This window comes from Mesocricetus auratus, unplaced genomic scaffold (assembly GCF_017639785.1).
Source record: "Mesocricetus auratus isolate SY011 unplaced genomic scaffold, BCM_Maur_2.0 Super-Scaffold_100019, whole genome shotgun sequence".
Taxonomy (NCBI): Eukaryota; Metazoa; Chordata; class Mammalia; order Rodentia; family Cricetidae; genus Mesocricetus; species Mesocricetus auratus.
Window position 1 is genome coordinate 28656282 of NW_024429200.1, and position 72089 is coordinate 28728370.

Consider the following 72089-nt stretch of genomic DNA (forward strand, 5'->3'; position numbering starts at 1 on the left):
TAAAAAAATTGGATAAAGCATGAGCAAACTACAACTCATAATCACTGAGTGATCTAGGTTATCTTCTTCTCACTGTTGAATTGATTACCTTTATTGTATTCTGAGATGATTGCATTTGTTGTTGTTTTGTTTTTCAAGACTGGGTATCTCTGTAGCTTTGGAGCGTATCCTGGGACTCACTTTGTAGAACAGACTGGCCTTGAACTCACAGCGGTCCACCTGCTTCTGCCTCCTGAGTCCTGGGATTAAAGGTGTATGCCACTACTGCCCTGCTCTGTTTGCTATTTAAAGATTGCCTTTTTCCTGACTAAATCCATTTAATCAGCAGTCAACTTTTATGTATTTTTATAGAACATATTTTACTATAAGAAACAACATTAAATTTGGGATCCCATTCCTCATAGAGTGATATTCTGTCAGCCTAGACACAGTGAGGAGGGCCTAGGCCCTGCCCCAAATGATGTGACAGACTTTGATGACCCTTCTCTATGGAAGAACTCACCTTCTCTGGGTGCAGGAGGGGGATGGGATGGGGAGTTGGTGTGGGGCATAAGAGGATGGGAGGGAGAGATAACTGGTATTGATATGTAAAATAAGATTGTTTCTAATTAAAAAAAAAGAAACAACATCTTTCCACTTCCATGAACCAGATTCTGTTATGGAGACAAGCACAAGTCAACCATCCTGACCTTGATGTGCTATGTATGTGCAAAGTATGGACAGCTCAAAGGAGGGATAACAAAGGCCGACATCTGTACAGAATTGTATTCAAAGTTTGTCATATTAGATGTGAGCTATAAACCAGATGAAGGACAGGTCATTTTATATAAGGCACACAGCATGTGCTAAGGTGTCATATGTAGAACAGTGCAGGGTTGAGAGATGACTAAGTATCATAGTGAGGTTAAAACCTCAATAGAGGTGAGAGTGGGGAAGGATGGAGGTAGGTTGAAGCTCTGACCTGTTCCTGTTCACATGACCATTTAACTTTGTTCTGGTCTGACAGGTTAATTTCTGATGGGTTTTAGCTTTTAGGGCAGTCTCGATCTCTATTAATATCTTAGCATCACCAAATGTTATGATTTAGAAGGCTGTTATATAACTGCAGTTTCCTAGTATAAAATTTAAAAGGTGGTGATATGTTTGTAGTACTACAATATATAATTGTTTCCCACTTTTTCCCCTTTCATGGAATACCTATAACAGATGAAATACCATCACTGTTTGAATCAGACCTTCATGTATATATCATTGTAGTCTCACTTCTATTGTGTAATGTGTAGCTACTTTGACTTTAACAATTTGATTTGTTGATATAGTAGAGGTGATTATTTGACACACTGGTTATAAACAAATATGATATGATAAAATGTTTTCTAGAGGATTGAGGGTCCTTATTCTACATGTCCCCAGTTTCACTTTCAAAATCTTATTAAAGTTTGATGCCAGACCATGCATGAAGGATAATGTGCCTTGCTGTTAGTAAAATGAGGGCTGTTTCTGTGGTAATCACCTTAGATTGGCTCAGAACAGCGTACCCACTTTTGTGGCTGTGTGGATGGAACAGTGTTGCTGACTATAACAATGTCAGTGGAATTTGCCATTCTATTAATCTCCAGCCATGGCATAGATAGAGTTTCCATCATAATGTGGTGATCAGCTATTTCTGTTATGATTTTATGGAAAAAACGGACTGGCTAATGCTTTAATTATTGAGATATTTTCGCAGGGTTAAAGCACACAACTCACTAAGGATGGTGTCTTGAATATTTCAAGGACAGATGTGCTGGAGGGCATCTTAATATTTGCTTGAGATTTGGGAAGGTGAATATTTAAAAAATTAAAACTCATATATTTATTAAAGAAATGCAGAAAAACCATGTTTGAAAGTTGACCATAATTCCAGCAAGCATTTCAAACTATTATTACAATATCTAGTACCTAGTTTGATCTATATTTATACAGTCTGATATTGAGATATATATATATATGTGTATATACATATATATATCTTCAACTTCTATGTCTTGTAAAATAAAAATAATAGTGTATAATATTTATCAAGACTACAGAATGTCTAAATTATTATTCTAAAATTTTATCTTTACACAGTCTCATAAATTTCTCACAGTTACATTTGCTAGAGATTATCATTGTTCTCTACATTTGATCCATATGTCCTTCTGTTTTATTTGTACTCTTTAAGCCTAATGTCTGAAATATACCTCATAATACAGAGTTTTGTAGAGTTTTCTTCTTTCAGAGCTTTGTTATTTTATCCTGTTTGGATGGGTACTGACTATATTGTCCATCTGGACTCAAACTGGAAATGATTCTCCTGCATCAGCCTCCAAGTGTTGGGATTACAGGATTACAGGAGTTTCCATACTAACCTACGTTATCTTATTTTAAGCCTTGGATTCCAACATTTTAGAAATTCCAAATATTTTCTTTTTGGAGATTAATTTTTATTACTGTGAATTTTCTGCATTATCATATAAATTTTAAAATATACTTGACAATTTCCATAAAATGATTGGAAACATTGAATTTATACATCAGTTTGGGAAATTCTACTTTAATGTTATAACGTCTCACCCACAAAATGTCATAATTTCTCAATGAATGAATTTCCTCCTTATTTAATCTCGGTCATGCATTGCTATTTTCATGGTAGCAATTTTGTACATTTTTAAAAATGTTCTTAATGTTTTAATAACTTTAACTTCTATTTTCATTTTGTTATTTTTATTTTATTATTTTCTTTTTGGGGTTTTTGAGTCAGGGTTTCTCTGTGACTTTAGAGGTTGTCCTAGAACTCTCTCTGTAGATCAGGCAGCCCTCGAACTCACAGAGATCTATTTGCCTGCCTCTGTCTCTCAAGTGTTGGCGTTAAAGGCATGTGCCATCACTGCCAGGCTATTTTTTAGTTTTTAATTTAATTTTAATTTTTTACCAATGGATCTTGTTTTATCTTATCCAGTTTTGTGAATTTTAGTTTCTATTAATTTTCTTAATAAATAAGATTTCTTAGCATTTCATGTATATAATCAGTTTGTTTACAAATAAAGATAAATGTATACTTTCTTTTGGCATTGAGTAATTTTAGTTTGCTTTTTTTTTCTTTTTACATGGGCTTAAACTCTTATGACACAGAGAAAATGGATTATTTTCCAGTTTAGGGAAGGAAGTGTTTCTTATCAGTGATTCCAGGACAATTTGTAGCTTTCAAATGTAGTGGCTGTTTACCATGTGAGGAGGTGCATTCTTGTTTTATTTTACGTATTTTATTGATTTTACAAATCAACAATTGTTCCCCCACCATCCCATCTCCCTCACCCTCCTGCCTTCTCCATATACCCCATCCACTCCTCAGAGAAGGTACTGTCAACTAACCCTGGTATATCAAATTGAACCAAGTCCCTCCCTGTTGCATCTATGCTGAACAATGTATCTCACCATAAGAAGTGGGCTCCAAAAAGCAGTTCATGCACTAGGGATAAATTCTGGTTCCATTGTCAGCAGCCCCACACACAGACCAAGAAACACAAGAGTTATCCACATTCAGAGAGACTAGTTTGGTCCCATGCAGGCTCCCCAGCTGTCAGTCCAGAGTTCATGAGCTTCCACTAGCTTGGTTGAGCTGTCTCTGTGGGTTTCTCCATTATGATCTTTATGCCTCTTGCTCATACAGTCCCTCCTCCCACTGGACTCCAGGAGCTTGGGCCAGTGCATGTCTGTCACTCTCTGCATCTGCTTCCATCAGTTACTAGACGAAGGTTGTACAATTACAATTAGGGTAGTCACTAATATTATTACAGGAGAAGACTGGTTCAGGCATACTTTCCACTATTGCTAGGATTCTTAGCTGGGGTAATCCTTGTGGATTCCTAAGAATTTACCTACCACCAGGTATCTTCCTAACCCCATAATAGTTCCTCTATGATATCAACTTAAATCCAATTATAATAAATCTGATATAAGTGAAAGTGGGAAGTAGCCTTAAAAGTACTGGCACAGGGAACCACTTCCTAAATATAACACCAGTATCACAGACACTGAGAGCAACAAATTAACAATGGGACCTTCTGTAAGGCAAAAAAACATAATCAACAGGACAAAAGAGCTGCCTAAAACATGAGTAAAGATCTTCACCACCCCCCCCCAATCTGGCAGAGGGCTGATCTCCAAAATAAACAAAGAACTTAAGAAACTAGACATCAAAATATCAAATAATGCAATTAAAAATGGGATAGAGACCTAAAGAGAATTCTTAACAGAGGAACTTCAAATGGTCAAAAGGCAGTTAAGGAAATGCTCAACATCCATAGTCATCAAGAAAATGAAAGTCAAAATGACTATAAGAAACCATATTATACCTGTCAGAGTGGCTAAGATAAAAAACACTGAGGGAAGCTTATGCTGGAGAGGATGTAGAGTCAGGGGAACATTGCTCCACTGCTGGTAGGAATGCAGTCTTGTACAGTTACTCTGGAGGTAAGTACAGTGGTTTATTAGAAAATTTGGAGTAAGTCTATCTGACGACCCAGCAATATCACTTTTGGGCATATACCCAAAGGAGGCACATTCACACCACAAGGACTCTTGCTCAGTTATGTTCATAGTAGCATTATTCATAAAGGCTGAATCTGGTAACTCCCTAGATGTCCCTCAAATGAAGAACTGATAAAGAAAATGTGATACATTTACACAATTGAGTATTATTCAGTGGGAAAAAGAATGATATCATGAAAAATATCTTCCTGAGTGTGTTAAAACAGACCCAGAAAGAAAAATGAGGTATGTACTCATTCATAAGTAAGCACTAGACATAAAGCACAGAATAATCCACAGCCCCAGAGAATCTAAGTAACAAGGAGAATCCTAAGGGAGATGTCTGGATCACCCTAGGAAGGGGAAACAGATAAGATCTCCTGGGTAAACAGGGGGCAATGGAGGAGAGGGGAAGGGATGGAGGAGGAGAACATGAGGGAACAGGACAGTCAAGTTGGATGATCAACAGAAAATTAGAGCAGTGAAAGAGATATCTTGATAGAGCAGATACTCTTTTATTCCATTCTTTGAGAAACTGATAAATGGTAGTCTAATTATTGTAAATGATTTATGATTGCCTGCTAACTGTATGAATTCTTTAATATGGTGCATTTTAACTTTCAAATATCCACCCAATTATTTCCTTTGAGACACAAATTTTCATGCAATTTTGTAATCTGAAGATGTTTACCATCTTTCAGAACAAGACTCAGTACTGTAATATGACAATATTACAAATATTCAAAAGTTCTTTCAGAGGAGTTTTAGTATTGTCAGCACTTTCCTTTTTTTGTTACAATAGGCAATGGAAGTCATGACTTTTCCTGCAAGCATATACTACAGACTTTGGAAGTTAGTGTTATCATTATAGAGCACATATATGCATATATGTAGAGTTTGCTTATGATCGATCACTTCTTTGATTCATGGATTTAACATGGATGTGGTTTTTCAAACATTTATATTATATGGGAAATTTCCACCATATTTCACTCTTCCTGATTTATAAGTTATTCTAGAAGAAAGATATATGTATTAAAACTTTAATGTTTTGAAATTTATTGAAAGGGTTTTAGAGCTTTGCTTCTAGCAATCTAGTTACAGTTCTTAAATACTGTGACATTTTTAATATAGAGATTTTGTGTTTAGTTTGCAAATACACAACTGCTGTCCTCTAAGATCTTACCCTTTTTGTACAAAGCCCAATATTTAACAGAAGAATTAGAGAGTGCCCAGTGTAACTTTGAAGATTGCTTTGCTGAATAATTTTCTCTTCTTTGACCCCAGGCACACAACACATTCAGACACCAAAGCAATTCCTCTATGTGATCTCTGCCTCCAATTTTTAACTAGAGTTTCAATGTTCTGCTTGGGCTTCACTTTTCTGAGTCATTATTTGATATATATCTCAGTACCGTGATGTAAAGTCATTAGGCTCACTCACTATATTTTTACAGGGATCACTATCCTGTGATGTCTGTTGCTAGAAGAACTAAAATAGTCACCTCTTGCATTTAGTGCAGATTAATATTTAGGATATCTATAATGCCAGCTTCTCTAACTACAGCATCAAACCAAATCAAAATATTTCTTTAAGTAAGTATCAGACTGTAAGCTTAGTGTCCCAATATTAGTCAGTTGATTTCTTGATTATTCAGTGAAACTTTTTAGATCATTCACTTGTCATTCAAAGCTTTTGTGTGGCTCTAACAATACATGTATCAATATATTTTGTTGAACATAGGGAATACATTTTAGAAATGGGCCAACTATTCACAAATAATACAACACAATACCAAAGGAAATGCTATTTCCAGCACTTCTCACATTGATTCCTTGGTGCTTGTCAAATCTTCCCCAGTTGTGATGCAATATTTTCTAAGATTTCATCCCCAAGCATAACTGATTTTTTTTGCTGTTCAGCCTTTCATTCTGTCTTAGTATACAATGCTTTTCACTATATCCTTTAAAATGCTAAAGATTTGTGGCATTTCCTTATTATCTAATATTCTACTGTTTTTCTTTGCATATTTCCCTTGGTTTATCACAAAACTTTGTAAAGTGTTCTGTTATATTTAACCTCCTTGAAACTAAGACAATATATTTCAGACATAGAGTGACAGGATTTGATGTTTTCCCTCATGTGTTTCAGTCTTGTTTAGTTCAGTCTTTCCTCACTATATTCTCGTCCTTCTATTTTGAAATGGGAATGTATAGTCAATCCATTGTGTGCTTGAAGAATATACTTTATTTTTTATCTTACAAAGGCTCACAGTTCAGAAATGATATTGAGTCTCAGAACTTCGAACTTTTGAACTGTTGATTATGTTAAAGACTGCAAGTAGGTATTTTTGAAATTGGACTTACTTTTTATCATGAAGTGGTCATGCCTATGGGGGCCAGGGCCAGAATGTGTAGATTGAATGGGGAATGTTCACCATAAGATCATGCATTTGACACTTGGTTCCCGGTTGGTGTTGCTGCCTGGTGAAATTATGAAACTTTTAGGAGGTAGACCTTGTTGGAGGAAACATGTTACCTGGGATGGGCTTTGAAGTTATTCATTCTATCCCCACTTGCTGTCTCTCTCTGCATCTTGTGCAGATGAAGGTAATCAGCCAGCTACATGCTACTGCCATCACATCCTCCCTACTTGATGATGTGTCTTGTCTGCGATGATAGACTGTATTCCTCTGGCTCCATAATCCCAAATAAACCTTTGCTTTGATTTTCGTTCTGGTGTTTGAATACATCAACAGAAAGATTGATACATCTAGCAATATTTTATTCTCAATGATGTCTTCAGTGCAATGAGCTGTTCTTCTCCCAACACTTCTATTCACAGGTTAGTATTTTTCTTTTCAACTAAACATAAAACATGTAGCAGAAAGAGTACAAATATAGGTTTCAGAGTCCTGAAATCATGAAAGTAATAAATATGAGAACTTTCACTAGTTGATTTGGAGCATTAATGACACTCAGAATATGGAGGAAATAAGGGTTCCATAAGTGAACATATCTGTGCATTTGTAAATGCATATATATATCCATACATATATACATATATATAAATATACATTTACATGTACATATAATCTTAAATGTGTGTATGTATATAATGTATTGTTAAGGAACATTTAGAAGTAAGTAGCATTAGAATAAATCAGGTTGTTTTCCATTTTAATAAGGCCAGTAAATTTTGAGTTGATTTTGTGTCTTTTTTTTGTTCTATGGATTTCATGCTCTAAATAAAGATCACTGCCATGGGTTTTCCAATTCCAAAGCTTACAATGTTTGAGGAAATTGTATAATTCAAAGAAAAATCAACAAGCCTTATCTATGAAGTCTAAATATCTTTTAGCTATGACCTTGACATTGACTTTAAATATTTATGTAATTAAATTGTGGATTTTACTACTAATATATTGATAAATATCACAAGCTGATTCCTCACTGATGGAAAATCAGAGTTAGAAATGCCAGTAGGAGTGCTTTGGCCTTCAGACTATCTGGCTATTTGGCTTGGTTGGTTACAGCATGGTGTTAATGAGGGCAAGTTCAGGGATTGGAGTCCCTGTGTGGCTTAATTAACTTCATACTGAGGAAAATCTCTGTTCTGGATCTTGAGATACTATCTAACTCTTGCCAGCTGTATTTTCAGTGCATGCAAGTTATAAAGAGCAATAGAGCATTTCATTATCTTCAAATATCTGTCAGTGATGGATAACCACCAGCAGTGACTACATAATATTGTTTAACTTGAAAATACGTATTTCCCTGAAGTTACATCCTTAACAATATTTAACTACACATCATAAATAAATAAATCTAAAAAACAATATTTAACTACACAAAGGTGTGTAGCACCTTAGGGATGCTTTACTTGAATGCTTTGTTAACTTTAAATACTTTTAGAAGATTCTAATGTTTAAAAAAATGTCTCAAGTTTTCATTCTCCCTCCTTATCTTGATATTGTTGACATTTCTTTGCTATTTTTCTAATCTCCATGTATTGTGGAGTACTTTGTCATCTTTACCAACTGCTCACTAATTTATGTAATATTGAACAGTTAAATTAGCTATATATTGAGAATACTTTTGTGAACTTGTAGAAATATGACAGCTGCATTCAAAGATTTTATAGTCAAGATATGGAGAAAAGCTAAACCATATGGATAAATAATCAAGCAAAGAACTGTTGTATGTGTAAATTAATCACCTAAATTGTCTACTGAGTTGAAGAATGTGGTGACTTGAATTCAGGGCATATATCAAGATTAAAGGGAAGTATTATTGCTTGATTATGATCCCCCTTGGCAGAGAGGAGTTGTTACACTCCACTGGTATCTGCTCTCAGCTCTCTGCTATCCTCTCTGGTCTCCACTCCCCACCATCTGGGAGCAGAGCTGAACTGTAGCAACTTTGCCTGAGAAACCTCCTGCCAAGCAAAACTGCTACACTGGGTGATCATCCCCAGCTGGAAGACCCTGTCCTGCAGGAGTGGAGCTGATAGGCGGGTGTGGAGCCGATACACTGGGGAAGCCTTTACCTGAGGCAAGGCTGTAAGCTGCTAAAACTTACTATGTGGTAGTCCTTGGCTCTGTAGCTCCAGGATACCTTTCCATTTGAGCTGTGTAACTCCTGAGTGCCAGAATACCTGTACCATCCCAAGACGCTTACATCCACTCCTTATAATTCTGTAGATGCAGGGTGGAGAGGCCAGGCTTTTGGCCAAAATTTTAGAGATGACTCACAAAACTGACCTCAAATTTGTATCAGTAACCAACCCTGTATAAATGCAAACAAACGTAAACAATATTTGGGAATGTTGGCATCGTTCTTTCCAAACTACTTCCTGCTGTTAAGGGATGCTTAGATACCATGGGGATTATGACAAAAAACAAAAAAACAGAAACCTGTTAAAGTCCTTGGTTTTGTGGTCTTCAAGGCTGCATCATCTCAGCTGTTTTAGATGCTGGATCACCTGCACCACTGCTTCAGATGGTCTTGCTTCATCAAACCATACTAGTCTGGAAGAAACCCATAGCTTTTTATTTTCTGTGGAAACAAGTAACCTGTCCTTATATTTAAATTTAGAAGTCACAACATTTTTAAAATATATAAGTTGGATTAATTCAGCAGCATTGATAATCAAATGACTTTTAATTCTTTTCTTATCAATTAAAACAATTTAAAGACAACACAACAGCACACAGTGTCCAGACTCTCTGTGTATTTTCCATTCCATATACTCTTATCTTTTCCTTTTCTTTCACTTAATACTAGTACCTTGTTTACTAACTGTTACCAATTTTCAATTCACCCATTTTCAATGCACCCTCCAACAGAGGGCGATCTCTCAGGTTCTGCTTTCTTTCCAGACCTTGGTGTCAGGCAAAGGCCTGGATATTTAATATGGTACCCCTAAATTAGTGCCCTTTTTCTAATACACCCTCATAACCTTACTTGCTGGCCAGCGTTTGAGCGCAATCTCTCAGCTCCCCTTTCCTTTCCTGACCTCAGTGGATTGGATGAAAGGCTGGAGATTAATTAAATACACCTTCTCCTTGGAAGGTGATCTCTCAGGCAAAAGCCTGGAGATTTAGCCATTCAATTTTACTGTTAGAAGTTGTGGTACCTGTTTTCAAATCTGTTCTTTCTTGAGTCTCTCCTCTTCTGAGTCTTCTTTCTGGCTGATCTTAACCAGTCTTTACAAGTCTCTCTGGATCTCAGTGGGACCTCCAATTCTGGCACCTGTGCCACAAGCAAGTCCAAGGAAACTGGAAAAGAAAGACAAGACGTCCAGCTGTTTGTATTAAGAGAATGCATGTGCTGCCTTTATTGCCCAGAGAATGTGTGTGTGTGTATGTCTTTACTGCAAGTGCTAAGAGGTCTCTCTTTTGTAGGAGGGAGCAGTCTTATATACAGGCTTACAGCACAGTGGAAAAACCGCAGGTGGAAGAGAGTGTGTTTTCTTCATGATAGATGTTGATGTCAGAGGGTCAAGGCTGGGGCAGTAAACCAGGACTAGAAAACAGGAAGCACTTGGACTGGAAAACAGGCTGCACTTGTAGGCTGACCAGCAACTCACAGAGACCCCGTGGGGCTGGGGTCCAACACTGTGTCAGTGCAATGCTTCCTGGGAGGGGAATGCATGGCAAAAGATGCTCATTCACTCACAGTGACTGGGAAACCAGAGACAAAGAATAAGAGCTATGCCCTCTAATCTCCTGCCACCAGCAACCATTTCTTAAAGCTTCTGATACTTTCAAAATGACACCAAATTAGAGACCAAGCTTCAGGGGGAACATTCAGTATTTAGCTATAGCAAACAGATATGTAACTTCAGATCAGGAAATATTATACTGACTTGTTTTATTTTATTTTTCTAAGGTTATTTGAAAGCTATTAGAACGTTTCTTAATCACCGTTCTAGGGCTGTGAAGAGACACCATGACAAAGACAACCCTTATAAAAGACAGCATGTAACTGGGGCCTATTTTCACTTCCAAAGGTGTAGGTTATTATCATCATGGCAGGGTGATTAGACCTAGTAGGTCACAAAGCAAAAATATAAACAAAATAATATGACATAAAGAGTGTGATGAGGTACTGGAGAAGCAGCTGAGAGCTACACCCTGATCAGCAGCAACAGTCTGAGAAAGAGGGGCACTGTGTCTGCCATGTGGTTTTGAAACCTAGAAGTCCACCACTAGGGACACATCTCCTCTCATAAGACACACTTTCAAATCCTTCCCTGACAGCTCCTCAACTGGGACAAAGTGGGCAAATATAGGAGCCTATGGTAGCCATTTTCATTCGAACCACTACAGGTTACCAGTGTTTAAAAAAAATTACTCTTCCCACTGTGTACAAAGCAAAGAAGTAAGAACAAAGCCCTGCAGAACATTTCGAATCTATTTAGACCGTATTGAGATGGACTTTCACTTGTGTATTGCATAATGAGTGTTTTTTTGCTGGTGGATTGTGGGAACTGATGAATCCAGGATGATTGCTATCACTGGATATCCAATCACATTGTGAGAGCTAGAGACCACATGTGGGTGTTGGAGGAGAGGAAGCCATTGTCGTTAGTGAAGTAGCTACTGGTGAGTAACTCATGCTCCAGTGAATGGCTACACATTGCCCTTTAAAGTGTCCCTGATTAGACCTAGTAGGTCACAAATAAAAAATATAAACAAAATAATATGACACAAAGAGTGTGATGAGGCCTTTGTGTTAGGAAGGAGATATGGGAGATTGGCAAAGGATAAGAGAGAGTAGGGGAGTAGTTATGACTATACAGAATGTGTTATATATGAATGCAATGTTGTCAGAAAATAAGATGATGATAATAAAATGTGAAGATGCAGCAGATTTGGTGGTCATACCTTTTATTTCAGCACCCAGGAACTGTAGGCAGGCAGACTTCTGTGAGTTCAAGACCAGTTTATTCTCCATAGAGAATTCCAGGTCTGTCAGAACTATATATTGAAAATCTGTTTCAAACAGAACAGAACAAAACAAAAACAATTGAAAACACACACACAAGCTCCTCCCCAAGACAACAACAAAACAAAACAAAGACAATACTAGAAAGAAAATGAGGAATATATAACTGGGAAATTTGAAAAAAAAACAGCAGAAAATCAGAGGTATGATTTTGTGCCAACATTTTTCAAAATAGAATTTTCATTTTACCTTGGAATTTTCGTACTTTTAGATTATTGAATGAAAAAAGATGATTGAATTCTGAATAAAATGATCGTAGGTGCTCTTAATATATATTGTCTTTTAAGTGGATTCTATATCAATGTATAATTTTAAGTAGTCAATAATTAAGACTATCATTTTTTTCAAAGAACAGATTTTCTTTCTTGTCTGTGGCTCCTAGTTCCATGTCTTCAGATATGAGTTTATAACCTGGAGTAACTGCAGAAACAGGAAAAGGACCTTGAGCTGGGCGGTGATAATAGAGAGGAGGGATGTCAGGGTACAACAGCCTTGAAAGGAGAAATGGGAACAATGTGACAGGGAGCTCTAATTAGAATGGGGAGAAGGAGATTAATAAGGAAGGATTGTACAATCATGACAAAGATGTCTGAAAAGTCATAAGGAATCATATTATATTTTTATATTTGAAATTACAGACAATACATATCAACCTATATACACTCACACACACACATGCATGTGCACACACGAAATCATTTCACAATGGTTTAAATGAAACTTTCCATTCTAGACTTACAATGCTCCTCCCAAGATCCATACACTGTCTAACAAATACCCCAGTGTGAAGCATGAGAAGCTTCCCTTGAGCTGTTGGTCTAGGATGTCCAAGAGACTCCAAAAATTGCTATTACTATCACTCTTAGTTGCTTCTGAGAAGTGGAAAATAAGTCCTATTGCTGTCCTTTAAGCACAGGACCCAGAGCTTCTGAACCAGTTCTGACATGAAAGCCTTTCCCTGAGGACTAACTTTCATATTAATGTAAGGCAACATACAAGTTTCCATTAGAGAAAAGCAACGGATACCCATCTGTGATGCCTATGAAGTAAAATAATAAGCATTATGGTATGATATCCCTAAGGGTTCAACAGTGGCACTTATACATTGGTAGTAACCAACCTTTTTCTAATTGGACTCAAGGCATATTCAACAACTAGGAAATCATATGTGGTAATGGAAATACCAAGAGCTAATGGAGTCATGGGTCCTGGAGGAAACCCAACAGGTGGCACTTTACTAAACCATCATAGTCCCTAACTACATTCTAAATATTTGTCCTTAGACCCAAAGATAAATATAAGCTTCACCATGCATCAAAGAAACATCTTGTAACAGACTGAAATTTTTATAGAAAATCGAAATCAGTTATGACTCAGAGGAAAGTAATCATGTGGTAACTTGCCCCAGTTGATATATCTACAATATTTCTCCTACACTTAAGGTTCAGGAACCATAGTTTTAAGAGGGGGGAGAAATGCTGTAAAAGCAAGAAGAATAAGTGTGCTGTGAGATTTTGTCTTCTAGAAATGTCAGAGATGCTACACCCGGGTGGCCTCATCAGCATGGCTGCCGAAACAAGACTTGAACAAGGACATCAACAAACATGCTAACATCAAAGCGGGAAACTATGAGAAATAGTCCTCCATGGGAAGGAGCCTCTCACTTGGTTATCCAATATCAAATGTTCAGCCCTGAAACCATGCACACACACACACACACATCACACTATATGAACTGAGAAGGTTATATTTGTATATATAGGGATATATAGAATATGATGCATATGTATATAAGCAATGAAAGGAGTAGAGGGCATGATTTGAGAAAGAGCAAGGGGGAGGTATGTATGGGAAGGATTGGAGGGAATATAAGAAAGGGAGAAAATGGTTAACTATATTTAATAAATAAAAATATTAAAAGGGAACAGAATCAATTTTACTAACCAGAATTTCTTTTTTAAATATAGATGTTCTCCATTCCAATGCTATAAGTTTTAAAGGTAAATAACTTTTGATAATAGCCAGTGTGGGAACACGATAATGAAAACCTGCAAGATATCTACAGCAAGATATAAAGGTGAATTATTCAAATGAGGAAGCATATTTTATTGAGTGGTTGAATTTCTTAAATGACCCTCATGGGCTTAATTTCATGTGAACAAATTACGAACTCAGGATCACTTTCACGCATAGAGTATTTTACCTTAGAATTCATTGCAGATATCATTTCAGAAGACAAGTTCTATAATTTCCTGTACTGTTTACTGCCCATTATTTCTCTCAGATATGTTGAAGAGGAGACAAGATTGGTACAAGTAGTCAGCTAGGGTACTTGTTTTTATTGGTTATGACATAATTGAGGTATACTGCTTTCTAAAATAAATTATTTTTAGTAATTTTCCATTCCACATATTAAAGCAATTTAACAAAATTTTCAAAAAAGACAGATGTGTAATTTTTCCTTTAATTTCAGGGTGTTAACAATTGATTTGATTGTGCTAGACACTTTTATATTTATGAAATGTTTCATGAGACAACCTTCAAGACATTGTGAATTGTGCACAACCACAGTGTAGTCCCATGCATCTCTTAAATTCTTCCAGATTTAAGTAGTGACTTACGGAAATTGCAGATGACATGAAGAGTCCATGGCTAATAATTTACTGGTGGTGCCTTAAAGTTTGTTTAACATTTGAATTTAAATTTGGACTCTTTTAGCTTTATTGAGCTATAATTAGCAAAAAACATATATATTCAAGGTGTGCAGCAAGATGTTTTTATCTACACAATGCATTAGGAAAACACAGTCACAACTAAGTATATATCATACAAGATTTCTTTTTTTAGGTACTGTTTTACTATGAAGGTTCACTATGACCAAGGTAACCTATAAAAAGGCATTTAATTGGGAGTTTGCTTATAGTTTCAAGTTGTTAGTTCGTTATCATCAAGGCGGGGAGTTAGGTTGCAGGCATGTTCTCATGCTACTGGAGCAGTAGATGAAAGCTTACATCCAATCTGTAAGTTGTGGGCCAAGAGAGAGACTGGGTCTGGCATGGACTTTTGAAACTTCAAAGCCCACTCCCAGTAACACACCTCCTCAAACAAGGCCATTCCAATTATGCCAAACATCTTCCTAATAGTGCCTAAGCAGATCTACTAACCAGAGAGCATACTTTCAAACATGTGAGCTTATGGGAGCCATTCTCATTCAACATCACTCTACCTCACATAGGGGCTTCCTTGCAATTTTATTAGCATTGTAGGGAGGAGGTTTGCCTGTGAGCTTAGGTCAGAAGACCACTTTCAAGATTCAGTTCTCCTCAGTGATCAAACTCAAGTTGTTAGCTAAGCCATCTCACCAGCCTGAGATGTTTTAATCATTTGTGAATCCTAGATTTTGCATGAAAAGATGAAATCATTTATGTACTATCATGAAGTAGAAATGAAACTGAGAGAATAAAAAGAATAGTGGGGGGAAGGTTAGAATGGAAGTGGTGTGTGGGGGTCATATATGATCAGAGAATGATACATTCATGGGAAATATCTTCATGAAATTTACTATGTATAATTAAGTTACTCTAATAAAATACCTGTATAATGTTTAATATTGCAAAGGGTAACCGTGATGGTCAGTGTGAGGAGGTTAAAATGAGGTAAGAGGAAATGTCTGAGAGAAGCGCTTTTCAGGAAAGTTTGATTGTGGATGAATACTCACTCTGAATTTGGGTGGTAGCATGCAAGCTTCTGGGCTTCTGGACTGAATAAAAAGGGAAAGGCAAATGGAGTCTGTAGTTTGCCATGTGGACACAGTGTGGCTAGCTGTTGGGTATCCCTGCTAGACTCTCCCTCACTATATTATCTTCTACTTCATGATGAATGTCTTTACATTATGAATCAAAATAAGACCTACAGTCTTTAAGCTGTGGTTTGTTTTGTTTTTTGTTTGTTTTGGTTAAGTATTTTGGTACAGCGGTGAGAAAAAAAGCAAGTATATAAGTATATTTTAAACTTAAATGACTGTATAACATTTCAAAACGCTTCTTTCAAACTGATATTAGCCTTCTTTTCTAATTATCTAATAAGGTTTTGTTCCACTGATTGAAGGTGTAAATGATGGACTGTGTGCCATTGTAATCCGTGGACACAGAACATATTTAACCCTGGGTAAGTGAGTGAACTTCAACCTCATCCTTTCTTAAGAAGAAAATGATGTCTGGATATACACTAAAAACTAAAACTGGAGAGATCCATGCAGTCTCATGGTATGCCCTGGTCTGTTGGTTGTAAGTCGATATTTTGCATAGGGTACAACAAAAGTTTTCATAAGTGTAAACTGAACTACATGAAATACATGTTGATAGATTATTTTTCTATTTAATAAGTTTGACTGAAATGGTTGGTTATTCTGTTCTATGTCTAATATGATGTTATATTTTGTGTACCCACAAAATACATGTGTTGAAACACTAGTCCTGACATAACAGCACTTTGAGTTGGGGTTTTGGTGAAATAAGTAGATCATGAAAGGGAAAGTCTCATGAGTTGGATTAATGTCCTTGTAATAAAGAGTAAGGGAGACAAGAGGTTGTTTCTGCCTTTCACCTGTGTTGTGTAACTCTCGGCAAGCCAGAAAGAACACCTCATCTGTTGGCTGGTGCTTTGATCTTGAGCTTTACTGCTCTGGAATTGTGGGGACTGTCTGTTGTTTAATCTACCCCATCTATAGTTCTTTTGTTATAGCATCTTAAGCAGACCAAAAAATTATTCTACAAAGGCTGAAAATGATATTTAAAACACGAGAGAAGAGAGAGACTTGAGATAATTTTCAGTTAAATTTCTCGTTTAGTGACATATTAGGAATGCAGTAAAAATGACTTCTAAAGCATAGTCTACATTTAAATGCAATTTCTTTTCTTTAAGCAAGAAACCTGTACAATAATTAGTGCCTTACTCTGTACCTTTTCTTTGTGCTGTGGTTGGAAGGTGACATTTTGACATTAAGGAAAGTTAGCCTTCCAGTGGTCTGTTGGATTTCCTCACTGTATCTGTTGTTCCTTAATTAACAGTGCATGAACACTGGCTAATGTACCTTCAACTGTATACATTCAGTGAAAGCAGAAACAAAATCCTGAGCTGGTATTTTCATAATGGCTTGAAATATTAGATTAAGATAAAGTAAGAGTTATTTAATTTACACAATTAGGTTGCTTAACCTCATATTAGTGCCTTATATTTTTCCAGGGGAGGAGTTTATTCACTCGATAAAAACTGTTAGACACAGTCAGAGATATGAATGCATTGCACTTTTACAATGAAATGGTTAGACCTGCACTCATTCTTTTTTAACACAGCTGATTTATTTCAGCACTCTTCTGAGAAGTCAGGGCATCTAGCATTCTCTGAGAAACAAGGGGGCAGTGATGGTCTGCATAAGCTGGCCTGGCAGCACTGATCAGCTCTTGTCATAGCCTGCAAGAAAGAATGTGCAATCATTTTGAGTGCTGCTCCCTGACTCATCTGCCTCCTGGCAAGGGAGTACAAGGCTCTTGTCAGTAACAGTGATAGCTCCAATAGCAGATGCTACAAAAAAGTAGGGTGGGACACCTCCGAGGCTGCTAACTAGCTGCTCCATGCCACATTTAATAGACACCACGAGTCTTGTCTGATTTTGTATGAAAAAAAATAAAGCTTGAAACTTGTAAGGTCTCTTCCAGCCCTTGTCTTCAGATTGAGTGCTTGCTGCCTACTATTTAAAGCACCAGGAGTCTGTAAAGAAGAATCATTCTCTCCTCTGTCTCTGTCTCTCTCTCTTTTTCTCCCTCTCCTCTCCATCTTCCACTCTTCCTCTCCTTGCTAGTTCTAGTCAACCAAGTGTGTTACTTGTCCATTGTTTATGATATAGACATATAAAACATAACAGCATTCATTAGATATTTGTTCTAGAAACCTCAAGATATTAGTTTATATAAAATACCAGCGTACCACAGTGCAGTAACCAAGATGGTTTGAAGGCAGTAATTAACTTTGAATGTGTCTGATTTGTGCTGACAAATAATGTCCAGGAACAATACAAATCTCATATTTTAAAAAGGTAAAGTTCTGTTTTAAAGGCAAGTTCAAAATAGGTTTTTAGAAAATATTTTAAAATTAATTGAGATATCTTATATTTTTGAAGGCCTGATTCTGTGATTGATATCCCTTTCAGAATGTGAATGGTGGGATCCTTTGGAGGAAGAACACATGTGGTTTTCAGAATGATGTAAGCCTATTCTAGCTGACCACCTGTTATGATTTATCTGGTCATTCAGTGAAAACAATGGTGTGTGTGTGTGTGTGTGTGTGTGTGTGTGTGTGTGTGTGCATGTGCGTGTGTGTGTGCATGTGTGTGTATGTGTATGGTCTGTGTGTATGTAGATTGCGAAACACTCAGATTAATTGTTGGAGCTTCCATAACAGCAGGGTGAAAGTCTGTGGGAAGAAAAAAAAAAGGCACGAAGCTGTCTGTTGTTGAAGATGATTAAGGTGACCTTTTTACGTCTGGTGTGACCCCACTCTGAGCAGGTGATTTGGAGATGTGGCAGTTCTTCTTAGGGCATTTAGAAGTCTTAGAGAAAGCCCTCTTAGTCTGGAAGTGTATTGCAATATCTTGTGCCTGAAATGGGTACTTCCAAATTGAACTGGTTTTCTTGTTAGTTTTCCCTAGGGTAGCTACAGGTTGTGTGAAGTATTTTATTCACTAACTGCATACTTCTATATGTTTTTATTATTTGATGCTTAAAAGTAAAATAGATGTGTGCTTAAATAAAATTATAACTATGCTGGATACTGAAAAGAACAATTAATCTACATTTATTTTTATTATAATTTTGTAGTAGAAATCTGATTTATCTTTTACTAAAATTCAACATTTACCTGTAGCAAAACTCTTGCTAAATTAGAATAGGAAGAGATTACTTAACTTTATAATAAGTCCTAAGGGCTTCTACCAAAAGCTTTTAGGAAGATGTATTCTCAGTGACAAAATTTTAGAAATAGTGCTATTCAATGAAACATTTTAAAATCACAGTTATTGATAATTTTATTCAGTGATGGACTTGAGGTTCCAGGCAGTACAAAAGAGTTAAAACATGCAAGAACTGTAGTAAGAAGCAAAACCTTTCCTTATTTGAAGTTATAGTAAATGTCTACCCTGGAAATCAAAGATAATTTACATAGAACTACTAGGATTTATAGAAGGCAGCTAGAACTTTCTGGATCATGCATGAGTGAGCTGCACATGTATAACAGCTTAAAATAATGATGACAACTTCAAGGAAGGAAAGATTCCATGATACACCAAAACTGTAACTCAAGAAGGGTAAATTTTAATGACAATTACACCAACATTAGTGTCAATGGTGCCGCTCAATTCTAAACAGCCAAAGGAAAGCACAAAATGTTCACTGGATTGGGAATTTTATCCAAAATGTATGTAATTCACAATGGACTAAAATCCTGAAAACAAAAAGGAGTTTCTTAAATTCTGTAGCAAAGAAAAGACTCAATGCTAAAAATGTGGTGCTTCGTAAGCAAAATCCAAAGTGTGGATAAACACTTGAAATAGCTAGCCTCAATTGTAAGCAGGGCTTACAATTCAACCTGATGACAAGCAAGGCCATCACTTCAAAAAGTTGTCACCAGGACCTGCACATACTCACGTGAGGTTACAGTGGAAGAAGGAATTAAGGGTGCAAGTGGACCTCAGCTGGCCTTGAGATAGGGAGATGATCTGGGATTATTTGGATAAGAAGTATGTAATTGCAAGGGCTCTTATAAATGGAGGAAGACAGAAGATCAGAGCCAGAAATTTGAAAATGTCACAGTGCCAGCTTTGAAGATGGGAGAGCTATGAGCCCAGGGATAAAAGTAGAAAAGCAAGACAACCACTACCTGGGAGCCCTAAACGAGACTGAATCTTTGCAGTTCTTTGATGTCACGTGCACTGCACGTCTACCTTCCAGCACTGTGACACACTCAGCCTGGGTTATTTGCAGGTACGTTATGGCAGGATGAGAAAACAAACAGGAGTTCCCATGGAAAAACTCTGACAAATATTTAAAGGTCACAAATTCCAAGTGTTTAAAACTGGAACTACGTTAGAGATACGGAAAAATGTGAAGTCATAAAATACCAGTGATGGGTAATAAATTGGTAATCCTCCCTGGAGAACAGTATCACAACACTTAAAATGCTTACATGTTCAAGATGAACACATTTTTTTCTAGGTTTATATTGGAGAAATGATGACATTTGCGGAAAAAGAGACAGCTAGACCTCACTCAAGAGAAGTGCTGCAGTTCATAAGGTGGATTCAACAAAAGTTTCCATTCAAAGGAAAATGGATAAGTAAATCTGATAGAATAGCATGCAGCTGATGAATAAACTTAGACCTACTTATGTAAACATGACTGAACTTCAAAACTATAATTTGGAGCCTGGATATTTCTTTTAGCAGGTAGCTTTGTGTGCATAAGTCAATGCAGATACTGTCATTTACACATTTTAGAAGCAAATATGTTATTATTTTGGGATAAAAATTATTTAGTACTATTTTGTGAGTAGGTTGAAAGTTTGCAAAGTGGGAACTAGCTGGGGAATTAGTCCCTGGAAGATAACTTAGAAGGCTCTATCTAGTCCCTGGTCTTTCTCTTTCCCACCTGCCATGAGGTGAGTAGCTTTGTTCTTTCACATCTTGCCAGCATGATGTTCTGTTCCAGTAGAGAACACAAATGAGGCAGCCAGCCATGGGCTGTACTTCTGAAATCACAAGTACCCCAGAAAAAATTTTAAAAGTTTTTTCTTTTAAAATAGCCACAGTGATGGTGTTATAAATCACGTGATATAATTACACTAACAATAAGTGATAGGTATGCATCTATAAGTAGTATACTGTATACTCTTGCAGCCTTACCTATGATTAACTAATGATAATTACTATTACTGACTTGTAGTCTCCTTTTTCTACTCAATTTCTACCATATCTTGAAGATTAGGAAAATAATGTCCTTACTGTTTAAGAGTCCCTGTCTTTAAATCAGACTTCCAATGAGGTAAACCATAAACAAATACATTCAAACTAACATGATGCACTATTTTATTATTGGTATAGCAAAATTTCTCCCTTCTTTGTGAGTAAAGTGGATTGCTATATGTGAATATTTGAAATATTAGCAATCTTTTTTCAAGATTCCTCACCCTGTTGAAAAGAAAATCAGTTTTTAAATCATTATTAACACTTCTCCTTGCAAGACTCATCTGAGTGCCTGGGCCCCTTTGCCTCCCACATTTGTCTCTGCTTGTTGCTCTGGTCTGGTTTTACTGCTTTGACATCAGGCATGAAGGTATTGCTCTGGGCAGTGGCTGAGGACCTGGTGCATGGCTTCTCAGATGTGCATGTGCCATTTCTTCTTTGTGTTGTGAAAATGTCCTGCAGCATGTGAGGGAACAGACACCATATACCATTTAAAGTACTCATCAAAGCTCTTCCCAATGATGTAAAGGAGTCATTGCTTTCTCTGACATTTTGGTTTCAACCCCAAACTTCTCTTCCTAAATAGGTTTGAGTTACCTCCTCCATTCATTCCCACTTCCACCTTCATCATGTTAAATATGGTAACCTTTCCACAGTGACCCTTGCAAAGCACATTGTGACTGACTTAGTTTGAAGTATGGGATGCTGTTATCAATTAAGTCTGTAAATTATATTCTTTTTGAACACAGAGAAGAATAATAGTATACTTCACTTGGCAAGACTCCTCAAAGAACACTTAGGTAAAAGTACTTTTCAGAGTTTAAGATCTCTGCATTTTGCCTACTCTCACACAAATTTTCTAACTATTTTAACATTCTATATGCTCTGAAACATGCTAAACCTAATCACAGACAGCCTTGCTGGTTCCACGGAGGACACACTCTAAACGGATTGACGTCTGAAAAGACATCAGTTTTTCTCTGGATCAGTCTCAAAGGCACAGGAGACAGAGCAAAGCCTGCTAATCTCGCAGGGGGTCATTTTCATAGTCCAGAGGCTTGTGTGGGAGACTCATGATCCTGTGAATTACGAGGATGATCTAAGGGATGTTGGCAAAATCAAACAGCGCCAGCTCACATTCGTTATCCTTTGGCAGTCACCTGGAGTCTGTAGCATGCCTGAATCTCTGTGACTGGAGTGGAGTTGACTGGGCCAACCTGCCTGTCTAACATCACAGCTTTGTGAAGTCAACTGAGCTCTGGGGCGGCATTCACAAGCTTTCTGTGGAATTGCTAAAACAATCAGAGAGCATTCATTTCTTTAAATAGTTGTATGTCTTTGGGAGATTTGAGTCCTAATGACTCTGTCATTCTCCTCAACAAAATACACTGGGACACCAATAGTCAATTAATAAATGCCTTAAATCAGACAAGTGGCCATTTCACATAATAGTGACATTCACGCGTTTGAAGAAATCACAGGCATAGAATAGCAGCAGATGTTTTTCATTCCCACTATTGACAGATCAGCATACAGAAGCCTCAAGCTGCACTTGGAGGAATTTAGGTCAGTGTGAGGAAATCAGTGTGCATTTAAAGACTCTTTGTGTATGTTTAAAATATGTTATAATGTTTTAAGAAACAGCCTTTCTTTCAGAAACGCTGGTGAAGCTTCTGCAGAGAGCGGCAGCTGTTGGGATGCATTCAATAGAGATGATTCAGCTGAGGGAGGGTGTCCCTGCAGGGGAGGAAGGGTTCAGGGACACATGACTGTCTGCTATGAGGTTTTGGAACCAAGATTTTGGTTCCAGAACAATAGTATCCTAAGGGGGGGCCTTTCCCAAGGACTATGCAATGGAAAAAGAGGCTGTGAGTCCTACGCATGTTTGTGATTTATAGTATATTATCACACTGGTATGTTATTGTTTGTGATACGTACAATAGAGTCCATTATTAGACCATGAATGTGGCTTGCGAAGTTAATGTAAATAAGAAGCGCAAAACATTTATTTATTCCTTTGCTGATGAAGCTGCAGTTTTGAAATAATTCAAACACTCCATAATCTGGATCTGCTGTGGAAAGAGAAAAGAAGTACCCACTTGAGGGTGAGAAAGAGTTTACGACACCAAGGCTACTGCTGGCCCACAGAGAACTTGAAGAGGGTTTAGAAACAGGGGGCCTTAGCCTGAATTCATGTCTGGGTGGCCCACAATATACATCAGCCCAGTCCTGTATCATCCCAATGCATTCACAACTCACACTTCCTCATGTAGCTGCCTGCCTCCCGCCCACCAAGGACATCATGAGGGCCTGCAGTCTTCTCCCAGCTTCTCTCCTTCTAGTCCACCTTAGAGGTTAAAAACGTAACATAATTAAATTATTGGATCTAATGAAGCACCTTTGACATAAACTTAGGAACCTGGAGGAGAAGGCAGTGAGATTATTTGAGAGACAAAATTTATAAGAGTGCAGTCAAATGAGATGGTTCGTCAGGTAGAAGGCACTGCTGGTAAGCATGAAGACCCAAGGTCCACCTCTGAAAACTACATAGTGGAAGAGAACCGATTCCTCAGAATTGTCATCCATCCTCCACATGCTGGCAGTGACCACCAAATACTCACCATGTGTGTTCTAGTCCCCACCAAACAAATGTTTCTTTGCAAAATCTGGAAGTTATGTTTGTTTTTAATGAAACGATTATTTTATGTGTATGTGTATTTTGTCTGCCTGTGTGTCTGTGTAACATATGTGTTTATGATTTCCAGAGAGAGGCTAGAGGAGTCCATCAGATGACCTGGAACTGGAGTAATTGAGGTTGCAAGGTGTCAACAACCAAACCTAGGTCCCTGAAGGAGCAGCTGGCATTCTTAACCACTGATCCATTTCATCAACTTGATAGATGAATGCATTTTTTAAAAAATATGCACGAGCTTATTTAGGGACACCTATGGTTTAGGTTAGCATTTGTATTTATCACTGGTAAAGAATATCCAATAAAGTGGTAGAGAAAATTGAGCTTAGAAGGGTGACCATAACTAAACTAACAAGAGTTGAATAAAAGGTCCCATGGATTTAAATTTTCTTTTATACTTATATATACTTTAAATAAATATTTTACATATCTAAAATAAGACACAATGATTAAAGCTGATGTTTTAAAAATGCAGCAAAGGAACAATGGGCTAAATGGCAGCAGGGCTGAGTTTATAGTCTCTGAAAGAGCCTGTTTTTCAGCAAGAAAACAGACAATTTATTTTACGAGGTATGTAAAAAGGAACAACTTGGCTATGTACATAGGAAGCTCATGAAATTTCAACTCCTCATAAAATGAATTTATTGAAGGTAGTAACTCAAAGGTCACTTCTCATTTAGACCCACCTTGCAGAATTCCATCAGCACCAGCTTCATAGGATTTCTACCTGGGATGTCAAAGAATGAGCTTGGTAAATCAGCCTTTTCAAATTTTGACTATCCCAAGGAAACATCTGGCTCCTGGAAAGAATATGTCTAAGTCTGCACATTGTTCTGCATTATCTAAGTATGCTTACTGAGTTGGAGGCTTGACCCATGCAAAATGTTTTGTCTTAAGAGGGACATTAGTGGTGGGGGTCAGACCAGACTGAATTCTTGACTCCTAGCAGGTGGGACAATGGTAGTCAGCTGTGTGAGTGGTCAGTGAGTCAGTGTAGTCATACAAGAGACCCAGGTTATTAAGCACTGGGTGAGCATTCCTGATTAGCAATACTCCGTATCTCTTATTACACACTGCGGATGTGACAGTTTAGTGTAACTATGGCTCCATTGGGAGAACTGCATTTTGTGTTCCTAATTTTAATCTGTATTTGTTTGCTGAAATAAATCATACTTGTGATTACACCCTCCCCCCTTTATTGTAACTAATCGCTGAGCCCAAGAGCATTCTTTGGAATTCCTGATCAACACTCTTTCTGCCTTCAAGTAAGGTCCTAGATTAGATTCTCTTTGTCACTTTGTACTCAACTTAATTTCCACACACAAGATATTTAGATCCTTGGTCCTCACAGATGATGAGTTGCTCTGCTTTAATGGACATGGAATTTTATGTCCTATTGTTACTTTCTTCTGGAAAAATCTACCTAGGTCATTATTTTTTCAATTGTCACTTGAAATTTATTTAAATGGTAAGTGGGCATGGAGGAAAGCAAAATCCTCTGATTCACAGTAACAGGTTTCCCATACTGCGTGCTCTGTAAGTGAGGCCCACTTGTCACTCAGGACTCTCAAAACACACTCTTTGGGATGCTGGTGTTGTCAGGTACCATCTGGGATTCATCTCCTTACAAACTAGCTCAGTCCCTCCTTCCCCAGCTGAGGCTGACATTTTATATTAGCACCCTGGGAAGCTGAAGAGACTTCGGGCTATCAGGAGATGCATTCTCTTGACTCTGAAAGTCACTCTATTGGCAAATATTTCACTTTATTTCTTCTCCCAAGGATTACCCCAGGTTATCTATGAGGAAACAGGGTGAACATGTCAATGAGTTAGGCAGGCATTTCCACATTAGCAGTTACATACGCATCAAGCCTGCTGCCTTGACGCTTCATCCTATGAGGGATAACACCTTGTGTGTACAATCAGAGAATAAGGAGGGATAGGCAAGGTAACTCTTTTTCAATACAGTTAGCTATGAAGTGATATCAATTATTTCCTCGTAGGAGTTACCTAAACATTTTGCTGACTAGGCTGGTGTCCCTCCCAAACCATTTAGATTTTTCAGTTGGCTCCAGAGACATTAAATTGATTGCACCTGCACAATTTAGGATAATGTAAAAGGGAACTATTAAATTTAAACTTTTATTTGAAAGATAAATCAATGGCACTCAGATCTACTGCCTTATAGATAGTCTTAGATAACAAAAGGACATCTGCAAAGCAATGAGGTTTATAGCTGTCATTCATTGAGGTGTGTTGTGACACCTGTTGAATGCATGTTATGGTAGCTTATCATATTTAAAATATCAATACCTGCATAGAATGAAAACTCACACAAAATGTTCACATTGGGAAATTTGTATAGCCACTAGAGGAGTGAATTTTTCTTCTAGGATGGTGCCAGAATATGGATTTTGTTCAACCTGATCTCATTTCTCCAGTGTACTATTTTTGATGTCCCCACACACTCATCCTCATTTTTTCCTGAATGGGTCATTAACTGAGTATATGGTCATAGCCAAAGGATTCATATCTCAGATACATTTGCAGAAAAGTTTGGACCAAACTTTGATTTAGGCAAGTCATATATATAAGAATAATTTTAAGATAAAATTCTAGAAGACCACCCCCTTCTCTCTTTCATTTGACCACCAAGGTACAGATGTGATGGCTGGAGAAATATTTATAGGACTAACGAATCACAGATTTACATCTACAGAAAAAAAGGAAGACTACCACTATAGATGGGGAAATAGTGAGGTGGAAAGAGTGAGCACTCCTGAAATTTCACATACCACCATATGATTGCTAAAGCAGTTTCTTTCAGACTTTTTACTTGAAATAGGAATAAATTTCATCCTTGTTTAGGTCACTCCTATAAGACCTTACCTTTTTTTAATGGAAAATGATTCTTTGCCAGGTGGTGGTGGCACATGGCTTTAATTAAGCCCAGCACTTGAGAGGCAGAGGCAGACAGATATATTTGAGTTCAAGGCCAGCATGTTCAATAGAGCAAGTTCCAGGATAGTCTCCAAACTACAGAGAAACACTGTCTCATAAAAATAAACAAAACAAAACACACAAACAAGAAAACCCACTGCCACCACCAACAAAACAAAAACAGAATCTTTTCTCATACAATACATCCCTACCACAGTTCCTCTCCCTTCCCTTTTCCCAGCTTCTGAGACCTCCATTCACTGTAAGATCCACTCCCCTTCTGTTTTCCTTCAGGAAAGACAACAAGTAAATAGTTCAAAACAGGATACAGTAACACAAGGCAAAACTCCTCATATCGAGTCTGAAAAAGGCAACCCCATAAGAAGAAAATCAGGCAATAAAGTCAGAGACACAGCCCCTACCACTGTTGGGAGTTCCACAAAAACATCAGGGTAACAGCTGCTTCAGTCTCTGTGAGCCCAGATGAGCCCTGCTTAGTTGATTAAGTGGATCGTGTTCTCCATCCCCTCTGACTCCTACAATCTTTCCTCCCCTCTCCCAGAGGAGGGACCCAATGGAGAGCTCCAATTTAGACTCTCTCTCTCTGCATAATGTCTGACTGTCGATCTCTCCATCTGTTCTAATCTGCTGTGAGAGAAAGCCTTTCTGATAATGACTAGACAAAGCACGGACTCATGAGTATAGCAGAATATCATTAGTAATCATTTCATTGATTTTTTCCTATCTCTTTTGTTCCAAGTCATATTTAGTTCTACCCTAGGTCTCTTGTTTCTGGCCTTTCAGGCAGTGTGGGGCATGAGTTCCCTCTCGTTCCTGGGCCCCAAGTTACCATAATGAGGTAAAGTTTCTGCACAGACTATTAAGCCACAGATTTTAATCTCTTTATTGACTTTTCACTCTTAAAATTATCCAGAATATACAAAAATGTTGAGGGTCTTAAAGCTCTTAGTTTAACTAGGCAGAGAGTATGATATTAAGTAGAATCTGAATCCTTTTCCCTAGTGTGTATATTTTCTAGAATTACTTAGTGCACAAGATACATGGATGAAAATAAGCATGACAGTTGTTTAGAATGCGAAATGCAGCATGAGTCTTACTTGAACATAAAATTTTGGCTAGACACATAATACACAAAGTTTTTTATAATATTATAACATCAATTTTCAACACATACTATGATAGGCATAATTTAACAAATGCATATTATGGTTTTATGGTTGTGCTTTCTTGTTTCTCAGAAAGGGAAGCAGGACCTCAAGAACTCACAGAGATGTTAGGACCGTTATAAATTGTTGTTACTGGTGTTCATACAGATTCACCTGAAGACATGAAAAAGAAGCATTTCTGTGTGTTGACCTACATACCTGATCATATACAAGTAGTTTTATTAATTGTGCCTTCTTTTTTCTTTTCTCAGGACATCTATTGAGAGGATCTGATGCCATCAAAAATTTCTTTTCTTTACATCTGTGTTCTTTTCTTTACATCTAGAGGTTCAGAGGGCATATTTCAGATGTTAGACAGAGCTGTGTCTGAAGGAGCAAACCGATGGCCAAAGAGGTGAGAAGGAAGTAGAAACTTTCTTCTTTACCTTTGCTAACTTTCCTCTGAGGAAAACCAGACCTCTTCACCTGGTAGAGAAACAGTGTTTGAGCTGTAGTTGCTTTAATCCATCCTTACTGTAAAAGAAAAGTAAACTGACTGAAACAGGTCTGTGGCACTAGAGACAGAATTTATTACACCGAAATGACAAATGTCTACAGATTGCTTTCCCCCTCCTAGGATCAACTAATATGAACTGCAAATAAGAAAACTCCAATCACTAGGTTGTGGGATGCATTTTAAAACAAGCAAACATCATAGTGCCCAGCTGTAATCTCAGCATTTGCAAGACAGAGGAAGAGGATCAGGACTTAAAGGCCAGTGTATCTGAGGCCAACCTGACCTACATGAGGCCCTGTCTTGAAAGCCAAAACATAATATTAGAGTGCTGGTATATCATTAAAAATAAATACATGATGGAGAAATTAAGAAGAAAAAGCTTTTTCCAAGACTTCCCAATTTAGGAGTTTATCAACAGGGCTTTATTTTTTAATACATGTATAGTAGCTTTTAAGGTTAGCTCCTCACATGAGGAGGGTCTAGTGCAATGCTGCAGAAAGCCCCAGAGACTTTTTATAGATTCCTTGCTGACACACACATCAAACTGGATTTGAATGAAATCCAGACATTATTTCTATTTTAAGAGAAATTAATTGAGCTTTCAACAGCTTTATGATATCTCAGACAGGTATTTGTCAGGACTTTATCAACAAATAGTGCCCTTGGGGAGACTTGAGGGGCAGGCTGTCAAGATGAGAGAGCATGAGACCCAGGCGGCAGACCCCAGGTGAAATGTTCATGGTGAGATGCCTGTCTGTGTATTGCACAATCATGACTCGGCTAAGCTGACAGAGCCTCTCCTCACTGTCCATGGGTGACAGATCCTGCTGTTTCCAAAGGTCTGAGTGAGAGCAAGAACACTGCCCATGAGAGCAGGTTTTGTGGGTAATTTGTTTACACTGACAGATTTATTTATTCTGTTCATACATGTGCTATCAAGGTCCTGAGAGAAATTCCTTCCCAAATGTACTCTTACACACATGAGTGTCCTTAGTGCTAGGAAGTGGTGTTAATTTTTTTTACTGATTAGGATTGTCTCTGCAAATGTTTACTCTATCTAAATCACATAGTGGTTGAAACATTTATCCTCATAAAGGTTTTCACCCATTTCGACTCTTTTCCAGCCAACTTCTTAGGGTTGAAATGTTGAATACAAGGTAGCTGTGTAATAATCAGCAGATACATACATAAAGCAGGTTCCTCAAAACTCCCCCATTGCTTCAATTTTGTTTACCATGGGGCCATGAAATTGGTTAATTTCCATTCCATGCCCAAGTATCTGTATTTCAAAGTTTTCAGTTAGGAGCGCTGAAGGCTCCTTTTAGTTTTCTGCTGAGCATTTGTGTTTAAATGAAATGTACAATAGAGCAGACGCTGCAACAATTAAAGCCAACTAAGGCGAAAGAGGGTTTTTTTTGTTGTTTTTAACTGTTGTCTAATGTTTACATATTTTAGTTAGATTTTTTTCATTAGGCCCAACTCAGCAAAACTTAGAAACATAAAAGTCAGTAAAATATCAAATTAATTCAGTATTTGTATTTTCTAAATGCTCATGAAGTCCATTTCTTATCAGAGTATCTTTCGTTTGTGTTTAGGGTGAATACATTCCTTTCTAACTTGTGTGACTTAGCATATAAAGAATGCCTTTGTCTTTGGAACACAACTGCTAAATAGTTCTCGTAGTGTTCAGCTAGTCAAATCTTCCTTATTAAGAACATTAATAAGATAGTAATGAGATTTATGCATACATTCATAGATGCTATACTTGCGGTATGTAGTAGCCACTTGAATCATGCCATACATGATTCTGAAATAACTGTCCAAAGGCAATTCTTTGATGATATTGTTTTTGTAATAACTGCATTATTTCCCTGCAACTTTATTTTTCACATAACACAGTCACACATTCTCATGGTATGTCTAGAGAGATGTACCAGAACAGAATCATGACACCAGATAACTTGCATGAGGTTTGAAGGGTAAGAAATAGGACTGTTTGAGAAGCTATTCCGGAAAAGGTGTATGGCAGAATTGTTATTCTTTCCATATTTTTACTTCCTCTCTTCTTTACCTTTACTTATTATAGGGTAGTGGCAGTAACGCTTGAAACATGAATCGCTAGGAGCACACCTTAGGTATCTATAAAATAAGAAATCATGGGGGCGGCAAACTGCTCATTTAGTTCACAGAAGATTGAACTTCCATGATACTCTTGGGTAAAGGGTATACCTGATGATGGAACTCCTTTGAATCAGTTGTTCTGGCAGCATTGGACATTCTGAAAAAAGTGATTATGGGGATTGGAGAGATGAGTCAAGTTTATTAAAAAAAGAAAGAAGGAGAGAGAGAGAGGCATATATATATATATATATATATATGTATAAATGGTTAGGTGTACAAAAAAGTATACAGTAGTGAGACAGTAGTGAGACAAGAGGCAGGTAGTTTGACAAGAATGGCAGGAGGAACAGGACTTATAGAAAAACGTAAAGTTGATGTTACTCTGTTAAGGGTAAGTATCATCATCTTAATAAAGGGATATTCTTGAGTAGGTCTGTGAAGGCTGCAGCAGGTCAACTTTAAATAATTTTCAGTACATTCTAAGGGAATAATTGATTTAGTGTGATGGTTAATAGTGATTGTTAACTAGGTATGATATGGGCTCATTAGGAGACAATCTCCTGGGTATGCCTGTGAAGAAGTATCTCAATTATCTTAACCATTGAAGATGTCTCTGAAAGATTATATAAATCAGCATAGGTTTTGAGCATGCCTTTAAGGCATTATATAGATTAGATTGGCTTGTGGGCAAGCCTGTTGGAATTATCTAGATTAGGTTAGTTGAAGTTGGAAGACACACACTAACTATGAGTGACATTGCTTCATGGGCTGTGGTCCTGGCCTGAATACAAAGGAGAAAGCAAACTGAGCATGAACATTCATCTCTGTTACCTGACTATTGATGCTATGTGACCAGCCTTCTTCACTACGATTACTTTCACCCTTGAACTGTGAGCCTGAAATCTTCCCTTTGTTCCCTAAACTCATTTTGTTGGGTACTTTTATCATAGCAATAGAAGACACACTAACACATTCTGTTTGTATCTTTTCATGCTCAATTAACTCTTCATGGGAAACATAGTGAAGCCACAGGAACTGCCTGAAAGATAAGTATCAAGGTGCCAGGTGTGGTGATTTGGTGAGTGTACTCAAATAAGTGAGCAATTCTACGGTGACTTTCCTACTCAGCCTTGCCAAGGCAAACCAATGCTTTCTGAACCACCATGAACCTCGTCTATTCCTTTCCCATGAGATCCACTGAACTACAGAGGTTCAAAATGTTTCTATCTTCATTTTCCAAGACGGATCTGTTGGAAAGATTTTTCTTTCTCTAGAACAATTCAAGACCTTTAAGTTAGAGCAGGAGGCCCAGATAGAGAATATGTCATCCATCATCATGTTTTATTTTTAGGGAAAGGGAATAAAAGATTATCAATCTGTAAGTCATCCTCTTTTACAGTGAATGCCCTATCATATTCATGGCAACCTGATTCTTAGTTACTGCTTAGCAACCTTAACTCTATTAATTTTCTTTAACATCAGTGTTCTTATGGGTCTGGGAGTGTGCCTCATTTGTAGAGGGATTGTCTGGCATATATAAATCCCTGGAGGTTAAATAGCTGGTATAATACAAATTATTTTTGCTATCAAATTCTGAATTCACTATTTTTATCTTTCATGCTAGTGACATATTTGTGGCACCAATTTCCACTACATGCCTTTATTATTCTCAAAGTATACTAATTTCATCCCTATTTGTCTTTGTGTGTATCATCATGTTTCAGGTTTGTCTAGCTTGTTAAGTATAAGGATATAAATATTTTCAGAATTATCTTCTACTACTTGTTTGAATAGTTATGATTTTTGTTCTCTTTCAAGTTCTATTCTTATTTTTTTTCGAGACAGGGATTTTTTTTGTATTGTTTTGGAGGCTGTTCTGGAACTTTCTCTGTATACCAGGCTGGCCTTGAACTCACAGAGATTCGCCTGCCTCTGCTTCCCGAGTGCTGTGATTAAATGCATTCACCACCCACACCGGGCTTCTTTCATGTTCTTAAGCAATACTATCTTTAAAGATTATGTCACCCATCTTCTTTTCTCTAGACATTTTTATATAGCCATTATAGAGTGCAATATTGTTATTCTTTTTTTTGTAAGCGGACTAGATATGAGATTTATTACTGAACACTGTGGAAGCTCTCAGGAGTGCAGGGCTTGCCACTTGTCCAGGGTACCACGATTAGGGATATATTTGACCCCACAGCCATCAGAAATGAGCCGTTTCTCAGCAACATGTCTTCAAACTCATCTGCACTAAATTTGGTGAAGCCCCATTTCTTTGAGATGTGGATCTTCTGGCAGCCAGGGAACTTGAACTTGGCTCTAAGAAGAGCCTCAATCACATGTTCCTTATTCTGCAGCTTGGTGTGGATGGACATGATGACTTGGCCAGTGTTAACCCTGGCCACTGTGCCCGGAGGCTTCCCTAAGGCACCATGCATGCCTGTCTGGAGCCTGTCAGCTCCAGAAGAGGACAACATCTTGTTGATTCTGATGACATGGAAAGGGTAGAGCCTCTCTCGAATATGAAAGCCATCCTTGCCACAACTCTTTACCATGTATTTGTTGGCACAAATATGGGCCTCCTCTAGAGCTTCGGAAGAGAGCTGCTCCTATTCATCTGACACCATGTGGCCAGAAAGTGGGAATTCATCAACTTTTTCCTTCTTCTGTCCCAAATCAAAGATGCGAATTTTAGCATCAGGGACACCTCGGCAGAAGCGAGACTTTAGGTACGGCTTGTTCTTACAATATCAGTAACACCGGGCAGCGTGGCGACCCATGATAATAGGATTGTCAGTGGCACGCTGGAGGAAAAGAGCTATTATTCTTATATGTATATTTGTGTCTATTTAAAAACAAACAAAACTTCTTTCTTGTCCTTAACTCTGTGTCTTTGTTCTCCTTTTGGTTTGTGAAGATCTTTTATCTTTCTACTTCATTTACCGATGTTTGTATTCCTGGTCATCTTTTAAGCTGCCATTCAAGCCCCTACTGATCAATTCATCCTACCAGGAAACATCTGACTTTCTTGTTACTCATCATAAGACTTGTTTTATGGCCTTTATGTCTGTTTCTTATGTTTACTTTCCCAACTTGGTCAGTATGACTATATGCTTTTTTTGTCTTTTTTTCACTAGATTATTACCTATTTGGAGACAAGAGCATATTAATATCTGATACTAACTATTGGAATGCTGGTGGAAAGGAACAAGACACTATAAATAACTTATAAAGTGTCAGTGTGCATGTGTAAGGAAATTTAAAAATGAAATGAAGACGGTTCAAATGGGATAAAGAGATGGGTGAGCCGGGCAGTGGTGGTGCACGCCTTTAATCCCAGCAGAGGCAGGCAGATCTCTGTGAGTTCCAGGCCGGGCTGGACTGACAGCCTCCATAACAATACAGAGAAACCCTGACTCGTAAAACCAAAAAAAAAAAAAAAAAAAAAGAAAAGAAAAAAAAAAGAGATATGGGTGAGCAGGGCAGAGGAGATAAAAGGAAGATTAACTAACATTAAGGGTGTTTGCAAAAGACATATGGAACCCAACTATTTTAAAAGCTTTGTAAATGTAGACATATAAGAGCTTAACTACACTTAACATTCACAGGTGATAATACTCATCCCAGAAGCTCATACCAAGCAAAAGGGACAGTGTTTTGTGTGGAGCAGCACCTTTCCAGTGGTTGTCAGGTATGAATCAGAGACCTTCTGAATAGTAAATATTATTAACATTGTTCTTGGTTGCTCACTATAATTTGATGGCAAGATTTTATTGCTGAAGATATGACACATTTTGGCTACAGGAAATGGAGAAGCAAAGTGTGTATTGACCAAGATGCTTTCTCCCAGTGGCTAGCTGTGTTTGCTTTTGGGGAAGGAAATTCACTAACAGTCTTAATCACCTGCTCTACAAACTACAATAGCGACCAGCCCATCAAGATATACTCACGAGTACAATGGCGGCATGAATATTATGGGGGTGACCAACAACTTTATGACCAGATTTAATGCCTGATTCACAGAAATACAAAGCTGTAGAGCTCATAGGACCCAGGAATAAGCCTATTACTATTATTTTGCTAAATGGACCAAGCACAAAACTGACCTCTAATTTTGTATCTCTATAGACATAAATTAATACAGCTCTCAGACCTCATCAGTGAAGTTTGTGCAGTAGACACTGTTTAATTTAGAGACGCAAAACAAGTCAAAGTACAAATAATATTTGTCTGTGGAATGTTCAGTCATAAATTAAACACCTATGCTATATTTTCTTCCTGAAAGGCTCAGGAAACATCATGGAAGAGGGGAAAGAATGATTGCAAGAGGCAGAGGTCATGGGTGGTCAGGATAAAACAGTGTCTTTTGGATATGACAGGACTGCTGTAGTCATGAACTATGACTATGATTGACTGCCTGTATTAGACCTTAAAGAATCAACATTCTAACTGTAGAGTCAAGGGTTGGGGCTCAAAACTTCAACCCTAGGAGAGGAACAAATGATAGTTGATGGTATCTGTGAAAGGAAGAGGCAGTTTTTTTTAATGATGTGGGTCCTGGAAAGCAGACTAAGCTCAAATGAATGACCTCACACATACAAGGATATGAGCAGCACAAATTGAGCTTTGTGGGTTTTAAAAAAATAAAAGACATGAAGTTGGGAGGGGTGGGGAAGCAGAAGATATATCTGAGAAAGACTAAGGGTAGGAGTGGGGTTGAATATGCTCAATATGAGTATATATTAATATATTGTATGAATGTATAAAATTCTCAAATAACTGATAAATTATTATATTTAAAAATCCTTTACCCATCAACATGAAAATGAAACATAATCTGTTTACAGGAGTGCTTAATTTTATTAAAAGTATGACAAAAATCATAATGGTATTTTTTCAGAATATGAAGCTTTAGTGAGAAGATTTGGTTAGAATAGCAGAGTATTAAGGTTGAAAGGCAATCTAACTGTTCTTTATTCTAACTCTTTTCTGCGTAATACTCTTGATATTGAACAAAAAAGTAGTTTTTAAAAAGCTGAAAGAAATAACCTTACAGATGATGTAAGTGAAAAAGTCATTGTTAGAAGCCATGTGCCATGATCTTTCCATGGCTTTCTCCACTCTGACATTCTGGGTATGATTCATTTTTAAATCTGCTTTTCACTATTTTCTGCAGCCTTCAATGATAGTGAGGTAAACCACAGGGTTCATGCTCATGCAATTCTTCCAGCTACTTCTTATTCTTTTAAAATATTTTATTAATTCCTTAAGAGTTTCATATAATGTATTTTTATCATATTGTCCACCTTCCCCCCAACTCCTGCAGGATTCACTACCACTCCCTAAGCCACCCAGCTTTGTGTTCTAGCTGTCCCTTTTCCTCTTTCTCTTAGTGCCTGGAGCCCAGTTCGTGTTAGCCAAATACTCTTGGGTGTGAGGCCTACACTGAAGTATAGTAGTGTATCAAAATCACAAAATTAGAAAACTTGATTCTTCCCTTTCTAATAGCTATTGAATACTAATAACTCCTCGAAGTGACTACATGTACAACTCTTGGCCCACTGTACCTCGCCATGCTAGGATTTTGTTTCTCTTGAGTTTGTGTAAATCATGCATACTTTCATAGTAGCTGTGAATTCACATGTTTGTCTGTCTTGTGATTAGAAAAGTTTCCTTGAAGTTATTTGCCACCTTTGGCTCATAAAATATTTCTATTTCTCTTCTTTGAAGATACCTAAGACTTGAAAGAAGAGCTGTGATAGAGATATCCAATTTAGAGCTGAAAACTCACAAGTTTCTTCCTCTTGGCATGTTGACCTGTTATGGATCTCTGTGTTAATCACCATCTACCATGATAATAAGCTTCTCTGATGAAGGTTGTGATATGTAATGACCTGAGTATAGTGATGAACCATTTGGAATCCTTTTAGAGCTATGTTCCACTTAGCATTATAATAGTATTAAATACTCCCCTAGGTCCTATGGCACATCTAGTCACAGGTTCTTGTCCTTGTTAACATTGCCAGGAATGGGTTCTATCTGGTGGAATGGACCTTAAGTTCAGTCACAAAGTAAGTGGTTACCCTATAGCATTTATGCCACTATTGAACTGGCACACATATCTTGTCTAACAGGTCATTGTTATAGCTCATAGGGTCCAAGGCTGGTTGAGACTGATGATTTCTTTTCTCTTGTCTTACATGTATAAGATTTTCCAGCACTGTGAAATCTAGCCTAGTAGAGAGAAAATTTCCAGGTTTGTAACAGCTTGATTTCTTTGTGTTCTAAGGCTCGTTTGTGGTGCTTTCAGCAACAGGGTCTTATCCCCAAATTCTGGAGCATAACCAAGAGATGGGAATAGTCTGTAGTGTTTTGGGTTTTAAGGGACCCTATTAATCAACAACTCAAAGATAGGTAATCCTTTATGGTATTAGGGTTTTTATTTGGCAATATGTGGTGTCTAGTTGAGGATCTCATATTTAAATATAGTAGCCCATTATAGAGCAACTATATTTAATATACATATATGTTTATATATGCATGTATATTAGAAAGCATCTACTGTAGTAGTTTTTCCTGAAAGGCTTTTAGTTTTGGTAATCCTACCCCCACATATTCCTTCTTTTATCCTGGCCTATGCCCTCCTCCAAGTGCCTAAGATCAGAGAGTATCTCTCTATGTGAAATGGACTCCCAAAGTCAATTCCTGTACTAGGGATAAATACTGGTCCACTGTAAGCATTGGTTTTAATACTTCAACACTTTATTGTCATTTGATAATCAATTTTTATTTGTTTCCTTACATAATGTAAAATAATGATACAACTTTATTCCTTTATGTGTGGAAATCGAATTTTCCCTACCCTTTTTAAAATATATATATTCTATTTTGTACCCTTGGCTCCTTTTTCAAAAACTAGCTGTTTGTAAATGTAAGAATTTGTTTCTGGATTCTCTAATATTTTTCACTCATTGATGTGTCTAATTTATTTATACAAATACTTTGCATTCCATATAACAATGCCTTTCAAAAGTATTTTGCACCTTAAATGCCATCATACAGCCTTCATCCAGCAGTTAATGGAAACAGAAGAAGAGATTCATAGTCAAGCACTGAGCTGAACTCCTGGAATCCAGTTGTAGAGAGGGAGGAGTAATGAACAAAGGGGTCAAGACCATGCTGGGGAAACCCACAGAAACAGCTGACTTGAGCAAGTTGAATCTTGAGGATCCCAGTCTGACAGCTGCTAAAACAGCATATGACTGAACTAGGCCCACTGAACATGGGTGTCAGTTGGGAGGCCAGGGCAGTCTATGGGGGCCTCTGGCAGTGGAACCAGTGTTTATCGCTAATGCACAAATGGACTTTGGGAACGCATTCCCTATAGAGGGATACTCTCTCAGCCTAGATACACTGGAGGAGGGCCTCAGTTGTGCCTCAAATGATGCGTTAGACTTTGATGATCCCTCCTGAGAGGCCTTACCCTCCTTGAGGAGTGGATGGGGGTAGGTGGGGGCTGGTGGGGGTTGGCGGGGGGTTGGTGGGAGGCATGAGAAGATAGGAGGGAGAGGGTACTGGGATTGGTATGTAAAAAAGATTGTTTTTAATTTAAATAAAAATTTATAAAAATAATTGGGATCAAATAATGAAACAGATGTCCCCATCTCTGCTTTGATTGCTTTCAGTATCTTTGGTGATTCCACTCAACTTTTAAATAGTGTTGTGTTATTTCTGTAAAACACATCATTCACAATTAAACAAGGATTGCCTTACATCTGTATATTGCTTTGGTTCAGAATTCAACTTCTCGGGAACATTTCAAAAGATATGAAATTACTAAGTTGAAGATGCCATGTCTGCACTTCTGTGTTCACGGAGGCACTGTGTACACAAGCCAAAGTCTGGTAACAACCTAAGCATCTAACTGATGAAAGGAGAAAGAGAAAGATGCTCTTTGATCTCTAGAGAGAAGAAAATCTTGTCCTTTCTGCAGTATGGAAGTAAATGCAGGGCATTATGTTAGGAAAATAACCCAGTGACAGAAACATGAGTATTTTATTATATTATTCCTATGTCCAATCTAGAATAGTTGAGCTCACAGAAGCCAAGCAAGATGATCAGTGCCTTACCAGGTAACTAACAGCAAGCAAAAGGAATTGGAAATTTGGTCAGTATGATAAAGTTTCAGGTAGACAGGAAGGTTATATTTAGTTGGTTTGTTATAAGCATGACAATGGAAGTTAAAAACAATATATTGTAGCAATGAAAATTGCTAAAGAGTAGAATTGAAATTTTCTCTTTCCTCCAAATGTAATACACATGGTGAGAAGACTGATTTTATAATTACCATTATACATATATATCAAAATATATTGCACTTCATATATACACACAATTTAAATTTATCAGTTAAATTTAAAAATTCATGTTGAATAAATTATTGCACAGTTTTTAAAAATAGCATTATTATAATAGCTGACATAATTTTGTAGCTGGGCTCCTTAAACTTGACACAGTACATTGAAACTGGAAATGGATTTGAAGAGACATTTGGAATTCAGCATTTCATCATCCATTCCTTATAAAGCACTACATCTGGGCATCTTTTCCATTTTATAATTAACAGTTAAATTAAATAAAAATGTTTATTTTAGTAATTGTATATGAACCATCTCTTCTGAGAATGTGTAGCTCCCACGAACCTCCATGCTTGTTCACAGAAGTCCCACTTTTCTGATTAATTTACATCCTCATGTTTCTTTCTACAGTAGAGTAGCCAGTTTGACAACAATTTTCTTCTGTGAAACAGCATGTTTATTGTGCTACATAACAGGATTAGCTCTGCAGAAGCTATCAGTAAACAGAACGGGCTCTTAGAGAAATATCTTTCTCTGTGTCAGTTGCCTGTCAGTAATCAAGGTTTGATTCTATTGCAAAAGCCTAAGAGTTTTTGAAACGATGTTTTTCAGGTGAAATACAACATGTGGTTATTAACATAAACAACTATTTTAATAAAATGGGGTTAACGTGAAGTGTTACAGACCTGTAGTCATAAATATCGAATGCATTACAATCTATGACCAACAGGTGTCAGTGGTTCTCAGAAAGTTCTCACAGCATGCAACTCACACAAGAACTCACACACTTATTCTTCACACGTGCTGTATAAAGCACAGTGAAGTTCAGCTGATTGATGGATTCCTCTGTTTTCTGCTTTCGAAACAAAATTACTTTATTCAATTGGGCTTAGAATTATATGTATAATGTACATTTATTTATTGTTCTGCACTGAAGTACGCCAAGCACCAATAACTGATTTCCCTCTTGTTGAAGGAGGTTGAGAAGTAATGATGCATTGAATGCATTAACTCTTCTAACTCTTCATCCCTGTGGATGTTTTAAAGAAATTACTTCAGTTATTTCTGACAGATTTCCATTTGGCTAACACACTGAACTGCATTTTCGTTGTTATTTAGAGTCAGGACAAACCACAACTGTGGCAGTCTGTAAAATTCACAGTACAATGTATTGACAATACCTTGTCTGATGGTCTAGCAGTATGTTCTCCTTTTTTAAAGAGGGCATTTTCTATTGTGTACTTTGGCATGCCCCCAAAATTATATAAACACATATTCATTGATTAATTCATGTTGTTCTAATATGGCCTTTATCAAAGAGCACACCACAACACTTAAAACAGAGACAAATGCACATTTAAGTGAAAGATTATAGAACAAATCAGGGCTACTTGAAACTGTACATTAGCCAGTCAATCTGCACACAGCATTCTACAGCGTTACACGAACTATGATAATGGCCCTCTGCCCCTCCATACTGCAATAGAGCTGAGTGTAATTAAAGAAAAATGAAAAACAACAACAACAACAACAAAACGAAAAATGAATCTTTGAGTATATTTAGTAGAACATAAATTAGTATAAATATATACTATTTCAGAAAAGAGCCTGGAAGTTTCATTAAAATAAAAAAAACCACCATATTATCCAGCACTTTTGCTCCTGGGCCTATAACCAAAGGGAAGGAAGTATGCGTACTGCCGAGGTTATGTATTCTCCTATTTGCTGCAATATCATTTACAACTGCCAAGAGGAGCACCCTGGGTATCCATCAAGTGACAAATGGTAAATACAACAGGGAAAGTATACAACAGGAATAGTATTCAGCCAAAAAGAGATGAAATTCTGCCTTGTGTGACAAGATGGATGAACTGTAGAGCATTATGTTATATGAAATGAGCCAACGGAAGAAAGGCAATTATTACATGGTCTCACTCATGTGGAATCCCCAAAATTTATTTTGTACAACTAAAGTGTAGAAAAGCAGTGCTTAGCAGACAGCTGGAGAGTAACAAGGAGAGAGAGAGATAGGGAGGGTGGTTCATCAATACCATGTTACAGGTAGAGAAGAGAGAGGATAACTGTGTAAGAAGGGGATTACTGTGCATTCCATGAAACTAGAACAGAAAGGAGCATGAAGGTTTCCATCAAAGGACATAATAAAATTTCAGTGCTGAACAATGATTTAACCATAACTGAACATACATATACATTATCACGATTACTTACAAACAAAGTTCATCTGTTTCTGTATCAGCTAAAATTAAGTTCAAATGAAAAGAACAGTGTTTTTAATACCGGAACTATTCTACTTTTCTGACATTTTTGTTTTTGGAAATAATAGTTAGCAAAATTTTTTTGAAAAAAAAGAAAATTTGCATTTTTAATTATAAAAAAGATGGAAATTGTACAGAAGGGCATTGTAGTCATAAAGTAAATACAATGTGGCTTGTGCCAAAATGAACTTTCATGTCATTCTCCAGGACAAAGCACGGCTTGTGTGCAGTAATGTATTTTTTTGTAATGATTTTATTTAAATTAGAAACTTGAATGCTTCACATGTCAATTCCAGCTCCCTCTCCCACCCCTCCTCCCTTGTCCCTCCACCAGCCCTCCAACCCCCCCACCCAATCTAAATACAACTTGAGATGGGTTTCTAAAGGCACTTAATAGGAACAGGCTACCTGTGTTAATTTCTTTTGCAGACAATCTAGCTACCTTTAAATATCACTTGACCCAAATTATCAATCATGACAATGTTAACGACTCTAAGTCTATACTTGACAGTAAGGTAGAAAGCTTGATTGTATCTATATTATAGGTGTGCACCCACAGAAAGACATTAAATTTGTATTCAGGCATGTAAGCTCAAAGGAGAAATTACATTGGAAAAGACTTAAAGAAAAGTTATCCATCCTTTGATGTATCAAAAACACTCACAGTGTCAAAAGCATTCTCTTTCAAATTATAAATGTGAAGTGATCCAGTTCAGATGCCTCAGGGGGCAATTTTATGTTTTAGCCTTCTACAAGATACTTCTTTAGAAAGCCTCATTAACTACCTAGGAAAATTGAAACATGCAGTGCAGCAAACCATGTCTGCTAAACAAATTCTGTGCTGAACTTAACCAAAATATTGCCACATATCTTGCAGCTTTTGAATATTTGATTCATTCACCAACTAATAAATACTGAGCTACATTCTTTCCCTGTCAGTCTTGTTTCAGTACTTAACATTTAACGGGGCTGAAGAAACACCAGGTGACTTAAGGGAATGTGGGAAAACTTCACAGAGTTGCTTTTGTTCCCATCACTCTCACTCATTTTTAAACAAAGATGTGTCTATGTGCATGTGATGTATGTGTGGGGAGTGTGTGTGTGTGTGTGTGTGTGTGTGAGAGAGAGAGAGAGAGAGAGAGAGAGATGTGTGTGTGTGAGATAGTATGTGTATATGAATGTGTCTGTATGCTTCAAAGGTATTCCTAACATTAAATCCATTCCATATTCTCCAAAGTCCTAGGGAGAAGTATGGCAACTTATAATATATTTAGATAGAGTTTAAATGTTATCTATACTAATATAAATATGTTAATATTGTTAAATAAATTGAAGGTACTATAGCACTTTTCTCAAAATATTTTTGTTAGGCACCAGAAATAGCATTTCCTTTTATAACATCATGCAACATTAAGACCCCCAAAATCTGGCAACCTGTGATTTTTATATTAACACATATAATGTAAATATTTGAATTGTAGACTATTATTTTGATCCTTAAGGAGAGTAAATTACAGCATCTAATAAGTACCTTCTAGTTCAATTGAAGACTCTTTGTTCAAAAATAAAGGAGCAAAAACACAATAAAATATGGGGAGGTGGCATGCATCAACAAGCTTGGCGCATCTGTAAACTGACTCTGCCTTGTAGCTTCTCAAATTCCAGCACCTCGCCAAGCAGAAAGCCAACTTCTCTGTAATGGTGAAGCTCGACCCACTCTGTTTTATAATGAAAAGAATTGTGTCAGTGGCTTAATGGATCAAAGTATGTGCTTTTGTTAAACTGATAAGCATTTTCAATTTTCTGTACAGGGTTTATTTGCTTCCTGAGAGCTGTGTTATACAAAGAACAAAATTGATATTGGAAATACAACTTTGGCCAAATGACATTTTTACCTATTTTAGGATGACTGCTGTGACGCTTTTGTGTTTAAATGTTTTGTACAAGAATGAGAGTACAACACAGATTGCCAATGGCAGGTGCCTGTGCACATATGTGTGTTTCAGGAATGTGGGGGCGGGTACTATAGAGAACAACTCAAAGAGGACAATGTTGATCTTGGTGAGATCTTTATCCTCATGTATTCTATGCAACTGCAAACTTATTTATTCTTTTTGTAAGTCTTAGATAATGAAATCTGCATAAAGAAGAGTGAGTATTTACATATGCTTTTCATTATCCAGCAGATTGGATCAGAAACAACCGGGTTTGTCAGATAATTTTTATCAAATTTTTGTTTCTCCCAAGATTTTTTTCTTTAGTTAGGGACTGCTTGCTGAGATGTTCTGTATGGAAGGTATTCTGGGAATGGAGCATGAGGAATTAACAGTAGCAATGTCCTGCTCTCATTTCTGATGGTACCACGAACCATGACACTACAATGTACATTTCCATTTCTAGTTCCATATACAAACTTAAGTTATGATGACTGATAACTTTAATAAAAACTTGTGCTAATTAGGAATATTGAAATAAGGTAAATACTACAAGATTATTTTAGATCCTACTTTATTTTGATGCTGCATACCAGTGAAGCATGTTGAAATATTTGCCTCCTGTCTGTAAAGTCCTTTATATGCTCTTTGTTTAATATTCTGATTGTAACTTTACTGCCATCTTCTCAAGAGTTTGTTAAGTCACTATAATGTTATTATAGCTCTCAATGCGCTTCCTTTCTTTTTTCTAAGTATCATTATGAGCACTATTCTGATTAGGAATTGGGTATAAAAATATAGAAACACTTTTGTGGAACTCTGATGAGCAGAATTCTAAAGGACAGTGAAAAGCCTGCCCAGCTCTAAAGTACCATCTCATAAATGAGATTTCTCAAGTGCTTTCTAATTCACTTTATGTAGCATTGATTTATAAATAATACCAGACAACTATAAGATTAGATATTTTATATGAGTCAGTATTTTTGCTATTCTAAGCATTAGCAATATTGATATCAGGATTTACTTGGTGTTTAACTAAATCCCACCTCTTATTTAAGTATAAAATGAAGATTTATGCTGAGTAACCTATATGGCAGATAGTATGAAGAACTTATCTTTGGTTTAAAAATAAGTTTCAAGGAAGAAAAAAACAAGGAATCACTGCTGTCTCCTGGAAAAATAGAAACCAGTCCCCAAGCAAGCAAAGCAACACCAACAACAAAAAATCATGAATATGACGTCTCATTAAAGCAGTATAAGTCCTTTTATATCCCACAGGTAGACTGTTTCTGTGACAAAATACACCATTGTTTGTGGCAAGATTGCACTCTGTGTTGCAAATTTCTTTTTCTGGGGTTTCTCACTCTTACGTCTTGACTGTTTACTTCGAATAGCACTGTTAAGATGGCCTTCTTCTATGACTAGGCTGAGTGTGGACCTCTTCCCTAGTCACTACTTGCAAGTATCTTTGCAAATATTAATAAGGAGGATATCCAAGATATTTTTGTCAGTTAGAAGGTTGATGGTGTTACCTGGTTAAAAATGTTTAAGATATAAGAAAGTTCAGGAAATTGGACTAACAGTCATCCATCTAACAACACGTGAGGGGTGCTCTCATTCACTGGGTCAATTCTTTCATCTTCTGGGACACTCTTGAGGTCTTTGGTAAGATTTGACCTGTGAAAAATGTTTTGATTGAGAAACAGAGTGGTGCTTTTGGCGAGATTCAATATCATGATGTACTAGGACCCAATTGATTTGCAGGGGCAGGACTTAGATTTACCTATTGGTGCCATAGGATGATAAATTATGAACCAGCAGATGCTAATTTTCTTATAACAGAAAAAGAGACTCAGTCATCCTAGAATAACAGAAAACAAAGACTTCACAAACATACTTGTTTATCAATTATGAAAAGAGATTTCTCGTTCATCTTTCATTACAAATTATTTAATTTGAAGGAAAAGTAAACAATTATGATTCATAATGAATACAATAAATTGTTTTGCATCTAATTCTAAAGCTGAAGAATGCAGTCTACCATAGTTGATGTTATGTGTACATGCCCCCATGCTTACAGTGATCAGTAGATAGTATGAATGCTGTATCTCAGATACTGGCTCAGTTTGGAGACTTGTCAAATAGGCTTGTCACAAGTCTCATGGATCTGCATGCCCATTACTGGGGTTACTAATATGTGCTGCCAAATCCAGCCCTTTTTAGTGATTTTTTGGGGGATCAAAGTGTGGTCCCTATGCTTTTAATGCAAACATTTTACCTGCTGAGCTATCTCTCTAGCTTAAACCATGAGTATATTTTCAACGATTATTTTAAAGTTCCCTCTTAAGGTATTTCAGAGGGACTTAGATATTATAATTGTCTGTAGGGAAGATCAAATTACATTTGGAGACCACCACCTGCTAGAAAAGACTCCATGTCTGCAATAGTTTATAAAACAATTGTGGGTAATTGAATGAACCAACTGAAAAAGATTGCTCAAGTTATTACATATCTCAATATTTTTACAATTCAACTAAAATGGAAAAAGAAACCACACCTTCAGATTTTATCAGCAGTATTCAATTGGAGTGAAACAAAAAGGAAATTTGTCTGAGAAAGAGAATCTGGGGTTGGAAAGATGGCTGAGCATTAATACTGAATGCTCTCTGGGGCGTCTGGGTTTTGTTCTCAGCACACACATGGCAGCTTATGTCCTCGGTGAAGACATCCCATGGGACTTGACATCTACTTTTAGTCTCTGTGGGCACCAGTCATACATGTGATGATACACGTTTGGGAAAAATACTAATACACATAAAAATAAGTAAAATATTTTTAAAAAATAGAAATAAAAAGTAAGTGGTGAATATGAAAAAAGGTGAATATGTGAAATAGCTCTCAGTGAAAATAGAAAATCCTATTTTAAAAAATACTGTGATATTTGCCCACATAATCAAAAGAAGTAGATCAAGTGCAATGTTATTGAAAATTTGCTTCCTTTTTATACAGATTAATTCATATGTGTAAATATATCACTTTTAAAGGTTGGCAAAAAGCAAGGTTAAAACAGAATTTTGTGTGAAACTATTATTTGGACATTGGACAACATACACAGTTTAATTGTGAGATTCTCCCTTTCAGCAAAGGCATAGGTAGCAGAATTTACATGCACTAAAATCCCCACATTACTGTCTATAAAAACGCTGCCTCTTCTGCTATAGAGACTATAAAGAGGAACAAAAGCGGCGTCAGCTGTGTAGGAACACACACAGGGTTAAGCAGTTCTTTCTCAAAGAAATGTAGACCTAAAATATTCCTAAAGGTCACATGCCATCTCTTCATCCCATTTAAGGCTTCTGAAATGCCACTCTGAAGTAAAATAACTACCTCTCCAGAAGAGCCATTCCATTAGAGAGCCAACTAACAACAGCACGGAGATAAATGGGGGAACAGAAAATTGATTTTGCACTTGTGCTGTAAGTGTGGTCAAATGTTACAGGCCAGCACATCAAATAGGATTCCAGAGACATTGTGCCTGGAAAATAACAACAGAGAGAATGTGGTTAAGCACAGTTTAATCATGAGGTCTGTTGTGCTCCGTATATCATGAAATATTTACTTCCTCTCTTTTAACATGCTGGATTCACATGCCATTTTCCCATGTTAATAAATGTGTCTCCTGATTCATACATCTGGGACTTTGTATCCCAACTCAACTGTGCCACTATAGTCAGAGATCAGCAGAAAGGTTCCAACAGTGACTCATATTTTATTTGATTTAAAATATAGAGATGATGCATCCAGAGGATACTTTAATTAAAATTAATTTTTGATGATTCCAGGTCAAGACACAAATGTTACCCAGACTGAGAAAAATATCAAGTAATATCTTCTGAAATTATTGAAATTCACTGAGCTGCTGAGAGTACGTGAGAAGGTACATCCCTTGCAAACATTCGTGGTTCCCCTGCCTTCTAGGCGACACTTAAGGGGCTGCCATGATCAGGTGGCTCTCACTATTTCTGTTTCTGTGCTTAAGTGGTTGAATGGAATCAGCCATGATGAATGCTGTGTGGTGGATCCTCACCTGACTTCACTAAAGAGTCTCAGGTTAAGCAGGATGCCCATTAATGACCTTAAAAGCCCTTATGTACTCTTAGCAGCTTAAGAAGGAAGTTGTAGCAAATATTCTTTTTCCTCTTATACACATCTAGTGCCTATAGACATTTAGACCAAGATGGCCTTTCTCCAAGTAAGTAAGCAGGTCCTATGTAGATTGCAGGGTGGGTAAAGTTTCAACAAAGGGGAAAGATTAGAAAATTAAGTTCTGCACTAACAATGTCCTACAGAGCAACAATGAGAATCCTTTTCCCGTTTTCTGAGTGCCTTCCCTCCTGTTTGCTCCTTTCTGTATCTGTTGGTGTCATAATCTCATAGCACCTGCCCATGACTACATCTTACTTTTTTTCTGTTTCTCCATGGAAGACAACAGAGATTTCTGAGACACTCATGCTGTTCATACATGATTGTATGCTGTGGACTCTACTAACGGCTTCTACTCTACTATGTGGATAAAACAACCACTGAGCCTAGCTTCAAATGTAATTTTGAGAGAATTGGAGCTAAAGTCCTATTCTGAACATTCTCTTGCAAAATTTCCACTTCATTTTTGTTTTTATTTTTTCTTTTGTTTTTGAGATTATGATATTAATTACAATATATCTCCTTTTCCCTTCCTCCTTTCAAACCCTCCCAATCCCCCCTAATATCTTTCAAATTCATGGCCTCTTTTTTATACATCCCATTTCAAATGCTTTCTTTTCCACCATGTTTTATGAAATCAAGATTGAGTCTAAGAATATCAAACAAGTCTTTAGTTCCTTGGTTCAGAGAATAATGAGAACCCATGTGTCATGCTCCCTTTGAGGATAGAATGACCCTTTCAAAGGAGTCACATATCACATGTTCTGCTTATCAGACATTTACATTATGATTCATGACAGTATCAAAATTACACTTGAAAAGTAGCAATAATTTTATGGTTAGAGGTCACCACAACATGGGGAACTGTATTAAAGGGTCAGAACATTAGGATGGTTGAGAAGCACTGATGTGGTGAGTCAACATAGAGTTAACATAAAATGTCCTTCATTATGAGTTGTTTTTTTAAAAAAAATGTATGTATTTTTATGTGTGTACACTATAGCATATGTATGAAGGTCAGAGAACAATTTAAAAGAGTTAGTTTTCTTCTTGCACCATGTGTGTCTTGGGGATAAAACCAGGTAGTTACTCTATGAAACAAACAGTTTCACCTGCTGAAACATCTTACTGCCTTGAAAGTAGAACAGTTGAGAGTGGCAATTGAATTTCAGAGCTCAGTTAAATCTCAAGGTCTTGTTTTTCTGTAACTCTTGAGCTACTTGCTGAAACTATGTTCCTGAGGAATTAATGGCTCTCAAACTATTAATACACAAGATGCCAAGCCCTACTAAATCTATACTGTTTACATTGCTCTTTGTGTTGCTAGCTCCATTGGTCTATTTCCCCTTTGCAGTTTTGACTTTATACCTTCTTTCTTGACATACAGTTTTGAACTTGGGTCATTGTAATGTTTTTTATCATTTTTTATTTTAATTTTAAATAGCTTGTTTTACATGTCAATCCCAGTTCCCTCTCCCTCCCCTCCTCCCGCACTCCATTTCCCCCCCCAGCCTCCCACCCTATTGCCAATTCCTTTCACATAGGGGATATCTAGAGTCTGTCATTTCACTCTGGGTAGGGTCCAGGCATTCCCCTAAGAGTCCAGGCTGAGAGAGCATCCCTTTTTGTGCTATGGGCACACAATGGCTGTTTGTATTCCAGGGATAGACACTGATCCACTGCTCAAGGCCCCATAGGTTGCCCAGGCCCACTGACACTCACATTTGGGGGGGGTTCCAGATTAGTCCCATGGTAGCCTCCCCGCTGTCAGTCTGGGGTCCAAGAGCTCTCCCCTGTTCAGATCAGCTGTCTCTGCTGGTTTTGCCAGCCCATTCTTTGCCAATTTGCTCATCACTCCTCTCTCTCTGCCACTGGGTTCCTTGGGTTCAGTTCAGTGTTTACCTGTGTGTTTGCCTCTGCTTCCATCAGCCACTGAATGAAGTCTCCCAGATGGTTATAGACATCAAGTTCATTATCAGGAATGGGCATTCGAGGTGGTCTCTCCACTATTACTTAGCTTGCCAATTGGTGTTATCCCTTTAGATCACTAGAGGTCACTCTGGTGCCTGATCTGTTTTGGAACCTATGATTCCCTCTTCCCCCTATTCCACCCCCACTCACTCAACTTCCTGTTCCCCCATGACCTACTCTCTCTTTCTCTTCTCCCCTCTCTTCTTCCCAGCTCCCACTCCCCTTACCCTCACCGTGTTCCCCATCCATTCAGAGGATCTTGTCTCAATCCTCTTCTCTTGGGTACTATGCATATATGCATATCTTTTAGGTTCTTTCCTGTTTCCCAGACTCTCTAGAAACCATATATGAGTGTATGAACACTTGATTTTTGACAAAGAAGCTAAAACTGTACAATGGAAAAAAGAAAGCATCTTCAACAAATGGTGCTGGCATAACTGGGTACTGGTATGCAGAAGACTGCAGATAGATCCATGTTTATCGCCTTGTACAAAACTTAAGTCCAAATGGATCAAAGATCTCAACATAAATCCAGCCACACTGAAACTTTTAGAAGAGAAAGTGGGAAATACTCTTCAACGAGTTGGTACAGGAGACCACTTCCTAAACATAACACCAGTGGCGCAAACAATGAGATCGACAATTAACAAATGGGACCTCCTGAAACTAAAAAGCTTCTGTAAGGCAAAGGACACAGTCAACAAGACAAAAAAGGCAGTCCACAGAATGGGAAAAGATATTCATTAACCCCACATCTGACAGAGGGCTAATCTCCAAAATTTACAAAGAACTCAAGAAACAAGTGTCCAAAACACCAAAGGATCCAATTAAAAGGTGGAGTACAGCTCTAAATAGAGAATTCTCAACAGAGGAGGCTAAAATGGCCAAGAGACACTTAAGAAAGTGCTCAGCATCCTTAGCCATCAGGGAAATGCAAATCAAAACAACTCTGAGATACCATCTTACTCCTGTCAGAATGGCTAAAATCAAAAACACTGAAGACAATTTATGCTGGAGAGGATGTGGAGACAGGGGAACTCTACTCCACTGCTGGTGGGAGTGCCAACTCGTACAGCCTCTTTGGAAATCAGTATGGAGATTCCTCAGGAAAATGGGAATTAATCTACCGCAAGACCCAGCAATTGCACTTTTGGGCATATATCCAAATGAGGCAAATTCATACAACAAGGGCATCTGCTCCACTATGTTCATAGCAGCATTATTTGTAATAGCCAGAACCTGGAAGCAACCTAGATGTCCCTCAACTTAAGAGTGGGTGGAGAAAATGTGGTACATTTACACAATGGAGTATTACTCAGCAGAAAAAACAATGGAATCTTAAAATTCGCAGGTAAATGGATGGCACTGGAGGAAGCCATCCTGAGTGAGGTAACCCAGTCACAAAAAGACAAACATTGTAATGTTTTATGCCTCTCTTTAAAAAGAGAATGAAATGCCTTTTGTATCTAATATTTGTTTTCTCACAATATTACATAATATTATCTTTTAGAGCTTCTATACATTATTTGTATTTTAAGGAATGCAAAAAGAAAGATAATTCATATTTTCTTGTTTCTGTTTCCAATAATGATAACACTGTGGGATTCAGAATTTTCTGTCTTGCTTGATTGTTTTGGATCTCTCCCTCCCCGCTCTCTCCTCTCTCTTTTTCTCCATACCTCTCTTTCTCGTTTGTGTGTCTCTTTTCCATTTTCTTCTCAGGTTTTTGTTTACTTCTGTGCTGTTGTATTTAAAGGTTAAGAATAAGTAGTTCTGACTCAGAAATGAATCATTTGGCCTGACCACAGAGTTGTTGAGAGGGGAATTGGAACTTCCTGCCAATGTTATAGAGACTGTGGGTATAGATCTGACATGGTAAGAGTGGCTTTCTGAATCCATGTTGAGGATTCTATCCACTCCACACTATGGCCACTCAGAAACCACAGACAATACAGCTCCCGTGTGTTTCCCAAGGACATTATTTGATGTATTAGCATAGTTATTACCTTATACTCTATCCAAGGAATCATCAGGCACTGAACATTCATTGTCCTTCCTTACACAGATGCAGCATTTGCTCTCTGACTTCCAATGAGACATTAGAAGAAATGAAAGGCATGTTATCATTATTTTTAAAAGTAGTAGGTTAAAACTTTGTTTCTTTGATGGGACATCTCTAAAAAGAAACCAACTTATGGGTTACCTGTTCATTTTAAACTTCCATTGCAGGTAAAAATGGAAACATATTCTCCATCAGGTAGTTTATGTTCATGTTGTGTGGAAGGATACCATGATCCTTGTATGTATTATTATCCATCTTAAAATCTGAAAAAGGAGAGACAGATAAGCATTTGGAAAGTTAGTTGCCTTCTCAGTCTTGTGCTAAGTACCATTTCTAGTCTAGTTATTTTAGTCTATTTTATTCACAGCTGCAAACATTTTATAAATGCCAATTAGGTGAGGAGTCACAACACACATTCAGAGTCTCAGGGCGTGGCTGCACATCAAAATTATGCTGTGTAGAGTCTCTCACTACATATTTATTGAAGATGTACTTTGCCTATTCACACGGCATTGACTCTCTTAGCAATTCTTATGAGTTCATGATCCACACAACCTATAGTTTTCACTTACACTACACATTATAGTGTCTCTTACATGTTTAGAATACTGACAACACAACCTACTTCTTGGTTACTACTGATTCTAGAGTGCTAGTACCCTCCGTCTCTTTGCTACCATGGTTTCTATCTACTGGCTTTCTTCATGACCTTATCAGAATGTTAAGTTCACAATATAGGAAGCATGTGCTTGAATGACTAAGATATTGTTCCATGCTTTTGTTTATCTGGTGATTACTACCATTTTAAATATAATATCTCCAAAGCTCTATTTTAAAGTTTGTATTAGAAAATACATTAATTCAAAATAATTATGAGTTTACTATTATGTTTTAATGCATTTACATAATGTATTTTGATCATATTCTCACTCTGTTATCTTCTTTTGATCCATTCTCCCTGATCCCTTTCATCTTCACAAGTAATTCACTTTATTATAGGTCTCCTTATTTCATTAATACAGGACTATGGACAAGCTATCAATAACTACATCATTGAAGAAAATTTTTTCTCCCTATCAGTCATTAACCATCTGAAAATCCTAAGGAATGGAGCCTCATGATCCCCTCTCCCTTCCATAACAAAATATTGACAGACCCTATCTTGAGCAGATCTTGCTCAGTGCCCTAGTTAGGTTTCTTTACTGTGATGAACAGCATGATCAAAATAAACTTGTGGAGGGAAAGGTTTATTTCAGTTTATAGACCATCATGAAGGGAAATGAGGTGAGGAACCCAAGGCTAGATACAGAAGGCAGGAATTGAAGCAGAGGCCATGGAGGAATGATTCTTGTTGGCTTGCTTATTCTGCTTTCTCATATGACCTAAGGCCACTTATCCAGGAGTAGGTGATAACCTTGGTAATTGGAGTAAATAGAGGTGTAATAAGAAGTTGTTAGTTCTCTTTATAAGGTATAAGGGACAGGTTGAAGAGCTTTAAATATAAGATGCTCTTCCCACAATGGTTTCCCCACCTTAGATCTCTTTCAAGATATTTATTTATTTATTTATTTATTTTTCAGTTTAAATTTAGACAAGAAACAAGGTTGCTTCACAAGTCAGCTCCAGGTCCCTCTCCCTTTCCCTCCCCTCCTCCCATGCCCTCCCCCAGTCCCCCCCCATTATCCCTCCATGGGGGTGTCCATAGTCTGTCATTTCATATAGGGCAGGGCCTAGACCCTTCCCCAAGAGTTCAGGGTGAGAGTTCAACTCACATTGTTGGATGGGAGTCCAAAGTCTGTGTGTATACTCAGGATGGGTACTGATCTTCTGCCCAAGGCTCAATAGATTCCCTAGGCCTCCTCACTGACACTCACATTCAGGGGGTCTTGATCAGTCCCATGCTGGATTCCCAGGCTGATGCATGGGATTCAAGAGTTAACCTTCGTCAGGTCAGCTGTTTCTGGGGGTTAAACCAGCCCAGTCTTAATCCCTTTGGTCATCAGTCCTCCCTCTCTGTTACTGGCTTTCTTGAGTTCAGCTCAGTACTTAACCGAGGGAGTCTGCCTCTTCTTCGACCAGCCACTAAATGAAGTTTCTGTTTCCCAGACTCTCTGGCCATGGCGGGCACTCCCCAGATCTATGTCTAAAATCCATATATGAGAGAGTACATGCCATGTTTCTTTTTTTGTGACTGGGTTACCGCACTCAGGATGGTTTCTTCTAGTGTCATCCATTTGCCTGCGAATCTCAGGATTCCATTGTTTTATTCTGCTGAATAATACTCCATTGTGTAAACTTTTATTTTCACACAATTAAGAGCGAAAAAAATATACTGGTTGATAAACAGGCCTTTCCTAAATGCCAGCCCTATCTCTGACAGTAACCAAATGTGCATGTGGTCAACTTTCAGAGACTATTTTATACTATGTAAATTAGAATAACATATACATAACATTCTAGATATTTATTTAATCATTTTTGTCCCCACATACATTAATCTGAAAACATTCTTTATGCAGATGAAACTCATTGATTTTGGGTGGACCAGTGGCCACTGCTAAACAGACAAGCTCCTTAGTGTTCAGTTAGGCATGATGGGTTCATGTGAAACCAGCTGTGAGAGTAGCAGTGTTTATTATTTTGATGTCTTACTTTAGCTGCTCTTTCTATCCTGCATCTTACATTACTAAATTGTTGGTTGGTAAAGTTTACAATAAAACTTCTCTTGAATGGCCTCAATTTCAAAGAAGCAATCTGAATTATTAATCATTAAAAAAATCACAACATTGACTTTCTATATAACAGCAACTGTGCTGAGCATAAAAAATTCATAAATTACAAAGATCAAGAAGACATGAATATTATGATCATAAACTTGGAATCTAGTAGATAAGACCTAACATGTTCTAAATTGTTACAAACAGAATGTGAACACTCATGGCTTTTAATTGAGACGTCTCTAAGATCACAATAGCTATAATTATGTTTCCATCTTTCCCTGCTGTAGCAAAACCCAAATACCCCAAATAGCTCATTTATTTAGCAATATTTATTGGCCTACCACATTATAAAATGCTAACCATAGAACACCTCAAAACTATAGCCCTGTACATTCAAAAGATTCTTGTCTAGAATGGTACATAGCCAATTAAACAGAAAATTCATCATATACAGTTCTAGGTGATGTGGTAGAGGAAATATATTAGTTAACATGGCAATATTCTAAAGGTTGGAACAAGAGAGGGCAGTTAAATCAGAGTTTTGTCTAATCAAATATTAACATTGCATATAATTAAAGATTCCACTCTGCCAACCCTCTCCCAATACCACCCCAGTTCACTCCTTAGAGAGGGTGAGGCCTCCCATGGAGAATCATCAAGATCTATCACATCATTTGAGATAGGACCACTTCCCCCCATGTAGGCTAAGCAAGGTATTCCTGCCTAGGGAATAGGCTCCAAAAATGCTACTTCATGCACTAGGGATAAATACTAGGTCCACTGCCATTGTCCCTATAAAATGCACAAGCACTCCAACTGTAACCCACATTCAGAGGGTCTAGTTTGGACTTTTATGCCGGTTCCCCAGCAGTGAGTATGGGGTCATTGAGCTCCAATTTTTTTGGATCAGGCTTCCCCAACATGGTTCTGACTTGATTGGTCATATTGTCACCCAAATATCTCTACAAATGAACTCCAAGAATTCAGTCTAGTGCTTAGCTGTGGATCTCTGCAGCTTCCATCAATTACTGGATTAAGGTTCTAAGATAACAATTAAGGTAGTCATCAATTTGATTGTAGGGGAAGGGCAGCTAAGGCACCCTCTCTGGTATTGCTTAGATTCTTCAATGGGGTCAGTCTTGTGGACTGTACCAGGTTTCTCATTAACACCACAACGGCTTCCTCTATCAAGGTATCTGTTTCTTGGTCTTCCTCTCTGTCCTTCCCCCAACTCGAACTTCCTGATCCCTTATGTTCTATTACTGCCTCCTCTTCTCCCCTAAGCACTTCTCCTACATCCCTACCCTATTCCCACACTCCACATTTACTCAGGAGATCCTGTCTAATTCCCCTGCCCTGGAGAGAGTGTTGTCTTAAGGTCCTCTTTGTTTCCTAGCTTCTCTGGGGTTGTGGACTGTAGGCTGGTTGCCCTTTGCCTTATGTCTAATATCCACTTATGAATGAGTACATACTGTGTTTGTCTTTCTGTGTCTAGGTTACTTCACTCAGTAACCTAGTTCTATTTATTTGCCTTCAAATTTCAAGATGTCATTGTCAAACCAAAGAAGTGAAAGACATGTATTACAAGAACTTTGAGTCTTTAAAGAAAGAAATTAAAGAAGATACCAGAAAATGATCTCCTGTGCTCTTGGATAGGTAGGATCAACACAGTAAAAATGAAATGTACAGATTCAATGTAATCCCTATCAAAATTGCAGCACAATTCTTCACAGACCTTCAAAGAACACTACTCAAACTTATATGGAAAAACAAAAAAAACCAGGATAGCCACAAATATCTTGTACAATAAGGGAACTTCCAGAGGGAACACCATGACAGCAATGACAACAGCTTGCTATTGGCATAAAAACAGACAGGAGGACCAATGGTATCTAATTGAAGACCCTGATATTAATCCACATACCTGTGAACACCTGAGTTTTGACAAAGAAGGTAAAATTATACAATGGAAAAAAGAAAGAATCTTAAAAAAATAGTGCTGGCATAACTGGATGCTGACGGTTGAAGACTGCAGATAGACCCATATCTGTCACCAAGAACAAAACGTAAGTCCAAATGTATCAAAGACGTCAACAACAATCCAACCATCCTGAATTCCTAGAAGAGAAAGTGGAAAGTACTTTTGAACACTTTGGCACAGAAGACTACTTCCTGAATATAACACCAGTAGCACAGACACTGAGATCAACTGTTAAATAAATGTGACCTCCTGAAACTGAGAAGCTTCTGTAAGGCAAAAGACACAGTCAATCACAAAATGGAAGCCTACAGAATGGGAAAAGATCTTCACCAACTCCACATATGACAGAGGGTTGATCTCCAAAATACATAAAGTATTCAAGAAACTAGGCACCAAAAACACCACATAATCTAGTTTAAAAATGGAGTAGAGGCTCCGCATTGGTGGCACATGCCTTTAATCCCAGCACATAGGGGGGGCGCAGGGGTAGGCGGATCTCTGTTAGTTCAAGGCCAGCCTGTTCTACAGAGCGAGTTCTGGACAATACAGAGAAATCTTCCATTGCTGGTGGGTGGGCAAATTTGTACAGCCACTGTAGAAATCAGTTTGGTGGTTTCTCAGAAAATCGGCAATTAATCTACCACAAAACCAAGCAATACCATTTTGGTCATATACCCAAAGGATGCAGACTCATACCACAAGGACATTTGTTCAACTCTGTTCATTGTAGCATTATATATAATAGCCAGAACCTGGAAGCAATTTAGATGCCCTTCAACTGAAGAATTGCTAAAGAAAATGTGGTACATTTATGGAGTACTACTCAATGGTTAAAACAAAACAAAACAAACAAACAAACAAAAAACCAGTGACATTAAACTACTTGAACATTTTGCTTTGGGAAAGGGGCATTTGATGTTTAATTGTAATTGTCACCTTGGCTAGTTTGGGAAATACATAGATTAGTAAAGTGTACCTCTTTGTTTATCTGTGAGTATTATCAAAAATGATCACATAAGGCATGAAGACACACCCTGGATATTGGTTGTCTTATACAATAAGCTTTGGGCACTGATGGAACAAAGAGGTAGATAAAGGAAGTCTAATTCTCTCCTTGCTTCTTGGCAATGATGAGGTGAAAGGTGATGCTCCCTCTGCCCTCTTTCTCATGATGCTCTGCCTCACTTTATGTCTACAAACATAGGCAACATGACCATGGACCATAACCTTTAAAATTATCCACCAAAAGAGGTGAATAAATCTTTACTCCTTTAAATTGTTTCAATTTGTCAAAATAATGTGAAACCTGACTAATACACATAATGAATAGCAAGAAGTAGGAGGCATTGCTGTGAGTTCCTTACCATGTGATTCAGAACTAGTTTGTGGGATGAATATGGAAAGGTATAGAGAAGGGTGCTAGAAAAATGTTGGCATACCATGATAAGAATTAAGGGAATGGAACTCAGAAGACCAAATAGTTTAAAATAGGTAGCTTTAAAAGATTGGGTTCAGTGTGTTCCAGATGCAATGAATTATTGGGAATTTGACTGGAGGATATTTGTGCTACATTTCATCAAAACAAACAAACAAACGAACGAACACTAATATATTTAATCTAAGTTTTTAGACTATAGGAGAGTGAGTTTAAAGGTAATGTATTTATTAATCTGGTGGATGGAATTTCAGATAGTCACGCATTCAGTTTGTAGCATGACTATTTCTGGATTGTTTTATCCAGATTTGAAATATGAAGCAAGAGTAAAAAGCAGATTCTGAAGCTTTGAAATACTCTATTTTGGTCAGCAAACATTTGGAGAAGCCAAGTTTTCTGAAGAGCTTGTAGTTCTAGTGGTTTGAATGAGATTTCCCACATAAATCTCTGACACCTGCATCCATGGCTCCCTGTTGTGGCTCTTTGGGAAAGATTAGGAGGTGTGTCTTTTGTTGGAGGAGGTGGGTCACTCAGGGTAGGATTAAGGCTTCAGAAGTCTCTCTTTATTCCCAGTGTGCTCTCTGCTCTTTCGTGTATCAGGATGTGAGCTCTCAGCTGCCGCATCAGTGACATGTCTTCCTGCCTACTACCATGCTCCTTACCATGGTAGTGATCTCCCTGTGGAACTGTAAGGTCCAAATAAAACCTCCCTTTTACACCTTGCCTTGGTCATGGCATTTTATCACCGCAATAGAAAAGCAACTAATACAGCTATTAAAAGAAGCTAAACTTTTTTTTACTGTAACAGCAGCCACAATGCCTTGGGGGCATTTTAGCAATGAGCAAAACATCAGCCATGTTCAGCTGAATGCACAAATTCATAATTTCACTTAAAACATGTTTCCTTGTGAAGACAGTCATCTCCCAGAGCCTGATCACAAAGAAACACATAAGAAATTGTTTATGTATGATTTACTCCATGTTTGCTAAGCTACCCAGTCACTCAGATGCCTCTACAACTGTAGATGGAGGACGTTTTGTCACTGTTGAGCAGATGCTGATGACATCCATGTTGTTTTAGGAATTTAGAGCACAGGAGTTATAGGTCATGCAAGCCTCCATAAAGCTTTCTAAGACAAGTCCAGGTGTAGGAGAGTGAAGCTGGGGACATATTCAGAAGTTTCAGAAGAGAAATAAAGGAAGTCTGCTGAGGATAAATGCAGGAAGCTAGCACAGCCATCCCACAAGAGAGGCTATGTGGGCTACAGCCAACAAGGTGATAGGGACAGAGATGTCTGAGTCCTTTGAAGCTTATATCCCAATACTAAATATTCCAAATGCCAAAGTGAATGTATAGGATTTGATGTTTCTTTTGTGTTCCATATCTCTTCAATATTGTACTTAAAAGACAATTTTAAGAAGTTCTAAAACTCAGATAAAGTATATTATTCACATTTGTTTTGTTTTTATGGGTGTACCTTCAGTAATTTAAAATTTGAATAGCTAGGGTTTGTCAATGGTGATTTTAAAGAGGGATAAGATATACCATCAGAGATCTACAACACTGTGAGGTAACAGCAAGATAAAATTTATAGCATGGGTTTGGTCCACAATTCAATAATTTTACTATTGAACTTATTAATTGGAGTATTTAGTGCATATCATACATGAAAATATCTCTAAGTATTTATGATTTTTAGTTTGTTACGAGTTTTATTTTACCTTATGATCCCTATTTGCATGTTGAAGTTCTAAGGCCCACAACTCAGAACTTCCTTGCATATAGAGAAAGAATCTTTGATAACATAATTAAGTGGGGTAGAATTGAATCCAGTAAGGCTGGTGTCCTGTGAATAGAATGTTTGTGCAGACACCTACACAAAGACGATGTGAAGATGAGAGAAGACATCTCTGTGTATATCAAGGAGGTTTATCTCATAAGTCTTAGAAGGAACCAACCCACCAATTGTGTTTTTGATCTTATAGCCTTCATAATTATAAGACAAAAAGATGCACACATACACATTCACAGACATGTTTACCACATGCATACATTCATATACACACACGTTAAGAAATCCAGTCTAAATCTGCTACAATTTAGAAGATTAAAACTCATGTGAGTAACTTGGTGCTGACAAAGATACAATCAGATTGCGAACCACATTAAACACATTTTTAGGGAAAACATCCATTCATTAACTTGGAAGCTAGTTGCCAAAATTTAGTAATATTTAATCCCAAGAATACAATTGATAGGTGAAGAATATTTTTATTGCAGTTAAATTTCTCCTAATATTTTGAAAATTTTATAATTTAAATTTTAGCAGTCTCTAGGTTATAATGTCTTTCTTTAGCTTTATTATATACTTAAATGAAAAGTTACTTAGCAAGATCAATGGTATAAGATATTTGGGTAACATTTCTAAAGTTTAGTATGGCCTCTTAGAAAACTCTGTAGCTTTATGCAATGATACCATAGTATACTTCTGCCATTCAAAATTCATAGTGCTAGTTTTATTTGATTGACAGTTTTCATGCATAGAGTTTCAAAGCCAAGCTGCACACTACTGCAAGCTACATTAGTTTTTATTAGATATTTGTATTCTACATTGATGGAAAGAATAGTAAATGCTGTTATGATCTTGTTTGTTCTGCAATTCTATTGCTCTGCAGCATTTCAAAAATGTGACATGAGATTGTGGCCAGAGTGTTGGCCTTGAAGTACAAAGGAACAGAAGAAAGAGAAGCTGATGCAAATTAGTTCCTGACCTCACTAAGGTCCAATAGTAACTTTCCTGTTAGCAGACAACTAGGAATTAAGAGAAGTCTAGAGTAACTATAGGAAAACACCACAGAACTTGAATATCTTCAATAATTCTGTGTTTTAGACAGGTACAAATTCTTTCTATATTACTTGACATTTTGAGGAGTCTTTTCATGATGACCACATGATACAGTGAAAATCGAGGTCCCCTCATGGGGCTTTTAGTCTCATCAATAAAAGAATTTAAGAATGAGGGGTACAGCTGTGCATTGGTGGCCCACACCTTTAATCCCAGCACTCGGGAGGCAGAGGCAGGTGGATCTCTGTGTGTTCGAGGCCAGCCTGGTCTACAGAGCTAGTTCCAGGACAGCCTCCAAAACAATACAGAGAAATCCTGTCTCGAAAACAAAACAAAACAAAAAGAATGAGGGGTACTTAGATGATGGCTCAGCAGTTTAAGAATACTGCTCTTGAAGAAGACCTGAATTCAGTTGTCAGCATCCATGTCAGGCAATTCACAACTGCCTGGAACTCAAGCTCCAGAGGTCTTCAAAGCTTTAGTCTATGTGAGCACCTCAATTCATGTATACATGAACACACACACACACACACACACACACACACACACACTAAAATAATACATATTTAAAATAAAAAGAAACTAAGTACGATTCAAACCAAAGATCAAGATCAATTTTCGTCACCTTTAGAAGAAAGCCCTAGTATAGGCCAACTGCAATGATAGCAGCTTCACAAAAGATGAGAATGAGAGACAGGAGGAGAATGAACAAAAAAGAATGTTTTTAAAATGGTTTGCTGTCTGAGGTAAGCTGGGATAGAGGAAGTATATGATGGGCAAATAACCACAGGGCAGGAAGAGGTATCTTAAAGAAAGAGCAAGAATTCCAAAGTACCAAAGAAAACATACTTAATATAGAGGCAGAGAAAAGACTTTTGAATAATTCAGAAAAAACAGGTCGATTTGCAAAGCTGCATAACTGTGACCCTGTAAACTACTGTGCTAGTGGGAGGGAACTTGGTAATGGAAAAGTCCATTATTCATTAAGAAAATAATTATTCCACCCATCTCTTTGGTATGATTTAATGTCAACTCACCTTCTGAGTGATGACCTAGTCCTTAAACTAATGGTTCCTTAGACTGGTTCCTGAGATTTTCATCCTGGAATGTTAGGTCTCCACCCCAGCCAGAGATTCCATCTTCTTGAACAGAAGGGAATAGCTTTGCTTTCATGAGTCTCACTGCTGCTGTGCCATAAGAAAAACAACACTCAACTTGGCTATACCTTTAGGATAGAGTAGTTCTAGTCTGCTACCATTGCAGTTTGTCCAGGTGATAACGATTTGATGCATGGAAGTTTCTCTAAGTTCTGACTTTCATTGATATTGGAGACTTATTTGGACAAATCACTTACATAACAAGTAGCCTACGTACTTACAAGCTGCCCCAACTAAGGCAGAAACAAGAATATACCTGGTATGTCCTCCTCACACGTAACCGTGAACCAGAATGTCCTGCGTTTTAAGGAAGAAAAAAAATACAAGAACACTTTTTTCTTATACATTTTAAGGCCATTCTTGTTTTTTTTCTGTAGGTTACAGGGATGTAGATTCATATAAACAGCTTTGTTGGAACAAAAGGGTCTACTGGTGTCTTATGCTATCATGCCAGACACCTGCTGCTGTAGGAAAGATAGCTCTTACAATGGCCTAAGGAATAAGAGAAGAATGAGATCACTAAACCAAAAATTTTCATGGATCCATCCAGTAGGCACAAGGAACAGAGGGAATCAATCTCTTGAACTTGTTCTTGTAGAAAGTGCCAGTGATTTACATAAGAAGAAAACATTTTCCAGAAGGTATAATACCTGAAAATCCATGTTTACTGTGACAAGTTCATGTGTCCTCTAGCCAGTAATAGTATTAGCTAAAGTTAATAAATAAGTTTACAATACAGAAATGCAGTTTTAATTTAAGAGAACAGACAGAGGATAGGTGGGCAGAGAGAGACAGACACAGAGAAACAGAGAGAGAATCTAGTTTTCTGCATGTTCAACTCATGACTATACAAAGTTAAGAACAAATAAATTTCCTATAACCTAGTTTAACATCAAATAAATCTACAGAGCAGCAAACCGTCATCTTGCAACCCCCTGCATACAAAATGACTTCACGTGGGTTAGACATTTAGCACTGTTTTAATGCATTGTTTTCTCCTGAATTATTTTGTCAGAACTAGAACTCAGTTCCTGAGTGCTGGTAATGTTGGCCGACTGCATTATCACTTCTGTTGGCTATCAGTATAGAAACTCTTTTAAAGACTATTTCCTTTGAAGTAGTTTTGTTTCTTAACATCACATAAAATATCACTTTTAAATGGATTTACCCTGAGTCTGCTTGTGTTGGTGCAAAGGACATGCTCCTTTTAAAGATTTGGGAAACATTTTGGTCCAGGGAACATTTATTTTGAAACCATTTCTCATGAAACAAGGCCATGTAGTTTCACATTGTAAGGCAGCCAGCCTGATGTTTCTTAGTTTGAAATGGTTTGGGTGAGATAAAGGAAAATATTGCAAAGTGAAAAGAAAGAAGAAAAGATTTATCCTTGAGTAGAAGAGATAATGGCATCCTAAGTGTACAGACAAGACGGAATTGAAGCATTTCTGGTAATCCCCCTGTCCTTTCAAGGCCACCTCAGGAAGAAAAAAACATTAGCCATGTGTAGGCAGTCTGATGATTTTGTTATGAGGTATGCAAACTGATACATCCAAAAGCCAACCATTGATGTGGAAATGCTGAAGAAAATTTAATGAAAAGTATTCATGTCACTAAATGATATAAATGAGGTATGTGCTATGAAATAAAATTTCTCCATCCAGAGGTTGCAAGTTCCCATAATTCTTTTTGTTTGACAATTGTAAATGAGTTCATATACCTAGAAACACTTTCTGTTAATAAGTTATGAAATACCCTGGTAGACATTTTGTTATGGTATTAGCCTGACATTTGTCACTAATGTGCTGCAAATACAGTGTTTATACACTTACAATGTCAGTAATTTGATATGACATTAAAATATGTAGCTGAAGCCCTCTGGTGTCAGTTCTGGCTCATTTAGACACTATCATTGAATGAATAAATAAATAAGGAAGTTGATGGCACCTTTTAATTTTTTTCTACTTGATTTTAATAGATTATTGTCTCTCAAAGCTATTTGAAATGTTTCTTCATTCATTTACAACACAAATTAACATGTCATTTCCCCATGAATTTTTTTAAAAGCAGATAGGATATTGACAGTGCATATCCAGTGTGCATCTGTATACACATTTCAGGGATTTCAATAAGCCATTTGAAGAATAGATCCATGCAAGCATCTATCACTGCTGTGCAGTCATTGTAAGCTAAAATTGCATTGTCACTATTTGAAAATGAAACACTGTGAGACTTGGGGTAAAATAAAAATCAATTCTGGAAGTAGCGCTACTGCTGACTGTTATGTACGTTGCATATTTAGAAACTGGATGTGATCGCTTGACCTTGGGGGAAATGTCTTCATCAAGTTTCCTCCCAGTGATCTTTTCTTTTTTTTTTAACTTTTTATTGATTCTTTGGGGATCTCACACCATGCATCACGATCTCTCTCATCCCTTCTCCCCTCACTTGCTCTGCCCTTGTAACCTCCCCCTCAAAACAAAGTTTCAAAGTAAAAAAATACAAACAAAACAAACAAATCGTGGCATGGAAGCTGGTTTACCCTTTGGTCCATCCATTTTTACTTGTAAGTGTTCAGTGCAATGAGTGAGTGAGTCATTGGTCTGGTTTGAGGCATCTGGTTTCTGCTACACTGTTGATAATGGGACCGGGACCTCCACCTGGACTCCTCCTGGATATACATTTGTTGTCTTGTGGCATGGAGATCCTTTAGCCTTGGATCTGCAGGTCCCGTCCCTTCACAGACATCTCATAAATGAGGTGGATGTTGGGGTGAACTGCCTCATAGTCCTGGTTCTAGGCCTGGGTGGTAACAGGGTTGTTCAGCCTGCCAGCTTTCCCTGACCTTCCCCACCTGGGCAAGCAAGGAGCAGGCCAGTTCACCTGCTCTCCCACTGCTGGGTCCAGTTCTTGCACCACCAGCGGCAGCTCTGTTGTTTTGTCCAGGCAAGGCACAGGCCCTTCTTTCTGGATTTTAGCACTTAGTCAGGGGCAGGGCCAGCTCTTTCATTTTCAAGCTCCTAAGGTCATCTCTCTCACCTGTCACAGGTGGCAAGGGGTGACTTGAGGAGCATATTTCCATCACCCTTGCCACCCCAAAGCATGTTAGGGAGGAAACAGGTCAGCTCTACTGATCTCAAGCCCACAGAGACTTTGTGTACAAGTGTTTGACCTGCATGTATATGGGTTCATTGCAGGTATACTCATCTACACAAGGGAAGCTCTAGGGTGCTGCCTAGGTAAGGCATCATGCTCTCTCTTCCCTATGTTGCAGCTCGTGAGGGTCAGAGACAATTGTCCCACTCTCATGGACATGGGGCCAGCTCTCTCACCAGTGACTTCTGTTTTTTAAAGATAGTGAAATAAAATTACAATTTAAAAAATGCCAGATAAAAGTATATTTTTTGAGATAAACAGTGTAATTTCAGGGATGGAGAGATGGCTGAGCAGGAAGACTGCATGTGGTTCTTACACTGGGAATTGTTTGGTTCCCAGCACCCACATCAGACAGCCATAATCACTTGTAACTGTAGCTTCAGGGAATCTGACATCATCTTGTGGCATTCGTGGGCACACACACACACATACACACACACACACAGACACACACACACACACACGTGTGGCATGCACATACACAGAAATAAAAGCAATCTTAAAAAATGTGATGCCAGTATTCTAATTTAATAAATGCTTTAACATTATAATGCTTTGAAATATGAATTTTCTATACTTCACTAGCTACTATTTTACTGAAATAAAATAAAACTTCAATATTTTTGTATTCTTTTCCTTGAGTCTTTACTTTCCTACAGAAGAGGTTATTTTTGGTTCCCATGTATATATTTTGTAAAGACAATGCCCTTTATAGGCTCATGTTTTTTTAATTTTTTATTATTGTTATTATTTTCAATTTATTTTATTTTATTTTCCAGTTTAAATTTAGATAAGAAACAAGGTTGCTTCACAAGTCAGTTCCAGGTCCCTCTCCCTTTCCCTCCCTTCCTCTTGTGCCCTCCCCCCAACCCCCCCCGTTATCCCCTCATTCCCCCAGGGAGGGTGAGGCCCTCCATGGGGGTGTCCATAATCTGTCATTTCACATAGGGCAGGGCCTAGACCCTTCCCCAAGAGTTCAGGGTGAGAGTGTACCTCACATTGTTCTATGGGAGTCCAAAGTCCGTGTGTATACTTGGGATGGGTACTGATCTGCTGCCCAAGGCTCAATAGATTCCCTAGGCCTCCTCACTGACACCCAGATTCAGAGGGTCTTGATCAGTCCCATGCTGGATTCCCAGGCTGATGCCTGGGATTCAAGAGTTAACCTTTGTCTGGTCAGCTGTTTCTGGGGGTTAAACCAGCCCAGTCTTAATCCCTTTGATCATCAGTCCTCCCTCTCTGTTACTGGCTTTCTTGAGTTCAGCTCATTACTTAATCAAGGGAGTCTGCCTCTTCTTCGATCAGCCACTAAATGAAGTTTCTGTTTCCAGACTCTCTGGCCATAGGATTGTAGGCTGGCACTCCCCAGATCTATGTCTAAAATCCATATATGAGAGAGTACATGCCATGTTTCTCTTTTTGTGACTGGGTTACCGCACTCAGGATGGTTTCTTCTAGTGTCATCCATTTGCCTGCGAATCTCATGATTCCATTATTTTTTTCTGCTGAATAGTACTCCATTGTATAAATGTACCACGTTTTCTCTATCCACTCTTCGGTTGAGGGAAATCTAGGTTGCTTCCAAGTTCTGGCAATTACAAATAAGCTGCTATGAACATAGTGGAACAGACATCCTTGTTATATGAATGGGCATCTTTTGGATATATGCCTAAGAGTGGAGTTGCTGGGTCTTGTGGTAGGTTTATTCCCATTTTTCTGAGGAATCTCCATACTGATTTCCAAAGTGGCTTAACCAGTTGGCACTCCCACCAGCAATGGAGGAGTGTCCCCCTTTCACCACATCCTCTCCAGCATAAATTGTCATTGGTGTTTTTGATTTTATATAGGCTCATGTTTTGAACCTGGTTTTGAACAACAGGACCTTTCAGATGGTCCTGAAAACACTGCGAATTGGGACTTTGCAAGAGGAAGTAGATCAGTGTGTGGGTCCTTGTGTTAAGCTATCTCAAGTCATGGTGTGGCTCACTCAATACTTCCTGGCCCACCTTGAGGTGTAGAGCTCTGCTGCCATGATAGACCCAATTTTTTAAAGTATTAGCCGAAAGCCTCTTTCTTTTAAATAGTTCTGCAGGTAAGCAGTCATGACAACTCAAAAGTAACTAATAAGTCCTGTATTTAAGCAGTAAGCAATCTTAGAATCAATGAACACTTTCTGTCCTTTGGCTTTAATGCTTCTAATAGTCTGCTGAGGGTATTTTAGTAACTATTATTTCTAGATTACTGTATTTAGCAATCCCTTCTTCAGAAGATTTTATTGCCAATTCTTAATTTAACTAGAATTGCTGAGGCATTTATCAGAATAATGATGCTCTTCTTCCTCATTAATTTGAGGTTTTAATAAGAAATATAATGAACAGGATCATTAGAGTAATTTGGATTTCACAACAGAAATAAAGCTTTTCTTTGAAGCTCTGCACAGAGAGATGCTATTCGTGTGTGTGTGTCTGTGTGTATGTAATTGTAAGATATATTCAGTATACTACTAAGCAACATAAAATCTCTGATATTGTTTTATTAGGGTTCTACAAAATCTACAGTTGTTGAGAATATAATCTAAATTAAAAGAACCAAAGCATTTTTACAAAGATTAAATTTATGTATAATTTCACTACTCATATGATTTTATGTGGTTTCTGGACTTTTCACCCTGTTGTTGGGTTTATACACTTACTACTAGGTCATAAAAACTGAGGCTCATATTTTCAGTATGAATTTGAATGTAAAGTATTTTTTCTTTCTTAAATCATGCATTTATTTTTATTTTATGTGTATAAGCGTTTTACCTGCATGTATGTATGCATGCATGGTGCCTGCAGAGAACAGAGAGGCACTGGATTGTCTAAAACTAGAGTACCAGCATTCTTTGGAAGTCAAATTAGAAAAGGTGATGACCTGCCAAATGAACACTGGAAACAGAATCTGTTTCTGCTGCAAGAGTAGCAAGCGCACTTAACTGCGGAATCAATTCTCCAGTCCTGCCTTTTTCCTAACATTTGTTAGAAATTGGTCCAACTTATTTACCAAGATAAACATTTCCAAAAATACAAAATTTCTTTATATGAATATTCCCTGTCTTTTTTATTTTTGCATCCATTACACCACGTTTGGTATGGCATAAATGCTCAGTAAATGTTTTGATTTTGGGTGATCAACTGTAAAGACTAGTTGAGAACTGTAGTGGTAGGCAGCAAAAAGGAAACAAACAACAAACTGCATCCTGCTCTTCCTTGACCTCCTTGACATGCCTTTATTTCTATTTTAATTTTTGCTGACTTGATTGGAGGATTTCATGAGAAATCTATTTCTCCTGAAAGGGCGAAGGCTTTGAAGTTGTTCCTCAAACAATATAGCTGAAGACATTGCCGCAGTTATCCATGAGTGGCCAGGATTTCATCAGGCCGCTCTTTGTCTCTTTCTCTGCCTCTGTTGGCATTACACTCAGCTTCCAGACTTCCTTAATTACTATGTGATTGCTCTATTGTTTTCAACAGTCTCACATGGCATATATTTGTCAAGTGAATTATACTATTAGATTTGGAACCTTTGCAAGGGAATTTTTTTTGTGACTTGTCATTACAAATATTTTGTCCTTAAAACACCTCTCATTTTCTCCTCCATTTCTTTCTGACAATGCTCTATCCCATGCCTCAGCATCTTGGAATCTCTTACAAGACTTCTCTTATACTGTATTCTTTTAAAGTTCTTGGTTTTGTCTGGCAATGGTGGCACATGTCTTTATTCCCAGAACTCATGAGGCAGAGTCAGGTATATCTCTGTGACTCTGAGGTCTTCCTGGTCTATTGAGTGAGTTCCTGGACAAGTTCAAAAGCTACACATAGAAACCATGTCTTGAAAAAAACAAAAAATAAAAAAATAAAATATTGGAAGTTTTTTATGTTTGAATGTCTCCTCACTCCATTTGAAATATTGTTCATTCATTTTGAGAGAACTTTGAATTTCCATGTTTTACTGATTGTCATTTTCATGGGCATTTTGCTGTTCCATCAGTTTGGTGGGAAGAATGATTTGATTTGTCCCTCTGAATGACTTTCTTGCTATGTGATCATGGTACTAGGTACCAAGAGACAGCATCTTCTTAACTTGCATTATTAATCATAGAAGTTTTGCCCTCTTTTGTGAGAAGGCTATACTGCCACCCATATTTGTACCACATCTAGCTTCTAGACAAGAAAGGGAACTTTGTACTCCATGAATGTAAAGCTATAAGAAAAGTAAACCCTGGCTTTGCTACTCTGAAGGAGACACTACTATTGTTGAGTGAGGTATGAACGGAGTAAGGGCTGGGACAGCATTGTTCTTTTTGCCACATCTACTAAGATTAAAAATGTCACTTTGAAATGCAGGAAAGGGAAATACTTGAAACTGGATTTCAGGTGTTCCTGTAGAAACTTAGAAGGTTTTCTTGGATGTCTGTTTTTTATCTTCTATCTACTTTCATCTGTATTTTCTGAGACATTATCTAAAAACAATACATTTCACAAGATAGCTTCTCCAGTGAAAGATGTGCATACCAACCCTGTTTTTCCATTCTTCTTTAGAATGGTGACTATGAATAAACTTTGCATGTTTACTCAGTTAATGTAATTCTTTTTTATTTTACTTGATAGCTCACTGGCTGGTGGTGTGTGATAAAGACTATGGTAAAATAGCTTGAATATTAATCCTAATGCCCATAACTTATGAATCAATCTTATACAAGTTCTAGGCCCTCATGTCCAGATTTTACCAAGGGAGATAATAAACTATTCGACAGCTCTGGTTGCTACTCATCATTTATTAAACATGCTTGTTTTTTAAAAACGGATTTTTCTGTTTTGGTTCATTATCAATATTAAATAACATAGGACTTTACTTTGTAATTGAAACTGTAATCCTTTTTTATGTGTATTTTAAAGGTGAATTTTTTTTGTTTTACTTAATATGCCATACAATTTTGTTGACAGAGAAACAGAGCTTTAACCTGAAAGGAAATGAGTTTATTCTATAGCCAAATATGAGTAATTAACGCTAAGCAAAATAGACTCAGATTGCCTCAAAAACTACATTGCAACAAGGTAACAACTTTATAAAGTATTTCATTGTTGGTGGTGGGTATTTTCTTTTTGAGAACTTTATGAAGTTTATATAATTATGTCCCAGTGTCTGGGTTGGGTATTATAACAGGAAAATATAAAAGGCCCAGAGACTGATAATGGCGTTCAAACTTCAAGGTGAAGATCAGAAAAGCAGAGCAACCTGCCACTACCTCTCACCTATAGCTCAGGTTGAAAACGCTAATCCATGCAGGAGCTCTTCACAAGTCTCAGACTGCAACCTCTACTCAGGGTGGCTAGAGAATGAATGCCTTTACGGAGAACTTGCTTCTGTTTTATATACTTCCCTAATGTTGGGATTAAAGGTGTGAGCTATAATTATCGACTAGATTCATTCACTTGTGTAGATATGGGTGGCCTTGGACTCACAGAGATCTGTCTCTCTCATAGTCTAAGTCCTAGGATTAAAGGTGTGTACCACCACCTCCTGTAGTCTGGCTGCTGTGGTTAAAGGTATGTACCTGGTTTCTAAGCCTTAGGGCTGACTTTGCTTTTCTGAATCCTCAGTCAAGCTTTAATAAATCATAAATAATACATCACTACAATTAATGATGGGGATGTTCTTCTGTATGCTGTGAATATATTTTTCTCTTATTGATTGATGAATAAAGATGTTTTGGTCAATAGAAAGGCAGGAAGTATAGGTGGAGCTATCAGACTAGGAGAATGCTGGGAAGAGGAAAGCAGAGAGAAGAGTCATGAGGGAGACACCATGTAACTGCTGATGGAGTAACATGCTGGAGCATTTAGGTAAGCCACAGACTTGTGGCAATGTATAGTTTAATAGAGAGGTTAATAATTAAGAGAGAACTAGCCAATAAGAAGTCTGAGCCATTAGCCAAGTAATTTATAATTAATATAAGGCACTGTGTGTTTATTTGAGGCCAAGGAGAAGTCTAAACAGGCTGGAAAGAAACATATCCACAGAGTATTTCAAGGTTCTTGCCATCTTATTAAAGAATGGAATGAGGCACACATAGATTGCAAAGTAGCAAAGGAAGATCATTAAAGTAAACTAATGGTGCATATCAGGAAGGAGTACACTCCAAGACTGATATTAGGTCACATTATCTATTGTACTCAAGAGCTAGAGCTTATTTGTGCTTTTATACAGTTAAAGAGAAGGTCAAGATTATTAGGACCTTGGTTTGAATGGCTCTTTATTTTAATTGATAGATTAAGTTTGTAATCTACTACCATCTCCCTTCCCATAATGTATCTGATTTTAATCATATACATGTCAGATTATATATAGGCACATTGCGGTAAATAATGGATTTTCCTTAATGCTTATGTATAGGCATAAGATGATGTTTTAGTCAGGGTTACTGTTGCTGTGATGAAATGCCATGAAAAAAGGGTTTATTTGGCTTACATATCTCAAGTCACAGTCAATTGAAGGATTTAAGCCAGGGAAGACATTCAAATCAGGTGGAAACATGAGTGAGGTAGGAGCCCATGCAGAGGCTAGGGAGAAGTGCTACTTACTGTCTTTCTCCACATGGCTTGCTCAGCTGGCTCTTTTATAGAACCCAGAACCATTGGCCCAGGAGTGCCATCACCTGTAATGAGATGGTTCCCAAATAAATCACTAATTAAGAAAATTCACTACAGACCTTTCTACAGCCTGGTCTTATGGAGACATTTTCTCAGTGTATGTTTCCTCCTCTCAGATTATTCTAGTTTGCGTCAAGTTGACTTAAAGCTTCCCAACACACATGGTAAAAATTATCTCTAAGATTTAACACGGGGTACACAGCTAAACTTTTGGGGAATGCATCCAAAAGCAGTTTAGGTAGATTACCCCTCTTTCATGCCCAGACCTATTTGGAATATGTTTCAATAGAAATCGCCTGACTTTGAAAAATTTCAAGCAGAAGAGAAACACATTCTACTTTCCAGAGTGGGTTGTATATGTAGTTGAATGCAGATTGGGGTGCTAGGCAGTTAACAAGTTAACATGTGCATTGTTAGTGTGCGTGTGTGTGTGTGTGTGTGTGTGTGTGTGTGTGTACATAGAACATTCAGATAAAGATCCTAGGCTTCTAAGTGCACTATTACCAAGGTGCTTTATATACACAAAGGAAGTGTGTAAAGTCACCTACTCCAGTTATACTACAAAATAAAGAAATACCACAACACAAAGATAGAAACATGAGATGTGTTAGTTACAACAAAAGCAATGAATTCTCTAATGTTGGTTTGAGACAATATCATTACACTCTTAGTTTTGGGGTTCGTAGAAATATGTAGTTTGTTAGTTAATAGATCCTAAATCTTGAATATGACAACCAGAATGATGTTGTGTTAGATACAGGTAGAGAATTAATGACAACTGGGG

General features: G+C 37.5%; 1 pseudogene; it reads right to left on the reverse strand.

The window, feature by feature from the left end:
• Positions 1-32654: 32654 nt before the first annotated feature.
• LOC121133059 lies at positions 32655-33298 on the reverse strand (annotated as a pseudogene).
• Positions 33299-72089: the final 38791 nt, after the last annotated feature.